The sequence below is a fragment of the Phoenix dactylifera genome, unplaced genomic scaffold (genome assembly GCF_009389715.1).
Source record: "Phoenix dactylifera cultivar Barhee BC4 unplaced genomic scaffold, palm_55x_up_171113_PBpolish2nd_filt_p 000119F, whole genome shotgun sequence".
Taxonomy (NCBI): domain Eukaryota; kingdom Viridiplantae; phylum Streptophyta; class Magnoliopsida; order Arecales; family Arecaceae; genus Phoenix; species Phoenix dactylifera.
This window is the reverse complement of record NW_024067687.1, coordinates 699,671-771,759: the sequence shown is the minus strand read 5'-3', so window position 1 is coordinate 771,759 and position 72,089 is coordinate 699,671. Positions and strand designations below refer to the sequence as shown.

Here is a 72,089-nt window from a genome sequence, read left to right as displayed (position 1 = left end):
TTAAATCAAGTAGTGAGGTAGAAAATATAAAATAATATAATCAATTTCATATATTTAATATGCAACATAATACCGATATCTAAAATCTCATTGAGTGGTGATGCCTCTCATAGATATCCAGATCATTAGCATAGTCAGGAGATAGATCAACGCACCCCTCTAACCAAGCGACATTGTAGTATTGTATGTTCATTCCATAAGGAACGCGCTCCAAGTTATAAGCACTCTCGAATCTCTCACTGAAGCTCTGGCCTCGAGAGGTGTACTCTGGCTGATAAACTATATGAATAAATGGTTGTGAAAGCGCCTATACGAATAAGCTAGCAGTAAAATTTGACTAGTAAGATGCTTTGAACTGTATAGGGTAGAAGCTATCAAAAGATGTCTCAAATACACCATATTCATATCCATATCTGTTTGGGTGATAGGCTGCCTATGGCTGTGGATAGTGATGGGCATCGGGCCGTGCCGGGCCGGCCCGGCCCAGGCCCACTGGGCCACGGACTAAACGGCTCGTGCCTGGCCTGGCCCGCTTCGTTAGCGGGCCGTGCCGCTCAGCGAAAAACCGAAGCCCGGCCCGGCCCCAGGCCCGTGGATTGGCGGGTCGGGCTCGGCACGGCACGAGACGGGCCATGCCAGGCACGGCCCGCAACGGCTCCAAACGGCTATTTCCTCCCAACAGTCCAAAAATGGCTATTTCCAACGGCTATTTTTCCAACGGCTATTTTTGGTTTTTTCCCAAAATACCCCTCCCAACAGTCCAAAAACGGCTAATTTGAGGGGTATTTTGGAAAAAAAAATTTGGAGTCCTATAAATACCCTTTTCCTCCCTCATTCTCACCACACCAAACCAACTATTCTCTCCTTCTCTACTACTACTATTTCTCTCTTCTAAAGTGCTCTTCTAGCAATTTAATTTTTAGTTTGCATTTAGCAAGTGTTCAAGTGCTACACAAGAGGAGGTTCCTGTTGAGAAGAGAAGGTCACTCCTGTTGAGAGCACAAGAGGAAGCTCAGAATCTCGGCTCTACCTCTGCCCTCTGACCCTCTACTCAATTTCTCCTTGTGGTTAGTTTTTATTTTTTGCATTCATCAATTTAGATATGTCATCTTTTGAAGAAAGTCATTTTGGCATTCCTCCTGTTTCTGAGGGAGAAGAAACTAATCCCCAACCCCATGTTCCTAGTTCCTCTAGAACTAGTGAACCGAGTGGAGATCAAACCTCTTCTCGTAAGAGGACTAGTGCTGTATGGAATGAATTTGATAGAATTATGGTTTGATGGAGTCTGGAAAGCAAAATATAAAAAATGTGCCAAAATTTATAGTTGTAGTAGTAGTGGGGGAACAGGCCATTTAAAAAGACATCAAGAGAGTCATAGGATGCATGATTCTCATGCTCAAACTCAAAGTACCCTTAATATACAAGGGGGATCACTTGTAGGTAATTTTGCATATAATCAAGAAAATCAAAGAAAAGCACTTGTAAAATGGATAGTTAAGGATGAATTACCTTTTAGTTTATGTGAATCTTTTAATTTTGAAGAATATGTTCAATTAAACCTACAACCTACTTACAAAAGAACTAGTAGGCGTACATTTAGAAGAGTAGCTATGACTAACTTTTTAGCAATGAGACAAAGTTTAATTGAAACACTCTCTACTTTAAATGTAAAAATTTCATTAACTTCTGATATTTGGTCAGCATCTGTAGGTAGTAATTGTTTTAGTGCCATTACTGCTCATTATATTGATAATGATTGGCAATTAAATAAACGTATTCTTGCTTTTCGTGCTTTTGATTTTCCACATTCTGGGCAACAAATTTCAAATGTCATTTATCAAACTGCATGTTCATATAATATTAATGATAAAATTATGTCTATTACTTTTGATAATGCATCTAATAATAATTCTGCTGTTATATTATTAAAGGACTCATTGCATCCCATGTTAAATGGAAATTTATTGCATATTAGATGTGCATGTCATATCTTAAATCTTTTTGTTCAAGCTGGCATGGGCATGATTCAAGATGTGATTTCAAAAATTAGAAATGCAGTTTCTTTTATTCATGCTTCAAGATCAAGACTTCAAGAATTTAAGGAACTATGTATAAATCATGGTAAACGTTTTAAAAAATTTAAACTTGATGTAATTACTCGTTGGAACTCAACATATAGCATGATACATGATGCATACCCATATAAAAACTTATTAAGTGCATATATTAATGATCGTGGATTAGGCTTTACATTGACTGAAACTGATTGGAATAAAGAAAAAATTTTGGAAGATTTTTTGCTTAGTTTTTATAATGCTACTAATGTTCTTTCTGGTATTTATTATCCAACTTTATGTTCATTTTTACAACAAGCATATATAATTAGTCAAAAATTTGTAGAACATAGATATGATGATGTTTTAATGCCTATTATTGAACAAATGGAATCTAAATGGAATGAGTATTGGGACAAGATATGTCCTATGCATAACTTAGCTACTGTATTTGATCCAAGAGTTAAATTGAATGGCGTGCTAATTTTACTTGATGCATACTGTGAAAATATGATTCAAGATCCTGAACCTGCTAAAATTGAGGTAAAACAACTTCTTTATGATATTTATGCTATATATGATGAAAAAATTCGTGGATCTAGATTCTCCGTACAAAGCTCTATTTCTTCTTCTAGTAGTTCTCGTTCGTCATCTATTTTTTCATTCATTGCACAGAGAAAACACACACATGCTTCAAGTTCATCTTCATCTTCTTCATCTTTAAGTAGTGAACTAGAATTTTATTTACGAAATGATCTTCAGTCTGCATATGATGAAAATCAAATAGAGAGTCTAGATGTATTATCTTGGTGGAAGAGTGTTAAAAATCAATATCCTGTTATGTCTGCAATTGCACGCGATATTTTAGCTGTGCCGATGTCCACAGTAGCATCGGAATCCGCTTTTAGTGCAGGTCGGCGTGTTCTTGACGAAAAGAGAAGTAGGATGACTAGTGAAACGGTTGAGATGCTTCTCTACTTCAAAGATTGGTTGGATGCTGAGGCGAGACTTCAAGATAAAGGTGGACATAATACAACATCCTCTGATGATGATGATACAAACACTACTGAATAGTGAATACTGAATCACTGATGATTAGTAAGATTTCTTAATTTTTTATAATTGTACATTTTTATTTTTTTAATTGTTAAAGTGAGTTATCTCTATTTTTTCTCCTTTCTTATTGTATTCTGGAGGTCAGACCAAGGTTCAAAGTCCAAACCTCCCTTCATGTACCATTTTGATTTAAATTAATAAACTGGTAAGGGTCTATGCCAAACCCCCCACCATTAAGGTGGCTTTATATTAATAAATTCTTAGTTTTCAATATTTATTAGTTTATTAAAAAAAATTATTTCCATTTATTTTAAGGGAGACGGGCCGTGCCTGGCCCGGCCCAGGCCCGGTTCAGGCCCTTATGGGCCGTTCCGGGCTGGCTCGCGGGCCGTGCCCGGCCCAGGCCCGCGGGCCGTGCCGTTCTTGGCCCGCGGGCCGTGCCGTGCTTGGCCCGCGGGCCGCCCGGCCCAGGCCCTAATGGGCCGTGCCGGGCTCGGCCCGCGGGCCAGAAAATGGCAACCCAGCACGGCCTCCTTTAATGGGCCGTGCCAGGCACGGCCTGGTACTGTAGCACGCGGGCCGTGCCAGGCATGGCCCGCTTCGTGCCGGGCCGTGCCGGGCCATGGGCGGCCCGGCCCAGTGCCCAACTCTAGCTGTGGATGATAGAAGCCAGTATACGACACAGAACCTGATATATTTATGGATTCTACTCCACATATGTAGTCATCTGCAGTTGCATTGTGTCCTACTGAATGACCTCGAAGAGCCCATTTCTTATATGCATTCGGATCCTCGCGGGCTCCACCAAATCGTGCACGGTGGTCCTTATCTTGTGTAGCATGCATAAATTAAGACTCACCGGTTAATCGAAGACCATCTTATGGCTGTATCTTATAAATGGTGGTCTTATGTCCTCCACTCCTTCTCTGGCCAACAGATCCATCATGACTACTAGAACTGCTGCTCCTGATCTCTGAGTTTGAGTGAACTAGCTCCTCCACACTCTTCATTGGGGCTGCAGGTGCTTTTTTATTTCTCTTTTTGATGTGCTGTGCAGCTACCTTTTTACTCTTCATGCTACTTGTTGCTTGTTTACCCTTCGTATCACTCGCTGCTTGCTTATCCTTCGTGTCACTCTCTTCTATCTTATCCTTCCTTCCCCTCTCTACCTGGCTATGTTTGGAGGATGTATGTCTCCCTCCTGACTGAGTTGACTGAGTAGCGTAACGGCCTCGTCTAAGATCTCTCGATCATATCTCTAAGAGGATGTTTCGGATAAGGAGTCATATGGTGATCGGCTCTCTTGTTGCTGTGGATGATCAGTTAGAAGGATGCTTGGAATATTTTTCTCTGCCCATTGCCCTTTATTGATTCTAGCTTCGCTGGCTACGAAACTAGCCAGTCGTGGAGGCAATCTTCGCTCATCAGGCTCCGGCTCGTGCTGCTGGCCCACAAGCCATCCGATCATAGGATCATATTCATCATCAACGAAAGCACTATGGATCGGTTCTATGTACTTTATGTGGAGTGATTGATTAAAACCCTATTTGATTTTGATGAGCTCAAAGCATTAGAGTATATATGTTGTTTACTAATGAATTCAATTGAGTGTTTCAGTGAAAATCTTGTCTAAGTGTCTCAAGACTTGGTTCATAATATTTTGGATAAGTTAAGAAGTCAGTTTGAACCAAAGTCTGAGACTCGAGTCGACTCCAGAGTATTACGAGTCGACTCCAAGCGTATCAGGATCACTGGCACGGGCTCGAGTCGACTCCTGACCATTACGAGTCGACTCCAACTGAGAACAGACAGACAAACAGAAAGCATCAACTCAAAATCTGTCAGCGAGTCGACTCCTGAAGTGCGCGAGTCGACTCCGATGTTTACCGAGTCGACTCCGGAGAAGTATGAGTCGACTCCAAGGAGTTACAGGCAGAAAAGTCAGAGAGCGGTTTTCGACCCTGAGATTCGAGTCGACTCCTGTGGAACGCGAGTCGACTCCGATGGTTGGCAGGTCGACTCCAAAGATAGTGAGAGTCGACTCTCAGCAGTACACAAGGCAAAAGTCAGAGAGCGTTTTTCGGACTCTGAGATTCGAGTCGACTCCCGCATTGCACGAGTCGACTCCGAGACACCGCGACCCCAAAGAAGACAGAAGACCAATTTGCTGTCTCTGAGATTCGAGTCGACTCCCAGACAGCTCGAGTCGACTCCAAGGCAGCGCTTCACTAAAAACACAGAAGACTAAGTTTCAGAAACTGAGAGCCGAGTCGACTCCAAGACTGGACGAGCCAAAAGACAGTAGATCGAGAGTTCGGGCTCTGAGCGCCGAGTCGACTCCCAGGATTGTCGAGTCGACTCGAGTGGACCAAGTTCAAAAATAGATCCACGGACTCCATGGGATGAGCCGACTCCGAAAATGCCAAGTCAGCTCCAGAAGTTGGCGAGTCGACTCCGGGTCAAGTCGAGTCGACTCCCAGTCGAAGAGGCGACTTTAATTCAAATCCGGAACAGTTGCCGAGTCGACTCCAGAAAAGCATGAGTCGACTCCCGCTACAGCCGAGTCGACTCCTGATCGCGCGAGTCGACTCCAACCCACCAACGGACATATTATCAGGCTGTGCAGAGTGTGCAGAACGGGCAGAAAAAGGTCTCTAACGGCTAGTTTCCGTGGGGGATGGCTTAAATAGCCACAGAAGACTGTAGCAAGGAAGAGAACAACCATTCCACTCAAAGTAATCAAGCTTTCAATCTCTGCAACCTGGTTTTCAACGGAAAAGAGGGAAGAGCAACATTAACTGCATCCACCTACTTCTTCCCAACATTGAAAGAGATCTCCTCCTGCATTCAACTCGACCAGACATTCAAGAGGAGACCCGAAGTTCAAGAAGCCCTACTCTACTCCAACTCAAACGTGTTTGAGGGCTTCTAACTTCTCTTTTGTTTATATTGTTATTTATCTGCTTTTGAGAAGCTCTGTTTTTCTGTTACTCCTTTTTACTTCCATCTTGTCTTTGCTTGGTTCAATCGGGGGATTGAATCAAGGGTATTGAGGTTGGTTGGTGAGCCGAGTGTAAAACCAACGTGTAAGGGTTCGATTGTGATTCCGGAAAAACAATCGGGTTGGTTCTAGTCGGTGAGCCTGGGAAAACCGACCGAGTTCGTTGGGAGCTCGTAAAACAACAAGTTTGGTTGTGAGCTTGGAAAACAACCGGCTGTAATCCAAGGGGTTATAGTGAATTCCCAAGTGAGACTTGGGGAGTGGACGTAGGAGCAAGGGTTAGCTCCGAACCACTATAAAACATTGTGTTTGTGATTGTTTGTCTCTCTCTATCTCTCGCATTTTATTCACCGCACATAGAAACTAATTAATCATCTCGCAAAAGCATTAATTAGTTATCCACAAAAGTTTTAATAGCCAAATTATTTTAAAACCCAATTCACCCCCCCTCTTGGGTTGTCTATCTGGGCAATAAGTGGTATCAGAGCCTAAACTCTTCTACCCTAAGAGTCAAAGATCAAAATGACAACCCCATTTGGATCTTCCCACATTGAGGATCAGTCCACCCAAAGACCCCCATTCTTTAATGGATCTGACTACTCATATTGGAAGGCTAGGATGAGAATATTCATCCAAGCCCAAGACTATGAGATGTGGACCATTGTAGCAAATGGGCCATACATCCCATCCATTTATGTAGAGGGGGTCACTGTACCCAAACTCGAAAAGGATTGGGATGAACACGACATGAGAAATGCACAACTCAATTCTAAAGCAATGAATGTGCTTTACTGTGCACTAGATAGGAATGAATTCAATAGAGTCTCTACTTGCAATTCTGCAAAAGAGATTTGGAATAGACTTGAAGTGACCCATGAGGGCACGAATCAAGTCAAAGAATCCAAAATAAATATATTGGTTCATAAGTATGAACTATTTAAAATGGATTCTAATGAAACAATCACTTGCATGTTCACTAGATTCACTGACATTGTCAATGGCCTAAAAAGCCTTGGCAAAAACTATACTAACAATGAGCTTGTCAGGAAGATTCTTCGATGTCTACCAAGGTCATGGGAAGCCAAGGTGACGGCAATCCAAGAAGCTAAGGACTTGAACAAGCTTCCACTTGAAGAGCTCCTTGGATCCCTAATGACTCACGAGCTAACCATGAAGCAACACAGCGAAGAAGAGTCCTCACATAAGAAAAAGGTAATAGCTCTTAAATCCACATCATCTAACAAAGATTTGTCCTGCAGTAGCAGCAGTGAAGAAGAAGATCATGAGGGAGATGATGATGAGGCTCTTCTTGTGCGCAAGTTCAGAAAATTCATCAACCACAAGAAGTCCTATCATCAAAGGAGAGGCCCCTCAAATTTCTATCGCAAGGATAAAGGTAAGAAAAGGGAAAATGAGGGGATTGGATGCTATGAGTGCAAGAAGCCGGGACACATCAGAGCTGAGTGTCCCTTACTTAAGAAGGGCAGCAAGTACAAGAAGAAGAAAGCCCTTGTCACCACCTTATCGGACTCCGACGCATCATCTTCATCATCGGATGAGGAACAAGAAGAAAAGGCCAATTTCTGCTTCATGGCCAACGAAAATGAGGTAACATCCGAAACGCATCTAGATTTTACTTTTGATGAACTTTATGATGCATTTAATGAACTAATGATTGAATATAAGGCTATAAACATTAAGAATAAAGAGCTAAAACTAGCTAATCAAACTTACATACATAAATATGATAAACTAGTTAAGGATAAGGACTGTATCACCAAAGAAAATCTAGAACTTAAGACAAGCAACCAACTCTTAATTAAAAAAACTAACACCTTAAGTAAAGATAATGAAAAACTAACTAAGGAAATTTCAGAACTTAAAAACAATAAACAAATCTTAAACGAAAATCTCATAAAAGACTTGAATACTCTAAAAACGGAAAAACAAACTCTAACTAAAGAACTTGGAAAATACAAACCTTTGGTTGAGAAATTTACTTATAGTTCTGAAAAATTAAATATGATACTTAATAGTCAACGTGCAGTATTCAATAGAGCAGGTTTAGGATATAAACCTAAAAATAAGCAAAAACTTCTTAGTAACTTCTTTGTTAAAGCAGAAGAAAGTAAAACTAAGAAAATAACCTGTTTTTGTTGTGGAAAATTAGGACATAAGGCAAATGTGTGTAATTATAGAAAAGAAAAAACAAAAGAAAAAATTAAAAGGGTATGGGTTCCAAAAGGAACCAACATGACTAATCATGAAGGACCCAAGAAAACTTGGGTACCTAAGATTACATGATTTGCTTGTGTAGGAGTGTCTTGCAGCCAAGGTCAACAAAAATTGCTGGTACTTGGATAGTGGCTGCTCAAGACACATGACGGGTGACAAGGATCAATTCTTCACCCTTGAAGCTAAGAAGGGAGGTGCTGTGACTTTTGGAGACAATAACCAAGGTCACATCATTGGTATAGGTAAAGTTCAAATTACCCCTTCTACTTTTATTGATAATGTTCGATATGTTGATGGTCTTAAGCATAATTTATTAAGCATTAGTCAATTATGTGATAGAGGCTATAATGTTATGTTTAAACCATCACTATGCATCATAACAAACCCAAATGATAATAGTTTAGTTTTTAAAGGAATAAGACGTGGGAATGTGTATGTTGTAGATCTTGAGGATCTTGCCAAACACAACCCATGCTTAGTTGTTAATGAAACTAAGGACAATGATGCTAGTTGGTTATGGCACCGTAAGTTAGGTCATGCAAGCATGGACACAATATCTAAACTAGTTAAAAGAGATTCTGTGATAGGTTTGCCAAAACTAAGATTTGAAAAGAATAAAATATGTGAAGCTTGTCAATATGGCAAACAATCTAGGAACTCCTTTAAATCCATAAAATGTGTCTCTACCTCTAGACCTCTAGAATTATTACACATGGACCTATTCGGACCAACTAGAACAACAAGCCTAGGTGGAAATAAATATGGTCTAGTCATTGTAGATGATTATTCTAGATACACTTGGGTTATGTTCTTAGCACATAAAGATCAAGCTTTTTCAGTATTTAAAAGGTTTCATAAGGAAGTAACCAATGCTAGAGATACTACAGTAATAGCTATTAGAAGTGACCATGGTACCGAATTTGAAAATCATTTATTTGATGAGTTTTGTAGTAAAAAGGGAATAACTCACAATTTTTCTGCACCTAGGACACCACAACAAAATGGAGTTGTGGAGAGGAAAAATAGAACTCTAGAGGAAATGGCTAGAACTATGTTATGTGAAAGTAACCTCCCTAAGTACTTTTGGGGAGAAGCCATTAATACTTCTTGTCATATATTAAATAGAGTTTTATTGAGACCCATTATAAAGAAAACACCTTATGAACTTTGGAAAAACAGAAAACCAAAGGTAAACTACTTTCATGTTTTTGGATGTAGGTATTTTGTTCATAATAATGGGAAAGATAATTTAGGAAAATTTGACTCAAAATCTGATGAGGCTATATTCTTGGGGTACTCTACAACTAGCAAAGCCTATAGAGTCTTTAATAAAAGAACCCTAGTTATAGAAGAATCTATACATGTTGTATTTGATGATTCTAGTGACATCTCTTCTAGCAAGAGAGTTAATTTTGATGATGATGCTGAAATTCTTGAAGAAAAGATAGATGAGATGACATTACAAGATGATAATCAAAAATTAATTGAAGGTGCATCATCAAGCCAAGAGGCTATTGTGGATCATGGACTAACTAAAGCTTGGAGGTATGCTCACGGGCATCCTAAGGAATTAATTCTAGATGATCCATCTCAACCTATTAGGACTAGGGCATCCCTTAGGAACTTAAATAATCATCTAGCCTTTGTTTCTCATTTTGAGCCCAAACACATAGAAGAAGCTGAAAAAGATGTAAATTGGATAAATGCAATGCAAGAAGAATTAAACCAATTTACTAGAAACAAAGTATGGAATCTAGTTGAAAGACCTACTGAATATTCAATTATAAGTACCAAATGGATTTATAAAAATAAACTTGATGAAAATGGTACTGTAATAAGGAATAAGGCTAGATTAGTAGCCAAGGGTTATAATCAAGAAGAAGGTATAGATTTTGATGAAACCTTTGCTCCGGTAGCTAGACTTGAAGCAAAAAGACTTTTACTAGCTTTTGCATGCTCTAAGGACTTTAAGTTATTTCAAATGGATGTAAAAAGTGCATTTTTAAATGGGTATATTAATGAGGAGGTATATGTAGAACAACCTCCTGGTTTTGAAAATCATCAATACCCTAATCATGTTTATAAATTGAACAAAGCACTTTATGGTTTAAAACAAGCACCTAGAGCATGGTATGAGAGGCTTAGCAAATTCTTATTAGAACATGAGTTCTCTAGGGGTAATGTAGATACTACATTGTTTCTAAAGAAGAAAAACAAAGATATGTTGTTAGTACAGATTTATGTTGATGATATTATTTTCGGTGCTACTAACAATCGTCTCTGTGAAGAATTTGCTAACTTGATGCAGAGTGAATTTGAGATGAGCATGATGGGAGAGCTGAATTACTTCCTTGGACTTCAAATCAAACAATCTGAAGGAGGCATCTTCATCAATCAAGCCAAATACATCAAGGAGATGCTCAAGAAGTTTGATATGGAGGGAAACAAATCAATCAGCACTCCCATGAGCTCATCATGCAAATTAGACCAAGATGAATCAGGTAAATCTGTAGATCAGAAACTATATAGAGGTATGATAGGATCTTTATTGTATCTTACTGCAAGTAGACCTGATATCATGTTTAGTGTTTGCATGTGTGCTAGATATCAGGCTAATCCTAAGGAATCACATCTAATTGCAGTAAAGAGAATCTTTAAATACCTAATAGGAACAAAGAATATAGGGTTATGGTATTCTAAAGAATCTAGCCTGAACTTAATAGGTTATACAGATTCAGACTTTGCTGGATGTAAACTTGATAGAAAAAGCACCAGCGGGTCATGTCAATTTCTAGGAGAAAACTTAATATCATGGTTTAGCAAGAAACAAAACTCGGTTGCATTATCTACTGCTGAAGCTGAATATGTTGCAGCCGGAAGTTGTTGTGCTCAAATCTTATGGATCAAACAACAATTAGAAGATTATGGCATTAAACAAGATAAAATACCCATTAATTGTGATAATACAAGTGCCATTAATCTAACTAAAAATCCAATTCAGCATTCAAGAACTAAACATATTGAGATAAGACATCACTTCATAAGAGATCATGTACTGAATGGTGATGTGACACTCCAATTTGTTTGTACTAATGATCAATTAGCTGACATTTTTACAAAACCCCTAAGTGAAGAGAGATTTAGTGTGCTTAGGAGGGGATTAGGAGTGATTGATCCATCCTAGTGGTAGTTTCCACTAGATTCATTGATTTTGATGATTAGATTGTGGTTAAAATAGAGTTTCTTTTCAATGATCATCAAATCAGATCATAATTTAGTGATTTTCCCTCATTCGGCACGAACATAGCATGATTTTTAGGTGCGTGCCAAAGTTCGAGACGACTCGAGTAAGTTTCAGAGTCGGCTCGTAAGGGGGAGTCGACTCGCGCTTAGTCGGGAGTCGACTCGAGGTCGATGGCAGCAGAGGTGGAGTCGACTCGCATACAGTCGGGAGTCGACTCGCGCATAAGGAGAGTCGGGGTCAATAGGCGCATAAGGAGAGTCGACTCGCGCATACTTTGGAGTCGACTCGAGGTCGAGTCGACTCACGACTCAGAGGAGTCGACTCGCAGTCGGGATCCGACTTTTTAACCCTAGCTCCATCGTTTTCAAAACATTTCTATTCTCCGCCGCCACTGTTCACAAGCCCTAGAGCCGACTCCTAGGTTGTCCCCGGTCGTCCCCAAGCTTTTTCCGTCGACTTTTCACCGTCCATTAGGGCTTTTCCTCCCATTCTAGGTCACTATGCCTCGTAAAGCCGTCGTCCGGAAGAGGCCCCAACCCGAGGCCGGTCCCGAGAGGCGCTCCAAGGCTCGGCACGATCCCGCGAGGTCACAAACTCCGGCTCGTTCCCCGCCGAGGGCGGTTCCCGCGAGGCCGTGCGCCGGGAAGGCGGTCTCCACCGGGAGATACGTCGATTTCGACTATCTCTCCCGGGAGGGCTTCACCATAGGTGAGAGATTGCGTGTCCAGAGCTTAGAGTATTTCCTTACATTAGATCTCCCCACTTACCCTGGATTAGTTAGAGAGTTTTACGGTACCGTCCATCGGGGAGATGGGGGTATCGAGGGCACGGTAGCCGGTGTCCCTCTGTTCGTTACGGAGGATCTTATTGCCCACATCCTCCACCTTCCACAAGTAGGGGTGGCTCCCACACACCCCGAGGACAGGACTGAGGCCCTTACGGCCATACTAGGATATCCTCCTCAGTCCCCTTTAGACGAGGTATCCGCTAGCTCACTTCCTGTTGAGGTGCGGATCCTCCTGAGTATTTTGTCTAGGTCCATTTTCCTGAAGACTGGCCGCTTCGATTTTGTGTCTGAGAGGGACCTCGCCCTTATGTTTTATATTCTTCAGGACACCCCAATCAACTTCCCCAAACTCATTTATAGATATCTGTGTGAACCCCTAGATAGACCTAGGCTCACCCTCCCCTACGGTATGATGTTCACTCTGTTGTTTAGGGAGTACGAGATTCCCATTCCTGAGGGGGAACCCTCTAAGGCGTTGCAATGGACTGATCGCATGCGTCCGGGGACCCTACACAGGATGGGGTTTCGGAAGGTAGAGGGAACATGGGTTAGGAAGTCATCCACCTCCACACATACCTCCAGACACTCTCCTAGCCCTGAGCCAGATTCTGACTATCCTGACTTTTCCTCCACTTCTGCTCCTACCACCTCAGCCGGACCTTCCTCCTCAGCTCCCCCACCTATGGAGGTCCGGATCGCTCCTGAGCAGCTCCTGGAGTTGCGGCAGGAGATTGTTAGAGACCTGCGAGATGAGCTACTTTGGGAGCTCCGAGGTTCAGTGCCAGCTCCCACTCCTGCACCCACATCTTCTGAGTTGGTCCCTTCCTTGACAGCCGTGACTGACATGACGGCCCATGTACGGGAAGAGATCTACAACGTGAGGAGTTTGATTCAGGCTCAGTTCTCCAGTATGAGTGAGGTCACGGGCATCACTCGGAAGATGCGCGATGACATCCGGAAGGACATGAGCACCACTACCCAGGGGGCCGAGCGCTTGTCAAATGTGCTCATCGACAAGTTGGACGCACTGCAGAAGTCGGTCCTCGAGCTCGATATGACACAGAGCAGGGCCATTCAGGCCGTTATCCGACAGCTCGAGAACGTCACCAATGCGGTCCAAGCACTGGTTGAGCGCATGCCTGGGGGAGCCACATCCTCGAGAGGAGGAGCTACATCCTCGAGGAGACCGTAGCTGCTTTTGTGTTTTATTTTGACATGTACTGTTTTGCTTTACTTATTGTATTCTCAAATGTATTCACATACACATCAATACAATGAGTAGACATCTTATCTTCATTTCTGTGCAATTTGATCTATGATTGATTGTGTGTTCTGCTTACCTCCTTTTTTTTGATACGATGACAAAAAGAGGGAGAAATATTGAATAGATATGTAAATAGAATCAACATAAAAGAAATCAAAATGAGAATCAAAAATTAAAACATAATTTGTTCTTAGTGGATTTGGTACCTCGAGGCTCATTATCTCTCTTTTGGGGCTCCTAATGGAGTAATCTCCAGAATCTATTCAAGGAATATTCGGAGATTAGCTGAATCCAACTCAAGAACAAATTGACAGATTTTCCCTCTAAATACCAAAATTTAAAATTCAAAAACTTCAATATACTAAAAGAAAATTCAGAGAATCAAAACATAGTAGAATGCATATGTTGAGGGGGAGAATCTGAATTTTTAAGAAAGCCAAATCATTAAATATATATAAGCCAAACAATTGATTGCATGATATGAAGGCTTATATAATTCCAAATGAAAGGGGGAGCTTTAACTCCAAAATTTATTGTTTCACACCTTTCAAGCTTGGATATATTAAATTACCAGACATATGAATTCATTTATGGATTTTATTTCCTTGTTTATTGAGCAATTCACTTTACATATACTCAAAGTTTTGTCATCATCAAAAAGGGGGAGATTGTGGAGTGATTGATTAAAACCCTATTTGATTTTGATGAGCTCAAAGCATTAGAGTATATATGTTGTTTACTAATGAATTCAATTGAGTGTTTCAGTGAAAATCTTGTCTAAGTGTCTCAAGACTTGGTTCATAATATTTTGGATAAGTTAAGAAGTCAGTTTGAACCAAAGTCTGAGACTCGAGTCGACTCCAGAGTATTACGAGTCGACTCCAAGCGTATCAGGATCACTGGCACGGGCTCGAGTCGACTCCTGACCATTACGAGTCGACTCCAACTGAGAACAGACAGACAAACAGAAAGCATCAACTCAAAATCTGTCAGCGAGTCGACTCCTGAAGTGCGCGAGTCGACTCCGATGTTTACCGAGTCGACTCCGGAGAAGTATGAGTCGACTCCAAGGAGTTACAGGCAGAAAAGTCAGAGAGCGGTTTTCGACCCTGAGATTCGAGTCGACTCCTGTGGAACGCGAGTCGACTCCGATGGTTGGCAGGTCGACTCCAAAGATAGTGAGAGTCGACTCTCAGCAGTACACAAGGCAAAAGTCAGAGAGCGTTTTTCGGACTCTGAGATTCGAGTCGACTCCCGCATTGCACGAGTCGACTCCGAGACACCGCGACCCCAAAGAAGACAGAAGACCAATTTGCTGTCTCTGAGATTCGAGTCGACTCCCAAACAGCTCGAGTCGACTCCAAGGCAGCGCTTCACTAAAAACACAGAAGACTAAGTTTCGGAAACTGAGAGCCGAGTCGACTCCGGAACAGTTCGAGTCGACTCCAAGACTGGACGAGCCAAAAGACAGTAGATCGAGAGTTCGGGCTCTGAGCGCCGAGTCGACTCCCAGGATTGTCGAGTCGACTCGAGTGGACCAAGTTCAAAAATAGATCCACGGACTCCATGGGATGAGCCGACTCCGAAAATGCCAAGTCAGCTCCAGAAGTTGGCGAGTCGACTCCGGGTCAAGTCGAGTCGACTCCCAGTCGAAGAGGCGACTTTAATTCAAATCCGGAACAGTTGCCGAGTCGACTCCAGAAAAGCATGAGTCGACTCCCGCTACAGCCGAGTCGACTCCTGATCGCGCGAGTCGACTCCAACCCACCAACGGACATATTGTCAGGCTGTACAGAGTGTGCAGAACGGGCAGAAAAAGGTCTCTAACGGCTAGTTTCCGTGGGAGATGGCTTAAATAGCCACAGAAGACTGTAGTAAGGAAGAGAACAACCATTCCACTCAAAGTAATCAAGCTTTCAATCTCTGCAACCTGGTTTTCAACGGAAAAGAGGGAAGAGCAACATTAACTGCATCCACCTACTTCTTCCCAACATTGAAAGAGATCTCCTCCTGCATTCAAGTCGACCAGACATTCAAGAGGAGACCCGAAGTTCAAGAAGCCCTACTCTACTCCAACTCAAACGTGTTTGAGGGCTTCTAACTTCTCTTTTGTTTATATTGTTATTTATCTGCTTTTGAGAAGCTCTGTTTTTCTGTTACTCCTTTTTACTTCCATCTTGTCTTTGCTTGGTTCAATCGGGGGATTGAATCAAGGGTATTGAGGTTGGTTGGTGAGCCGAGTGTAAAACCAACGTGTAAGGGTTCGATTGTGATCCCGGAAAAACAATCGGGTTGGTTCTAGTCGGTGAGCCTGGAAAAACCGACCGAGTTCGTTGTGAGCTCGTAAAACAACAAGTTTGGTTGTGAGCTTGGAAAACAACCGGCTGTAATCCAAGGGGTTATAGTGAATTCCCAAGTGAGACTTGGGGAGTGGACGTAGGAGCAAGGGTTAGTTCCGAACCACTATAAAACATTGTGTTTGTGATTGTTTGTCTCTCTCTATCTCTCGCATTTCATTCACCGCACATAGAAACTAATTAATCATCTCGCAAAAGCATTAATTAGTTATCCACAAAAGTTTTAATAGCCAAATTATTTTAAAACCCAATTCACCCCCCCTCTTGGGTTGTCTATCTGGGCAACACTTTAGTTCCACTTTTTCCTAAATACACTTCAGTCTCAACCTCAGATTGTAGTAAATCTATATAAGGTTGTTTAGGCACTTCTATGCCAAATGGTTCCTTTGCTTGCTGTGGATGAAGACGAAGATGGACCAGTTGCGCTTACAGCTACTCGAGAAGACTATTTAAGAGAGGATTTAGATAGCTAATCGCTTAAGATTTTTCACAGACAAATCAAAATAAATCTACCATTCAGCTGCAAAAATATTGAATATATATATATATAAGATAGTATCATCTTAGTAACCATCTAATTCTAGGTAAATATCATCTTGATGTGTAATATACTTACATTCATACTTTTCTTACTTACGACAACTGCCGAGACTCTAAAGTTGTTAGTGCTCTCTCTAAATATTTTGGTCTGTGAACAAGAATCATATTGTAATATGTTAATAATTGAAGATACCACTTAACTTACACATATCACTCAAGTTAACTTACCTCTTCTAAACATAGAGCTGCGACTTCTAAATTATGCTCCATATTGTAAATCATATTACGCAGAGTGGCCAGAAGTTTGTCATCCATATCGATTCTAGCCACGGTGTACTAAAATTTTGGGTTCAAGTAGAATGCTGTGGATAGAGTTCGTTATTATCTTAGTAAAATTGTACAAGTATAAGAACTGTCTAATTTTTAATGTTCTTACTTACTTGCTACATGTAAGTCCCAACCCATCTGGTATTCCCATAGCCGCTCAATAATTTTGATGTACTCCTAGGCATACGTTGGATTTGTCTCCTTAGTCTAAATTTTTGTCCTCTCCATCATATGACACAAGAAGCTCATGTAGGGGTACCTCTCAGTCTTCATAGCCTGAAGCACTTAGTATAATGGTCTAATAGCCTTCATTATTATAATGGCTCACTGTCAGAATATCTGCCTCGTCACCAAGTCTTCGACAATGCTTTCTTCAATGCCGACCCTCGTATATCTACTTTTCTGCCAGACTGACAAACATCTAATGTAGGGCTACTTTCTTCTCAAGAAGATTATTAAGTGCAACATAGTTGGTAGCAAACCATGTGACTCCTAGTCTAAAGGTCTCTCCCTTTGCATACCTCCTCATCAGTAAAAAGACTTATGTATAGTTATAAATATATCTGGTGATGGTTTGGGCTATCTCCACTATTTACTGCATCCTATAAATTTTTACAATATTTATCAATATAAGGTTGATACAATGTGCAGCACATATAATCTAGAAAATATGTGACCACCGCTCTATCAGAATCTCCTCGACAACCTTATATTATGGCGTGTTATCAGTGATGACCTGCAAACATTCTCCTCCCCTACTTGATCAATCACCTCCTTCATCCATTTGAGGATGTATGTGGCGTCATGCACTTGATCGAAAGCATCAACTAATTTGTAAAAGAGAGTTTTTGTATCATAATATGTCAAAAAGTTAATAATGATCAACCTAGTAGGACCGGTCCAATCATCACATATCATCGTCAGTCCATATGTAAGCCACTTGCTCTTATATGACACAATCCACCTCTGTAGCTCTTTATTATTGTCAAGAAGCTCACCGTATATATCCTTCGATCTTGTAGGATCTATACCAGGACTGGAAGCTTGTATAGAAAAAATGGCAGATCTATAGTACGTATTGTCTGCTATATTCATTGGGATGCGGCTGAAGTAGAATCAAAATCTAGTAGCTCACTATATATCCTATTCGGAAAGGCATGTGAAACTAGATCATGGATGGTTAATCCTAATGGAATCTTCATGGATAACTTCTTTTTGCTACCAAAAAATCCCTAGAATAGATGTAATACGACTTCTTTTTTCAACATTTCTCCTTTCCCCGCAAACAAAATTGGTGGTGCACCACCATGGATCCCACCTTAGGAATGTCCTTGATATGTCAGCACTTTGATTTACCATATTGAACACAGTTTGTATATTCCTCCGGATATATTTTATAAGAAACGTAGTTCAGATTTCGAGAATGATACTTGCTAGTCCCATTGTTAGCAGTATGCCCGAAATTTATGAGGGAGCCCTGTTAGACTGCAAAGCGCACCATGTATGCGATAGGAGCTGAAAGCGGAAACCAGGTTTCCACTTTTGTAGCGGACAAACAAGCTCCTACAGTTTTTTTTTGTCAAGTTATTAAGAGATATTATCGTTTTGAGTGCTCCTTATAGCCTTTGGGGGGTTCTCATTTTAAATTGTACTCAATGGTTGTCAAGGGGTCGATTGAAGAGAGCTAAGGCATAGCCTTCCATATGCATTAAGGTTTTATGTAGCATTATAAATTAGTTTCCAGACGAAGATTTAGGGGGCTTCTGATAAAACCACCAGCCCTACTGAATCCATAGCCTAGCCATAAGGATTCAAGTCCAGTAATAGCCAGTACGCTGCTAGATTTAAAACGCCAGGTTGCATTCGCCCAAGATTACAAATTCCAGCCCAATGCATTATACAGTTCTTTTGACATGGAGTTGGATAAAGGTAATGGACGTGCAGTGGCTGCTCAGAGCCTTGACATCACCAGCGACAACATCCGACCTTTTGTGCAGCTTATACGAGTCTTCTAAGGGACTTGGATATTTGTTGTTATCAATCATCTATGTGGAAGACATCCACCACACTTGATGCAAAAATCAACATAACAGACTGAAAACATTCAAGAAAACAAAGTAAAATTGATATAAATGACCAGCAGCAGACAAAACTTTCTGTGAATGTTTACAAATATTGTTTTCGATCCCAGATCACCAATGGTATAACACGAATCCGCTGTGAAAGTACAACTGCAATACTGGGGGCAAAAGTCCTGACTTCTCGCATATGTTTGCCACACATGGAAAGCCCTCGAGGAATGAAAATGGGAAAAACACATGCATCTGACGTCTCCCGTACCACAATCAGATCTAATGAATCTTCCTTCTATTTTCATGTGTTCATTCTCCGAGAAATCTCCCCTGGCAACTTACAGAAACGGTAGTTCAAACTTTGCAGATATTAAGCATCATCCGTCTTGAGTGCGAAGTATTTAATGATAACAAAAGTATGTCTGAGGATGATTTGGTTGCTTAATTGTCAAATTAGAACTTGCTCTCCTTGGTTACAGTGAAACAAGCATCATTACAGCTTAGGAGGCTCCAGATTTAAAAAAGGAGAAAGAGAAACGTCCATGCAACTGACTGTAATCTTACCTCACAATCATGTCAGAATCATTCTATTTGTCTTCCTTCGGAGGTAATAAGGCTATCTGAACTTCTTGATCTGGAGATTTTTCTGCATTGTTTATGTCAACGCGAACCTCCGAGCTCATTCTCAGTGCTTCCTTTCTTAGCTTGTGATTATTGTATGCCACCACACCGGCAATAGCTGCAGATTCCAATATATCTCAGTAAATATGTCCGACCATGTACATGCAATCTTTTTCATTCTTAAATAACGCATGCATCTTTCACACAAATAATTACCTAAAGATTAATGGGAAAAAGGGATGGGTTGGGGTTTCAGGAAATAGGCTGTTAGTTAAGGGCCTGTTTGGCATTGTTGTTGTTTGTGTTCTTATTTCTCTGCAAATTATTGAAATATGATACAGAGATTACATTGAAGATAGCATTTATACAAAATTCTTGCTGTTCCTTGCTTTTATTTTCCATCATTCTAGAAATGAAACCTTAGCTACTAAGAGATCTAAAGATCTTACAAACAGCCTAACAAAAGAAAAAAAGGTTTTTATCATACATGTTCTTCAGTCCAGATCATTTTTCTTCTTGGATTTTCGAAAACAATAACAGAAAACAAACTACCAAGTGGGTCCTGAATTTTTTCTGTGTCTCCCTTCATGAAAAGTTTTGCGCAGTTTCAGGGATGAATTCAATATTGAGCTAGGTTTTACCCAAAAAAATGAGTATTATGAAAGATAAGATAGCAAATTAAGAAGCCAATATTCATACCAGAAGTAACCACATTCTCTATATTTGACTTCGGAGAAATAATCATAATCATAATAATGATAATAATAATAATTTGCAAGGAAAGTAAATTCATTGAAAATAGGCAATTGATATCATACCTATACCATAACCAAGTAGGTTTATTAATGTCAGCTTTGTATCAGAGAAAAGCAAAGCTGAAAGTAGAACTACAACCCAGTCCCTGACAACTCCAGCAACACGAATTGTCAGCGCACTTGTATGAGAGATAACAAGGAAAACGGACAGATTGAGCACAAAAGTGCAGAGGCAGTTGAGAAATAATAATACTGGTGGGAAGTTCCAAGGCCCACTGGAATCCATCTTTGGTTTCTCTAAAAATATCCACGGAACAAAGAGACACAATGCACTACAGAGAGAAAAATAAAATATATTAGGAGAGAAAATGGTTTGATAAACCCAAGATGCGATAACAAAATAAAATACCTGCATGGGCTGACGTAGTACATCATAGATATTGAGTTTAGTCGAACACCCTTTTTTTTAACAAAAATTTCCATAAAGACAAGCCTCAGAGCTTCACCAATGACACCACCCATCTGGTAAACCACTCCAACCCAACTAATGCTAACTTCACCATAAGAAGCCACAACGACTCCAACACTGATGACCAACATGATTAAGAACATTCTACAACTCATTGCTTCAAGACCAGCTGCTGCTCCGAGAAGAAACACAGCCACAGGCACTGCAAAAGTCAAGGAAAGCATATTTCCAAACCATTGATTGTGAACCATCATATGACAAACAACTGGAACAAAGGATATAGATCAGTGCAGTCAAAGAAAAATCAAGGACTTTGGCACTTACTAGTAGCTTTCAACATCTGCGCAAATGCAACAGATATGTAGAGGTATGCACTATTTCCCAGCCAAAGAGTCATTGCAAACATAGCACCAATTGGGACAACTGAAGTGGCATATCTGAATATTAGGGTATTCATTAAGTTTCCCACATTAAACCACTGAAATATTGCCAACTTGCACCAAAATAGAGCACCATAAACTATGGGGTTGATGGTACCAAATCGAAGCTACTAGCAAAAATAAGACCTATATTATTATGGAAATTGGCCATTATATCAACTATAACGTTGATGATACTGGTAAAGTTCATGACTCAAAACAAGCAAGGCAAACTGATTAAATGACACCTATACTTATGATAGGGGATAAGCCGTGAAAAACTATCAACATCAAGGTCAAATCAGCTAGCCTCTTTGAAAAGAGTTATGGAATATTTTGCGATGGACGATAGCATGGTCTGCCATACCACTTGGTACGAGGCGTACCGTACCATGTCGGTAGAAAACCGGCATGAAATACACCTTTAAGTCGGTACAAGCCACGTACTGCCCGTACCAAGGCGTATTGCCCCATACCAAAGTGTACCGACCTGCACCGAGGCGTACCGACCTGTATCGAGGTGTACCGACCAGTATCGAGGTATACCGACCTGTACCAAGGCGTACCAAAGCATACTGAGATAGAAATTGAAAAAAATGGTTGCAGAGCTATTTCGGCAGATAGATGTACTGTACCGTACCGATAAGATACCAATACGGTATCCGGTACCGAGATTGCGGACTTTGGACTATAGTTTCTACTAAAAAGGAATCCAAATTTGCTCTCTATTTGCACAATGAGATTTATATTAAATTATGCACTTCTTACAAAAACAATATTACAATGGTAGAAAGATTATAAATAAACATGTAGTTCATAGCAAAGTGATCATTTGAACTAAGGTTCGCCATCTTGATACCGGATCCTGTAACAATACCGAATCTCGTACCAGTTTTACAAAAGATAAATCAGCAAGCAAGTCAATTCGAAAACCTACCAAGCTCAGTCAACTCAACCGAGATTCACGTGGATTCACTAAGGGTTTTTTTTTTAATTTTTTAATTTTTATTTTTTTAAAAAAAAAGTAAAGAAGAGAAGTTTAGCTCCCCCTTCTCCCTCCCCACCCCATCCCTCCCCCAAATTTTTATTGAAAACAAATAAAGAAAAAACAAAGAGAAATATAGCTGTAGGCAGCAGACTTTACAAGTAAGCCACTGAAAATGGAAAGAACGTCGCAGTTTCTAGGGGACTGTACGAAAGATCAATTCACTGAGTTTTAAAACTATGCTTTGGAGCATAGAAAGGGTGCATGATATGTTACTTCTATGCAATAGAATTTACATGCAGTTCTCTCTATCAACTAAGCAAAGGTAAGAATCTTTACAAGGCAATACACCTACCGACTAGATGGACTCTTCAAAGAAAAGAAGCATCAAGATCAAACACTAATTACCAAATCAAAAGTTCGCATCAATCATGAAATCCAAAGTAATTTATCAATTTATGATTTAGAGGTGACAATAGAAACCACGTCATCACTCCTCATCACTTCTAGAACCTAACTTTTTCTACCTGCCCACTCTGCAAAAAGATACCATGTCATTTGATGCTTGTGCATACATGGAGATCTTCACAGTTAATTTTAGTCCTTGGTTGTTGCCATCTTCTTTGTTGTTTTGGTCTTAGGGAGTCTATTCATTGCATGGTGAAGGTTAGAACCCATGTGAATGGATGATGAGATGAGGAGATGATGTGGCAACATTAGTTGTGCCATCACATTAAAGGCAGCCCAGATGGAGGAAAGGTGCAGGAAATGTAAGAAAGAGCCATTTGTCCCTCTCTTCTGCATGCTCTTTCCCCCATCTTCTCTCAAACAGCTCTTCCCTTGAGAGTTATTTAGGAAGTTGCAAAAATAGGAAGAGGATTCTTTTGGAGACTTGCCAGACGATTCAATTTTTCAGTATTCTAAAATTTGGAAGGAAAAAAGCTTGTTTTGTTCTTCTTCAGCCAACTGGCCCCTCTCTTTAGTTCTTTTTCATCCCTTCATTATTGATCCTGTGAATTCCTCCTCCTGTTTCTTCTTATGTCTTCTTTGCTGCTTGATCACTGTAATAAGATTAATTTTCTGCCTTTTTAATCTGAATTATTTATAAAATTAGATCACTGTGTTAGCTGTTGAATTTAATGCCAACTAATAATTATCACTATTGCAACAAAGTATTTACTTTATATCCTAAAACTGATTTGTTTGTTTGTTCGAATTTTTGTTTGACAGCTTGTTCATATGTCAAGGCCCATCTTTCACGTAACATAAGGCCTATGAAACCAGAGTACTTTGATATATGGCTTCCAACATGAATTTTTTAGGGTTGTGTGAATATTTTTCTGAACAGCAATCAAAAACCTCCTTAAAATTGATAAATCCCATCAAAAGGGCCTCAGAAACCAAAATGAGCAAAGCCTAGACTATATAGGAATGCATTAAAAAGGTGTCCAAAGCAAACTAAATCTTGACTTTACCTTAATGGAACCACCTTTTTTTCCTTCTTTCCTCTTTTATATATTCTGCCTTTTCACTTCATCTTTGATGTTGTGTCAATCTGAAGAGTCAGAGAAGCCATAGCACTATAGCTAGCGAAGAGCATTGTCCTAAAGTCTGATGCAGCAATTCATGTCTCAGAGTAGTAAATTGCAGTGTAGGGCAAGAAATATGCCTGATTTTGGATGTGGTGCAGACAATGATTCAAGATTGCATACTTGGTTAGATGACCACTACAATCATCTATAAGTAACAAAGGCAACTCAAAGCACAGTTTCTGTGCAGATACATCTGATGGGAAGAAACCAGCTGAAATTTTATGTATGATGAGATGGCTTGATTATGATCAGATATAAGCCTAGATTGATAATGGAAAGTCAATGGAGAATTCACCTCAATGTTATGCAGAATCTGGAGGATTTTTTTGATCAGGATGCCAACTTCTATAATTATTCTGAATGGTAGTAGCTGCTAATGGCACAAAAAATATATTTTCCACAGCAAAAAAAGGAGACACACTACATGTGATCGAGCTACCAAGGAGGGTTTACGTAGGAGACCGGGTTAGGAGGTACGCACTTGGGCAAAGATGAAAGATTAAATGAGACAGGTTGCTACACATTTAATATCAGAAAACACTAGTTTAGGTTCCATGAAATCCAACTAAAAGAAAAATCCTTGAAACTGACACTGAAATTTTTTTCGTTTTGACCAAGGTTTTAAGTCCCAGCGGGATAGGGGGTGTCCTGGCTGTCTGATTCCTTTCCTGTGAGAACATGGGACCGGGATGGGGTTGGAGCTCCGAAACCCATCCATTCAAAGAAAGAAAGGAAAGATTGAAAAAAGAAAATGTGAAAGGAAAGATTGGAAAAAGTAAATGTGAAAGGAAAGAAGAAGAACAAAGAGGAAAGAAAGTGAGAAGAAAAAAAATGAAAGGAAGGAAAGAGAAAGAAGAAGAAAAAGGAAAGAAAAAAAGAAGCAAAGGAACGGATAAGAAAAAGAAAGGAAGGTAAGGAAAAAGGGAGGAAAGAAGGAAGAAAAGAAAAAAAGAAGAAAAAGAAAGAAAAAGAAAGGAAAGGAAAAGAAAGAAGAAGGAGAAAGAGACGGAAGGTACCTACAGGACTCTCGACCAAGACTTCAACCGGAATAAGGTAGGACAGTGGGGCATCCCATTCCATGGAGAAACCGGAACACCCCCATCCCACAAGATTTAAAACTTTGATTTTAATAATGATGAAAAAGTTGTACTGATCAGAACACAATATAACAGAAAACTAGAAGGTGAGATCAAATAAGGAAATCTTTAATGACTAATAGATCATAAAATTTGGATAGGAGAGAAAGGTTATATAAGACATTGAGACCAAGCATCAGAGTAAGAGCAATGCTGGGAAGGTCAATCCGGAGTATGTTCTAAGTTAGGTTGATCATTTTGCCTGCACCACATCAACCAAACAGATTGTCAAGGAAGCAAGGAGTTAGAATCCAACTAATCAGACTCTGAGGAGGTAGGACATTTTATTATCATGATGTGTCCAGGAAGGAAAACCATCACTATTGTTGCGAAAGTATCCAAATAGGATGAACTTGAAAAGCAATAGGATGATCTAAAATTTAGAAGGAAATGCGAGACATGGCAGTTCCTATTAGTGGCATGATACTTAGATGATTGGATGCTAGTGTTTTTGGCACTGTGGCCTTTGTGTTGAGGGCAATATTTTGTATAGATGATTGACAAATTAGATGAGGTTAAAGTACCTACTGATTTCACATAAGCAGAAACTTTAGCTTAAGCTCCATCATATGCCTCGGGACAAATCATTAGCTTTGTTGTCAAAGGATCATATAAGAAAGATGTCCAAGAATAAAAAAAAGACATCCAATAGCCTTTATTAGAAGTTAATGCAGGATACAGGCAGTTGATATTAGTGCAATGACATGATAATGATTGGAAGAGTAAGATCTTTGGTGAGACTGGTGCAAAGGGCAACCATTTTCTTAACGAATGGCGATCAGAGAATGCAAAATTCTGTCTCCATAGGCTTGCTCAAGAGGTTGAATCTTTAGACAGACCCATGTCCAAAGCCAGATAGCTTAAGCTAGCTCAAGGACAACACTTGAGCAATGTTTACAAAAAAAGATTCATCCTACATATTCAGTTAAGGAAACAAGCTATGGACTATGTTTGCTATGGAATTATTCTTGCAGAGGTAGCAGCATCCTCTAACATAGATTTCATGCATATCCACCAAATCCAAAAACTATAACCTTAAAATCCATAGAACATTTTCTGAAGCTAGACCCAATGGCTATTCATCCTGAGCAACAGATACCAGTTTAGTTACAGGAATTCTACAATCTAGATGGACCTACAAAGGGACTCCAGGGTGGTATTTGAGTGACAAGTCAAAGACTAGGATACACTTATACTTTTGACACATCACCATGCTCAAGGATGATCAATATTCAACAAAAATTGGAAGTGAATGATGCATGCAGAGTCATGTAGAAGTTGATTTCTGGTTTTGGTTTGTAGTTATTGTTTTATGTTTTGTCGATTTAGTTTTAGAGGATATATTAAGTCAATAAAAATGAGAAGGTAATTTTTTGATTGGATGATAAATGAGACTTAAATATAAAATTGCACTTTCAGTCTATAAATCCTTGGGACCCCTAGACAGGTTAACCAATGGGAAGAGAAGGGAAATGAACATCAGAATGGGATATGTCTCCTCATCCACATGCCCTTTATTTCCTTGTCTTTTCTCTATTGGCCCCTCTGTTATGGTGTTTTAGGATGTCATAGAATTAGGATTTAGGATTTAGGATTTTTTTTAATGTAGAAAAAAGGGTTGCCACCCATGTAAACTTTATAATTCTTGACAAGTGAAAAGGAATGAAGCTTCCTTTCTTCTTTGAACAATTGCTGCCCCTTTCAACTCCTCTTTTTTCTTCTACTATTCTCCTCGTTCTCCATTTTTCTCTTATATGTGCTGGATACTTGGTTGCTGAATTAAATTTATTCTCCTGTTTCAAATGTGGCTTATGCACAAAATTTGTTTGGCTTCTCAGTTATTATAGCATAAATTATGCTTAGTTACTATTTTCAGCATAGTTCTTTGTTTTCTGTCCTACTGACTTGTTTGCTTTTTGACCTCCGGCCAACAGATTATTTGAATTTTAAAACTCTCTTCCACATCATATGAGGCCTCCAAAATTCTGGAATATTTAGATCTACTTTTCCCATCTTAAACTCTGGGGATCTTCTATAGAGATTTTTTTCCGAACAACAAGGAAACCTAATTAAAATTCATTTGAACGCGGCAATATAAGTGTTTTATCATATTCATTATGCTGTATATCTTATACCGACCCTATAGAGATCAATGTTTTAAGGGTCAGTATAGTACAATACACCTCTATACTAGTACAATGTTGAAGTTGGAATAGCACCTATATCATTTACCAGTACAAGGGCATACCGAGCCCCAGTACCACCAGGTCAATACTGTATGCCCCATCCCACCCATCCTGACTAGTATAGTCGGTACTTAAAACCACGATATAAATCAATAATATAGTTAACAATACATCCATGAACAAGTTAAAATTAAAAAATTAAAATTAAACTTAAGAAAACATCCTTTGGGGGAGATAGTGACAACTCAGGATTTCTCTCGAGCCTTTCTCTATTCCCTTTCCCTTTTGAAATTACCTTATATTGTGCATATTATATTAAACCCCATATCCCTAGTCATATAAATGAAACCCCTTTCAGAAGAAATTTATAAGGAACATGTATTAATTAAGCAATCAGTCTTCAACAATAAATAAATCTCTTTTTGAAAGGTAAAAGTAGATAAATTTTACTATCACATAAAAGAACAAAGAATTATTGCAAATAAGTCTTTGTACCCTTCAGATTTAAAGTAAAAAAATTTAGGCCATTCAACCTTGCTTGCTGGATATAGGCATCCATGTAAGAGTCCTACCAAACTTGAATGTGTGCATCCTACCTTATACAAAGTGCAAGATAAAGAGATCAGGTGCTTCATCTGATCCCCAAGGACCCCAACCAAGGAAGTGGGGGCACTTTGTAGATGTGGCACCAGTAAGATCCATGGGAATTTATCATTCAACAGCCTTTCCAACTCTGAAAAGAACTTGGCGAGATTGATATAGGTTTTCAAGCATGGTGCCGCTCAGATCCTTAGATTATAACAGTTCTCATGGACTGAAACAGGACTAACCAAGAAGGAATATAGAAGGGTTTCATTTAGAATCCAACAGTAACCGCTAGATTAATATAAAGACTGTGTCAGAGTCTCTTCTAGCTCTCCAGCATGATATCAGCATCAAGGGATGATCCACTTTTGTTCAGAACATAGGGTATAAATATGGCCTCTATATGCTCCAGCCAATCTCTATAGTGACATCATCATTTGAAAATTGCTGAAGTAACAAACGATTCTTGCAGTCCACCCAATTCAAACTAGCTTATGTAGTCATGCTTAGACAGAAATTTCTGGTGACCTAGACCCTGCATCTCTGTCATGGATGTTCATCAGTTTAGAATTCTTGTTCTTGTTATTCAGAATTGTAAGTTCAGGGTTAGGTTCTTATTTTCAGATTTTCCCCTGGTCTATTTGACTTGTGTGACATCTATTATGCATGCAAATGAATCAAAAAGAAGAGTATACATCATAAATGATTTTGATTACATTGTGTGATACATGCAAATGATACAAGGAGAACAAAAACATGATTGTTGGCTCTAATCCCATCAATCAGCGAAATGTTTTGCTATATATTTTACTAATTTAACATGGAGAGCATTAAATGGCCTGGACTGTGACATCAAGTGTGACAGATAACAGCTCAAGTGGAGAAGCATTTGATTCATAAGTTTGATCTCAAAGATATACATTTTTTAGTATTTATTTATAGCTAAGGGGACATCATTCCACCGAGTGGACCTCTCCTCAATGCATATGCTCCGAGATTTTTTCATTTTAAACCTTGGAGGTGGCTCTCATGCTGTATTATTTTTCATAAAAAAAGTTTTGAACTATATTTCTAAATTTATGGAATTGATAACTACACATTTCTGTAATCCCCTCTAAAAGCATTACCACATGGATTCAAAAACCACCAAAATGGGATGATAGATCAGTACCATACTGTTCCAATGCTAAGCAGACACCAGTACAGGTATTGGGATACTCAAAAACTGTGTACCGGTATGTACAAGCCATACAAATCTGCACCAGTGCATAGTGGTTCATACCAATGGTATTGTACCATCCATGCCAGAGGATACCAAGAATTTTTCTTTATTTCTTGAAGCCTTCAATTTCAATGCATACCATCAGTACCAATACCATACCAGTACCTACTGCTTTGATGGAAAAATGGTACGGGATTCGGTACCGATTTTTGGACCCTTGCATTATCATACTTGAAGGTTGCTGAATTGTTTCCAAAAAGAGATAATCATAGGACATTCATATTGCCTTTTTGACATACTAAATGGTTTATCTGTATGAGTTTCATGACCCATTAGTTTGTAGAGTTAAGCAATGATGAACGTAATTAAAAGTGCATCAAGACTACATTCTATTGATATGCTGAAATATTAGTTTTATATTGATGGTTTCATGCATTTGTTGTTCATAATGAAACTAATATTCAGGTTTAATGCACATATGACATGCAAATTTTTCGAGCACATAAATAAGAAAATAAACCAGAAGTTTAAGGATTTATATGGTTGAATTTATTTTCAGCAGTAGGATTCTATTTTCTAATTTTGTACTATTTTCATATTATTTTTTGGGTTATTTTAAAGGATTTTTAAAAGTTTTGTTTCTATTCAAATTAAGGTTTGATCTGTCCATATATCATTAGGATTTAGTCAGCAGTTTTTATCCCCATTAAGGAGTCTTAAAAGAACTTTAGGCTGTTAATAGATCTCTAGCTAGTCGTTAAATGGAAGGATTTCATTCCCAGATTATTGTGATTTATTTCTATTTTCTAAAAGTCCTATCTGAAAAGGAAAATGTGTCAGTCGTGTTATTTAAGATGTCTCTTTGAATTGCTGTTACGTGTTCTTGGAAATTGTACAAAGAATTTGATTGAGAATAAAAGATGGCTGCAGGCCTCCTTTTCCCTTCTCTTTCTTTTGTCTTTCTTTTCTTCCCATTCTACTTCTCACTACTTTACCTCACTTCTATCTTTAATTCCAAAGCACGGATAAGATAGTATTGCTGCTCTACTACAGGAGATGTTCTTTGATTTTCAGACCTGAATACTGAAACAGGTGTTTTGTTTAGATTAATATAGGCCTGAAACAAACAAGCTAGCACCTGTTCTTTTGTAGCCGCCAAATCAGCAGCTGGGCTACATCAATAAACAATTTAAGAACACTTTATCTGTTCTACTAAGGTGGAGATATTCTAGGTCGAAGAACTAGAATCTAAAGAAGCAACGTACAACTCAATACTCACATATCTGGAGTCACTCCTCCATCAATCTTTATAACCTGAGAAAAAAAATAAAAATAAGAAATACCGGAAAAATCTGACAGCTAGAAATAACTTAAGAATAACACCTTTTAACAAATTTGCATAGGACCAACAATCATCAAAATTTAACAGAAAAAGTTTAGAGAAAATTTTCTAACATTATTATAGGAAGATTAATTACCTTGAAGACTTTTGTGAGAATAAAGCATAATACAGAAGAGAAGAGCATGTGCAGTAAAGTCAATCCCACTGGATAGGGGAAGTTGATCTGTTTAGAGGACAGAACCCACTGCAGCCATAGAAAAGAAAATTACTAAGCAAAATTAGAATATGTCTATAACAAATATGTATCATGAGAATAGAACTGCAAAGACAAAAAAGAATTAGACACGAAGCAAAAGAATTGTGCTTAAAGGTTACAGTGCAGGACATCAAGCTTATAATTATTCTGTTTGATTAGAGCTAATTCGTAGGCCCTCCAGATTGGAAGGAGTTTCATGGTGTAACAATAGATCACGAAAGGCACAATGTCTAGTAATGTTTTGACTTTTTAACTAACATACTTTCTTTTTGTTCTATCCAGAACTCTAGTGGTTTGTCACATTCATTTTATGTGCACATAGACTTGCCATTTTGTTGCAGGAAAAATCCATCATTCAAGTTACTTTGACACATTTATAGTCATTAAGCTATCAGCCAATAATTTTCACATGTTCAGATTATTACCAGGACCATATACCATCAAAATGAAAGTCTGATAGTAAAAGATGAATGAACAATGGCACCTAGTTCATAACAAACCCATGTTACTATTCAGACAAATGCATAGGTTGTTACCCCAATAATTGCTTTGATAAGTTTGACTTGTACTGTAAATAACTCGAATTGCATCAACACATATTCATGTGGACTTCACACTTATGCTACTTTTACAGAGTCCATCTGGATCATATTCATTTAGATAACCTAAGGTCTATTTAGTGCTCCAAAATCTACCTCACTATTTCCAGTATGGCTAATTTAAGATACTCCAAACTTTATTCTCACCAAACCAAAATGACCCATTTATCTAATTCTGGTCAGCCCTAAGAATCCTTGTCATCATATAGTACCTGTCAACAACCTCACGCTTCTCTGTCAAGCATCATTGTCTGGAATGAAAGCCATTCTCCCCCCAAGTATCTGTATTTTACAGCTGGAAACCATCAACTGCACGGGTTTCTTAGTCTTTTGATATCATTATTTGGAAACAAAATTTTGCATTCTATTTGTATATCTGTCTAAGTAAATCAATCTTCACCATGACTAAGGCTTATGTGAGACCATGAAGATCCATTTTTACTTTTTGTTTCCGGTAAATTAGAGCTAGAGCTATTAACTCTTTCATGATTCCTTTAAAACTATCTATATCATGCTCAAAATGCTTGATGTCAGTATCCTAGCACCAATCACATCAAAGTTGATGTTCTTTGAATAGCCATCATTAGTTCTATAAGTATGTCATGCTAAGACTGAGAACCTAGTCTACATTTTAAGACAAGGTAATTGTTAGTGATTTTTACAGACCATTTGGCTTGGCTTAATAAAGCTATACTTACAGCTGATGCTTATACTCAGGCATTCCTTAAGTCATGTTCAGCATAGAAGAGAGACTCATAATTCATTGTCTCAACAGACGCAAATTCATAGCGACCATGGCAAAGCCAAGATCTTGCTTAAAATTGGGGAGGGGCGGCAAACCAACCTGCTCGGACTTCCTTTGTTTTTCTCTTATTTTTGAAATCTTCGAATTGCAAAACTATATCTCCCATGAAATACACACATAGCAAACCAAAAAAAAAAGGAAGAGGCCACTAAATGTCCTTGTAGATGAAAGTTGCCTACACGCAATGTGAAACACAAACTTGATGCAGATTCATAAATTTGTGCTGCATTGCTGCTTGGACTGAATGCCGGACTCCCTTTAAAAGGCAATGTTGTGTGGCTCATACTACATCTAGGTGTTTTTCTCCTACATGAGCATGTAGGTCTAGCACTCCAAGCAAACAAAGTAATCCTTTCTCTTTCTAATAAAAAACCAAGTTTTAGTCTAGCATCTCTTCTTAACTAATGAAGTCATGATATATAACAATGTGCTTGCTGCCAAATTCAAAAAATAGATGAATCAGAACTTTAGAATTACAAAATATTCGAGGGGGTTGATTTTGGAGAATGAAAAAGAAAGAAGAAGAAATGAAAACGGTAATACCTAGTTTATGGTTTTGCTTTTCCAAGTAACTTATTCAACCATAAACACGTAAGATAAAAGCATGAACATCCCAATCAAAAAACAAAAACTAAATAACACATAATAGTTCTCCTTCTCCAGCTCCTTCTCCTTGATCTCTGCACTAAATAGATTTTATAAAAAAGTGTAATGTGCAGAAATTCTACAAGGATTTTAAAAAAATGGAAACAGCTCCAAACATCATAAATATTTAAAGAACCACCTCAACAGGAAACCTCAAACATAAATAGAGGAAGAAAAAGAAAAAAACATAAAGAAGGAGAAAAGGATTTAATCACTAAGAAAGGTTCTGCTAGGCAACCAACATATTGCATTTGGGGACTATGGTGTCATCTTCTTCTCTGCTGGCCAAATGAACGTGGGGATTATGGTGTAATCATCATCTTCTTCTCCGTTGGGTGAACCAACCTTGTCTCTATTAGCCTTTCTCAATAAGAATTACACCCTTTAAGATGGATTTCCCTCCATGTGTAGGCAATCTCATGAATTCCACAAAGCCTACACGTCTACTCCGGTAATCTATGAAAAAATTCTAGCAGAGCAATAATCTCTGACGATGGGGTCAAAGAAAAAACCAACAAAAACTCCTCCAAAACCCTAACATATCTAAAAGAGAGAAATCATAACATAAAGATCAATTCAGCTGACGCAAAGCAAGCATAGCGTCTAGGGAAATGGATTGAAAGAAAATGATAGAGCTGGATCTGGCGACTGGCCTTGTTGAAGAAGATCTGGCTGCTGGATAAGGCAATGTAGAGAAGGATGTAGGCATAGGTGAGGCCACCTTCTCTCCAGCTTCGGCTCCGATCCGCCGTCGCCGCCGTTTTCCCTCCTTGGGGAGGACCGGATCTATCCATGCCGTCGCCTCTCTCAGAGGAGGTTTGTGTACGAGAGAGAAGAGGTTGACTTGTTGTGAGGGAGGAGGCTTCCTGCGTGTTGCGGTTGGAGACGACGTATTTGTGCAGATGAAAACACTCCCCGAATTCAGTCCACTTGCAGCATTTCTTTGTCGTATGTCTGTTTATCTTCGCCTTCTGTTTTCTTTTTCCTTCCAACTTCGGCAGCGGCTGCAAGAGGCCTCCGAGACTCGGGTGACTTTGGCGCTGCGGTGGCCCAAGTGAGACACATGTTTGATATGGAATTCAATAAATTGGTGATGACATATGTGTCATGTTCTGGTAGGCCATCATATACAAAATATCCCCATCATGCAGCATAGAGATAAAAAAATAAAAAATAAAAATATAAAAATAAAATTTAGATGTTTTGATGAAGCAGATGAATTGAACCGATCTAACATCTAATATGAGTATACCCAGTCAATATCTCACAAAGAAAGCAGCAAAAATGCATGATCAAGCCAAATGATTCTCCTTAAATGATTTACCATATAAGAAGTCACCCAGTCGACCACTCTACTCGCCTCTCGATGAATATATGAAGTATGAAAAGACTCATACGATCTAGAGAGCCTCCAAATATCCTCCAAAAGAGGGTGACTCTCTTCTAACTGTTTCTATCTTGCAATCCAATTGATCACTATTGCCAAATTATCTTCAAGCAAAATCTTGCTAGCCTTCAAGAGGGCTCAGGAGGAAGCTCAGGAGAGGGCTCTGAGATAATATAAACCATTTGAGAAATAGTATTTGCTAAAATGGAGTCCTAAGTGTCTCGTGCTATCTAATGATCTCTAACAATAACCTAATTTGCGACCTCTTTAGTTTGGATGAAGGCTCTTTCTAACAATAAATTGTGGGAGTATATCATTATTCTCAAAAATGGGATTGTTTTGTGCAAACCAAATATTGTATGCAATGCATGCAGCCCTAATACGTAAAGTTTTTCCATTGAATCTATTCATATTGACTTTCAAGAATTCAATGAATGCTTCAACAGGCGAAGGATCCACAATGCATAGAAGAGAAATACTTGACAATCGCCATGTTTGTCTTGCTTTAGGGCACTAAAATAGGACATGGGCTATCGTCTCTACTTCTTCAGAGCAGCAGTCATGGTGAGAAATTATATATAATCCCCTTCTAATTATATATACGACTTCTAGGATCACTATTGGACTCCAAACGGTCGTTTAACCTTTAGGCATCCCTTTCATGATTACAATACTTTGGAAAAGACAAACATGGTCACACCTTCATAAATGCAGGATGCAAAAAATCTTTATTCCCCTACAGAAAATAGTCTAAATCATCATCATCGATCTTTGCTGGATAGCTCGATCGAAAAAGCTACTTCCATGACCTGAGCCAACAAGCTCATCTCCGCCAATCCTTTTTCCGATAGAGGAGGAGCTAAGAGCTCGACCCAAGCCTCTTCCTCTTTTCAAGAGATTCAAGAAGAAGGAAAAATGCTAGGGTGAGAATATAAATATTGGCTTACGAAAGTGGGGGCAAGTGATATACATCAAAATTGACCATAGTTCATACGAGGGGGGCTGTCTAACCAAAGCTCATCATGGAGCCAGCACACCACCAATCGGAGCCAGACATTTGGCATGTCCGAAAGCGCACTGCCAAGTTCGGATTCCAAAAGCTCCTTACAGTTGTGACATCCTAGCCGAGATTCCAAGCGATCTCTGAAATCACGCCAACCAAACAGGTGGGGTGCGATTCATGTGTGAAATGCCCATGCTCAATATTCGTGATATGTAGAGGCCTATCAATCCTAGATGATCTACATGCCCAAATTCTATGGTGTTCAGGCTCTTGGCTCCACCTATACAACCAACTCTCCAGGGAACCTTCCAAATGAGTACTCAGATGCCCTAACAAACTATTGAGAACCTTTCTCTATTCCTTGAGTATCGTTCTAACTTAGGCATCAGAGGGTTTTCCGTCAGACACACTCTAGCAAGAGGACTTCTTCTTTGTTGTTTCAGGTTGGAGTGCGATTACGGACCAGGATCCCAGCAATTGTTGCCGATGTCGAGTGACAACCAAGCATGCTCCGAGTAGCCGATCGTTGAGTCCTCCAGTACCAACGTTTCACTTGATGCCTAGGACAAGCCAGTTCCTAATGGCAATAGCTTGGTGCTAGAGGAAGGGTTCGTCCCAACAAGAATCTCATCTATAAATCATCACAAGTCTCGAAAGGCACAACTAGCACCTTCCAATGCCCAGCCAAAAACATTAGGAGAGTATGATGCCCATTTATAAATTCTACAGAGGGCTCTATCCCTACCGGAGCTGCAGACGACCCCAACGGTAACCACTAAGCAATTTCAATTGCTCGTGTAAGAAGTCTAAGCACCGATTGCCACAGTCTAACACTTGCAGCAAGAAGAGAACTTCTTCATTTTTGCTGTTTTAGGTTGGAGTGCGACTGCGGATCAGTAAGCATCTGCCGTCCGCCTCGAGTCGCAACCAAGCACGATCCGAACAACCGATCAACAAGTCCTCCAGCACCAACGTTTTACTCGCTCGATATCTAGTACAAACTGGTTCCCAACGGTACTACTAAATATAATATACTTGCATTACTGAGTGTTGGTAATGATATTGTTTGGTATTATATTGTCCAGTGCTTAACGGGTATAATACAAATTTCAGATTTTGTTTTCAAGATTTTAGAAGGTATTTTAGAAATTTCGAAGTTTCTTATCAAATTTACTGATGGAAACTAATATCAAGAACTGAATTGGCTTTTCTTAAAAATGGGATGATCATTGCAGAATGTTAAAGAAAAATAGAGGTACCAATTGACCTGCGGTATTGGAGAAGTATGACGATTGTCCCGTGAAAAAATACGCGTCGGTAGTTTCAAATCTGACTTGGCTCTTTGACGTCAGTCCTCGTTTTTGCCAAGACGGCGTCACCAGCAAACTAATAGCACAATCAGTCCTCCGATTTGCTTGGGCCGCTCTTTCCACACTACCTCGTTTTCTTCGTCCGTCACTTTCTTCCGGTAGCTGCTTGCCTGCTTCTTTTGATCCCCTGCCCCTGCCTCTCTCCCTTCTAATCGTCTTAGATTTTCTCTTCTCTTTCTGTTTCTTCTCCGCGGGCTCTGGCTAAGTACCATCCATCCTGATCTGCCAATCCACGTTCTATTGTTCTAACTGCAAATTAAAAGGTTATGATTTTCTCCTTTTCCTTCCATCTTGTCGCATCAAATTTCTGTAGGCATATAATTTTCAACAGATTTTTCAAATTCTTTATATGATTGGATGATTGATTTTGACTTCACTTAGAGATTTGATCGGATTCCGGAAATAAGATCCTGGGCTTTTATTTATCTACATCTGGTTGTTCGACTTCTGATTTATTTGTTGCTATCATGTGACTAGAATGATTCCAGTTCTTTCCTTTTTTCCTTTTCAGCAGTTAACCTGAGGTTCTGGGTTTTTCTTGTTTCAGTTGCAGATTATTTAGGCATTAGGGGACGTCGACATGGAGATCACCAATGTTTCTGAGTATGAAGCGATTGCGAAGCAGAAGCTGCCGAAGATGGTTTACGACTACTATGCCTCGGGTGCAGAGGATCAATGGAGCCTCAGGGAGAACAGAGCAGCCTTCTCCAGGATTCTGTAAGCACATTCTAGTTAGTATTTGCACTTGCCATGTGCCAATATTTGCTTTTGTTGATTTTGGTTGACATTCTGTAGATTCGTGTCCTAAAGATCAAATTAATCCATGCTGATGCCTGTCGTTCCACTTGAATCTGTTCGAGGAGAAGCCGTGTGTAGCTTAAGTATTGTTTGATATATCTCTACTTTGTTCTTTCTTGTCTTCCTCTCTCTTAATTCTTCCCTTGTGAAACATCAAGTATAAGAATCTTATGATGTTGGTTCTGATGTGACTGGCATTTTCCTTAAAATTGGAAATTTTCAATTCCGGTTCAACGTCACTGGGGAGTCTGAACTTCTTCTTCAAAAGGGAATGTCAGATCCAATTTCACAGCCAGGAACTGGTACAAGGATATTTAGAACGCATCATTCACTGATATGGCCTATCATATGATTCTCGTAGTTTCTAGAGTACTTCTCAACCAATTTTTGTTGAATATTATGATACAAGGAAATATAGCTGGGAACATTTTTTTTCCCCTGGAAGGTAAGTCGGAGTTGGAGTAAATCTTCAGTCTCTAATTATTCTCAAAAAAGAAAAAAAAAGAGAAATTCCCAGTTGCCAATTTGTCTTAATGAAATTAATGTTTGATGGGAACCTACTTCAATGCAACAGGGAGCCAAGAAGCTGAGGCGTTTAGGCTCCTGATTGCCTCATAAGTTTAGCAAGTCGAGCGGTAAAGATATGACACACGAATGAGAGTTTCAACCAAGGATTTAAGAAAGATTGTGTTGATGGAGAATGCATTCTTTGAGGCAACAAAGAAAGGATTAATATAGTAGATATAGAAATTCCAAAATTAAGTTGGATTGTGGCTCTTTCCAAGCATTATGATTTTAAAAATTCTGAAATTAAGGTATGGGGAAGAAATTGTGTGCTTCATAGATCAGCTTTCTGCCATACTGTTCTCTCTTTAGCATATATGACTGAAGTTTTCTGAGAGTTGCTATTATGAATGCTTTTATAAGGGTCGGGTTCTCTGAGGTCTACTATATATTCTTCTTCAAAATCTCTACTATGATAATGAGAGAAGCTCTTTGCATCTATACTTTTAGATTCTAGCTGAGCACCCTCTCATAGATGGACTCTCCTCAGATTTTGCTTTTTATTTTTTTCCTTTTCCCTAATCACTGTCTCCTAAGGAAACTGCCACCTGTCGGTTTCCATTCTATCCATGGATTCTTTTTTTTTTTGTTCCATTCTATTTTTCTCTTTTTCTTCTTCTTATCTCTCTCGCATTGTCTACATTGCTAAATACTTGTATTAAGAAAGCAAAGACCTTTTTTTCTTCCCTTTAATTAAGAAAAGTATATGTAAAATCTCAACATGCTCCTGCACATGATATGGATATTCGCCAGAAACTCCAAAATCAACACAATGATATCTCGATTTTAGCTGAAACCATATGAAACTGGGGCTGGTTTTGGAGCTTTGGCCAAAGCTAATTCATGGGGCTGGCTTAATTATACATGTAGATATTTCTATTAAAAGTTTTGCGATCCATCCATTTAAATCTTAGGAAGCATTTTTCTCTTGATTAAACTTATACTATAGAAGCATGCAACATAAGATTTCCTGTGAAATTCAGAACAAAATTAAATTTAATGATATAAGTTTGGTTATCTCGGTACTCAATTCTCATGGTCATTTATATTTTTGTGTATTATATTGCAATGAAAATGTTAAATGGTTAGTACCCACTAGTCATGAATTTTCACATTTTATTTAGACAATAATTTTCACTTGTTCAAAATGACCAATCCAAAGATCCCAAAACAATTTGGTATACTTTCAAACATTTTATATTTAAATCTCAGGACTTGTTTTTCTTCTTCCCTTAATTTTAGTTGGGATATTTTACATTTTCTATATTTTTGTTTGAAAGTACTGAAACTAAAAAATAAACCACCAAAACTGCCAAAACTATTGTAACACATCTGATCAAGCCAAAACCAAAAGACAGTATATAAACCTTGCTTGTGTATGTATACTTGTCAATATATATATTGAGTCCTACATTACTTTTCGACTCTGCAATATGATGCTTGTGCTTAACTATCTAGGAATTATTTATCCTTTATATGTGACATTCTATAAGGAAGTATACTTGCAATTTCTTCATATTTTTTTTGGATGCTTTTCAGTGCCTAAATAATACGAACTAGTGCTAGGTCTTGCATGGAAGCTGCAATTTAGCAAAATGAATTGAAATTGATGAACCTGATTCCTTGATCATGTACTAGATTTCGTCCCCATGTACTTGTTGATGTGTCCAAGATTGATATGACTACAACTGTCCTGGGTTACAATATATCGATGCCCATCATGATTGCCCCAACGGCTATGCTGAAAATGGCTCACCCTGAAGGTGTGTCTCTTGACCTTGTTGTAGTTGTATTTTGTATTTTGTAATAAATCTTGCCACTGCCACCATGGGAGCCTTGAGGCAGAGTAAACTCGAATCTTGATCGAGCTTTTGGAGTCAGTTATCACTTCCCGTGCTAAAATGTTCTGAAGATTTTAATAAACTCTATAGTGGCATTCTTGTCTTTTTGTTGATACTTCCTAGAGCTAGCTGAGTACTATTTTATCTGCTATAGACATTGAGATAGTATATGAACTTGACTGAAACATGACTAAGTTGTTGATATAACAACTTCCCAACTATTATCATGCATTGCCTTCGGAAATTAGCATTCGTGAACTTGATCTAATCTTTGCCACAGGAGAGTATGCAGTAGCAAGGGCAGCATCAGCAAGTGGCACAATTATGGTCTGTCACTCTTATCTTATTCTTCAAATGATAAATGATTTGAAAGTTATTCTTGTGGAGCAACATCTCTAAAAAGCATAGAAAACGAAACTCATCGATCCCATATCTAATAAATATCTGTTTCATTTATATGGAGGAAACATTAAGGAAAAAACTAGCAAGGCATGGCCATTCCTTATGTAAATAGCATTTATTTTACTTGTCATATTTTTCTGAATGTTTCATATTCATTCTCTTCTCGCTCAAATTTGTGGGGAATTGGGTTTTGTAAATTTAAAACACTAAACATAGAATATTGTTTTCATGACTTCACCCGTTTCTTCCTCTTCATGCAAATATGGCATCAGAAAAAGAAATGCTTTTATTTTACTATTAAGAGGAAGAGATAATTTTTGATATAGTGATGAGAATTCTTAATTGATAAGAAATAATGTCAAACCAGTTAAGCAGGCATTCTTCTATATTAGTTAATGGAATGGTTCCTCTTTGGTGCTAACTGACAATTTAACGACACTTTATTTCAAACTTTTAAGTTCCGACTAAAACAATCGACTATGGACATGGATCAGTTTCAGCTGACTCAATCAGAAACTAACTGAAATTTTTGATTTTGGTCAGTTTTGGCTGGTTTGCCTAGTTTTGGTTGGTTTTGGCAGTTTTGGATGATTCTGTAATTTCAGCCAGTCTTGGCTAGTCTCTGCTGGTCTCAGCAGTTTTCTGAAGCTGTGAAAATTGGCTGAAATTGATTGAAACTATTTTTTTGTTTAGAATGTATATATGTTTAATATTTTTTATTCCCTTTTTATTTGATTTTCTTTATCAATTTCTTTATAAATTAGAAAGCTTTACATATTGATATGGTTCTTTTCCTTGCTTAGACTTTTTTTTTTCACTTTTTCCTGAAATAAAGCAGAAAGTAAAATACCATTTTTAGATGAATTTTCCTTTCTTTGATAGGATATTAAAATGAAATAGGATGAAATATGCTTAGATGGGTTTTCTTGCTTAGTTAAAATGAAATATTGGAATATACTTAAATGAGTTATTAAAGCGATTTGCTTAAATTGGTCTTTTCTTGCTTAGATGGGTTAATAGTTTTACATTCTCGTGGTATGAATAGATATACTTAATTAATTCTATACTCTTGAGTACTTGTATTGTTACTTTATGTTAATTTAGTGATATTTAGATCCCATAGATTACTGAATTACAGTGATGTACTAACTATTAAGCTTCGATGCAGTTCAGTTTTAAACTAAACTACCAAACTATACAAGTTATGATCCTAGATAACAAAAGTGAAATAACATGCCTTGCTTTCTATTATTTTTTCCTAATTTTCCTTTTTTTGGTTTTATTCCAAAACTTGGAGCAAGATTGCCTTCATTACCTAAATTGCAAAAACCGAAACTCTATCCAAGGGACCGAAAGTCTGAAATAAAAAATGAAATTGAGTTTTAAAATCTTTATATGTTTTGTTCAGAATTATTCACTATACACATTAAAGTTTGGAAGTGCCCTCCTAAATAAATGCTGCCTACTCCTGGTTAGTAGTCAAGTTACAATTTCTTAGAAGGATACATGCTTTTGTCATGTTGCCATTATCTGCTAATGCAGGACAGGGCTAGATAACCTAAATGTTATGCACAAGCAGTATCATATGATGTGAACCCTAAATGAAGATATTATATCCATGCTCCTGAAAGGACAGGAAAATTTACTAAGAAGCAAAAAATAAATTATGCAATATGAAAGCATGCACCTGAAGCTGCAACAGTTTGTTAATAATTATCTTCAGAAACTTGTTCTTAGGATCCATATTACATCTAAGATTTTAAAGTAGAAATTTCTTGACTTTTAGAATTTGTAATCATAGCCAAAACACTTCTTTACCCTGTTTTCTGTGACACAAAAGCAAGGTGATTTCTTGACCTGAACTCTTGCCTAATTCGCATGACTTCACATGCCATGCGTAAATATTCTTGCATCATTTTGGTAAGAGAGTGAAAGAATCCTAGCTTCTTCCTTTTTTACTTGATCTTCTTTATATTTTCTCCTTGTTTTTTTTCCCCCTTCATCTGTGATAAAATGAGTTAAATTTTGGCATTGATCTTCTTCATCAGTATGTCAAATTTGAGGTTTCAAGAGGCTGCATGATGATATGACCTATTAACAATGATCTGACATAAGTGAAAGTTAAGGCTTATGTTGTAATCCTAGGCACTGGCTGGTATATTAATTCCAGTGGAGATCCCTTGTGGTTGAAGATTTTTCCAATGGAAATCCTAAAAGAATGTTACTTTATGTAAAAGCGTGTAAATGAAAATGCTGTGTTTTGGGAATCTCATTGAAAAGAATGTGTCTGAAGATCTAGAGTCTTAATCAACAAAGTCGTAAAGTTCAATCCTTCAAGAGTGTGATTGCATATCAATAGTTCAAAGATCTGTTGCTGATTTTGTGGATTCATTGAGCAATGCTATCAACCAGGTGATCAAAACATTCATGGTCATTAATCAAATGGCACTTGGAGAACTGAATAAATGATTTTAGGGTCTCTTGTTGGTCTACATTGCCAGATCTTGAAGGACTGTTAGTGGAGTATAAGGATGGAGATGATCAAGAAGATCTTGGAGAGGTTATCTTGCAGCAGAAGCAAATGGTGATTAGTAAAAAGATTCGTTTATTTAAGTTTTATTGTACCTTGAAATATTTTAGTTAATTTTGGAGTAGGTTTTACATTCATGTTTTAATGTAGACCAACAAGAGACCTTAGGCTTGGTGTGCAACAGTCTTACTTTAGGTGTATGTTCGGTCGAATAAATCATAATGTCATTAGGATTTTACTTGTCTGAGGTGTCTTTCTATATAGGTCTCCATAGGATTCCAAATTTTGAATTTTAAAAAACATTTTGTATATAAAAAAAAAACATTTTGTGTCCAATTAGAGGTCGGTTGCTTGGGTATTATGAGTCTTAGTTTACTTGTAGAATAAATCATTATAGGCTGTTTGGATGACTGTATAAACCATCCATGGGATTTTTCCTTCCATGTTAAGTGTCGGGAATTATTTAATGATGTGAAGGAAGAACCAATGAAGAGATTCAAGATCATGGGATGAAAATCAACTTTTGAGTGTAAAGCGCATCCCAATTGTTTTGGTTTACAAGCTTTGCAGAAGCCCCAATGAATTGCTTTGTTCCTTGAATTTTTTCTGGCCATTTGCTATCTTACCTCTCAACCTCACCCAAAGATACCAGATTACCCAAGGATATGCTATGCCAGAATCCAAACAGGCCCTAAGAGTATGCTGAAGAGCCAAATGGAGCTGGATCAAAAATCATTTTGCATTTAGATGAAAGATCTCTCTCTCCCCCCTCTCTCACCCGTCCTTCTCCATCCTATATCTTTCTTGATCAGTTCTATTGTTTTGATGTCTACTAATAATTCCCATGCTTTCACTCCTCTAAATTTTGCCTTTTCTCTTATTTCCTGTGTATCTAAGGGCATGTTTGGGATCTCTCTTGTTTCTGTATTTTTATTTCTATACAAATTAGTGAAATATCAAATGAAGATTGATATTGAAGACATCATTTGCACAAAACTGTTATTCCTTGCTTTTGTATTCACTGTTTTTCGAAAGCAATAAATATTTGCTACCAAAATCTCAAAAAGTTTTATAAACAATTTCAAGAAATGAAAGGGTTTCATCATACATGTTGTGCTGTCTAGTTCATGTTTCTTCAAGGATGTTTGAACGCAAAATCAGAAAACAAGCAAATACCAACAGGCCCTAATTGTTGCAGTTGGAAATCTGTTGTATAGCTATTACAAACAATCACCAATAGATAGATTTTCCTTAGAAACTTGTCCTTAGAAACAATATCATCTTTAAAAGCCTAGAACAGAAATCTTGACCTTTATAATTTTTTAATAATAGCCAAAAACACTTTGCCTCCCTGTTTCCTATAACCAGACAGCAGGGACCTAGTCCTTCATCTAATTCCTTCCTTAGGTACACCTATGCCTTCCCAGTCTACCTCCAAGAGGTCTTGCATCACGTTCATTGCCACATGATGTAATTTTTATCTAGAAAGTTCGATCTTTGAAGCCTCTTGTGTGGTTGAGAAAATATTATTTGAGAAGCTAGTGAATTCTTATTGTGCATGCAAAGCACTTTTGTAAAGAATGTCTGACATGAAATCATACTTCATAACCAAAGTAACAATGTTATAAAATTCAAGTTATATCTTCATAAACATTTGTTTGTTTTCTACACAAATGATTTTATATTGCTTTTATGCATATTTTTGCAATTGTGGTATAGCATATATTTCATTGCAGTCATTTGTTTCCTCTCCAGACATTATCGTCAGTCTCTACTTCCAGTGTTGAAGAGGTTGCCTCAACAGGACCAGGAATTCGCTTCTTCCAGCTTTATGTAATCATGATCTTTTATTGACTTACTTTTCTTGTTCGATGTGCTTTCTTGTAAGATGAAACTTCATCATATATTTAAGTGCTTCCTATGCATAACTTTTATTTCATCATCTATTTCTCCACCGTTAGGTCTTCAAGGATAGAAATATAGTTGCACAGCTTGTTAAAATAGCTGAAAGGGCTGGCTTCATGGCAATTGTTGTCACAGTGGATACACCAAGACTTGGACGTAGGGAAGCAGACATTAAGAACAGGTGCATAACTTACTATTCATTTCACCATGCTATAGCACATGATGTGTGTGAATGTTTCTTGCTTTATTGCCTGTTAGGAACAATCACTGTCTAGGATGTTGCTTTATAGAAATGTCAAGGCTGACAATTGGATGTATTAGGTTGGATTGGCTAAATAGTCCAGTTAGGAAAAAATTCAAGCTGGATCCAACTTTGAATTTGATAGTTAAAATAAAATGCAAATATGTGCCTGATTTGTTTGATTCAGTTTTGGTCCATGTTATTGGGAAAAGTTGACTTCTTTTGAATTTGAAATTTCAAATTTGACTTCAGATGTTTAAATTCAGATTCAAACATAAATTCCATTGTTTAAATTAAATTCATATTTAAATTCAGATATTTGAATTCAAATTTGATAGACAAAATCAATCATCCTGATATAATTGGTTCCAAATTTGTCTTCATTCTTTCCCTCTTTTTGCCCTTATATTATGGGATTATGTAATCAACTTTGTATATACATTCTACAATATGGAATGAGGAAATTATGAATCTCTAGAAATTTACATGGCATCAGAGCCATAAATATCAATAAAGATCTCCATTTTTCGCCATTCCTTCACTCATGGCAGCTGACAGCTCTTCTTTGTTTTCCCAAAACACTGCCACCAACTTCAAAGCCTTCCTTGAATCAGAATCAGTGGACAATCCTCTTTTTTTTTTTTTACACCATTCAGATAATCCAGGACAAATCTTGGTTTCTACACCTCCCCATGGTGACAATTATCCTTCTTGGCAATATGCAATGATAGTTGCATTGTCAGCAAAAATTAAGTTCGACTTTGTTGATGGTTCTATACCACGACTAGACTCTTCCTCTCCTAATCATGCTGCATGGTTTATTGCAACCATATGGTTCTTTCATGGTGGCTCAACTCATTAGATCATGATGGAGAGTGTTATCTATGATTATTCTACTGCAGATGTTTGGGCTGATCTTCATGAATGGTTCTCTTAAGCAATGGTCCGTGTCTCTTTCAATTGCAAGAAGAGATTGTTAATCTCCATCAAGAATCATTCAAGATCAGTTTTCTATTGCCGCCTATCATACTAAAATTAAAAGTTGCTGGGATGCTCTGCCTAGCCTTTCTAGTGTTCCTAACCACATTTCCAACAACAAAATTACCTACTCAATTTCTAGTGCTCTGTCTGCCTAGCCTTTCTAGTGTTTCAAACCTGTGACCTCAAGGTCACATTTAATGATAGGGAATATAGAGAGCACTCATGACAAGGCAAGAAAGCAAGCCAGCTGGAGAATCTATACCCCCGACTTACCTAACAGAGGGACGAGGGCTCTCTCTCTCCACTTCACCACCGGATACTGTTTGCTCTCCTCGAACCGTGTTCCAACAACGTTGCGGAGTATCAAGCGCTGATTATGGGAATGGAGTTGGCTCGGGATTTGTATTTCTATGAGAAGCTCTACAGCACCCATGATGAGAGCTTTCCATTGGCTTCCCAGGGAAAGACAGAAAAAAACTATCACTATATTTTTTCCTTTTCCTACTTCTTCTTCCAAGCGCAGGATAACCCCAAGGGGTTGTGGGTTTTTTTCTATCAAGAAAGGCAGACTTTCTCTGACTTTCGTTCTTTCGACTGATTTCCTTCCGCCCGGAAAGAATTTATCCTTCAGGGCGCCGTGAAGAACAAACTGACCACCTTTATTCAATAACAAGGGCCGTTTCTATTTTTGGCTTTTGGCAAGGTGATTGATCGGGGCTGCTGCAGCAGACTAAAGCCGCAATGGATGGTACCATAGCTAATAGCAGAAGCTCAAGAACTCCATTTTCTCATACATATCAGACCATACAGACGATGAAGACGAAAGAAATATAACGTTTGGATCGTCTGATGCCTATGATTAGGAGGGAAGTCCAGACTTGCGTAAATTTATTGACTCATAGTTATACCTTTTTCAAGTCAGAAAATTGGTTATGATTTATTTTAGCTTGATTCTCATGAAAGCTCGAAAGACCTAGTCTGGAATCTCAAGAATGGATAGCCCATTTGAGAAACTTAAACAGACAGGATCAAGTCATGGGTTTTCGGTTGTCTGCTTCTTTCATATCAAAATTTTACAAATTTAGTATATCTTACACCATGTTGATGCATCAATTCCCAAAATCAAAATTTCTTCTTCATGCATCAATTTTGCAGATTCACTTTATCTCCATATTTGACTCTCAAGAACTTTGTGGGTTTGGACCTTGGGAAAATAGATAAGGTGAGCAGCAACTGAAATATTGTTGAACAATCCAACCAGAGTTCCTTTATTGTTCTCTGTAATGTTGTATGCAATGCTTTGCAGACAAATGACTCTGGGATAGCATCATATATTGCTGATCAAATCGACCGGTGTCTAACCTGGAAGGTATGTTTATTGTTATGACTGGTGAAATGAAGATCAAATACCATTGTATTCAACAACAATGTAGACGTTGTAGGATGCTTGCTTGCTGCAACTTATGAGGCAACCATACCATTAGTAGTCTCATGCTTCCTAGCTGCAGGACTTGTTCAAATGTTAATATAGATGATGGAACTTGTGGTTCAACTCATCATGCTGCTTCCAAAAAGCATCATATTTAGAGACTCAAAGTTGAATACATAAAATGCAGTATACTAGTTCATTTAGGACTTGCTTATTCCAAGTCATTTGGTTTTAGTTGTATAAATTATACTGTTAAATCTTCTGAAGTCCTTCAGCCTGATATCTGACCTTTTTTATTTACTTCTTCTGGTCTTCTGCTTGAGAGTAAGAATGTTCTTAGGGGCTGTTTGAGGAGGAATTTATTGAGTCCACTGGGCTCAGAGAAATTCTGAGGATAAAAAGATCACTAAGGACATGATTTGTTGTTTCAATGGAGATATGACAAGATCAAAATGCCGTGTGAAAACCTTATCCACTGGAAACAATTGCTCTCTCTCCCCCTCCCCCATGGTTCTTTTTGTCTATGGTGCTTGCCCCCTTTCCTCCTTGCAAAACCCCCAATCTCATTTCAAGGGCTTGCCGCCCTTTAATGCGATGGCCATCAACCATCCTCATCACTGACACCACTTTGGCGATGATATACCTCCTCCCCTCTTCCCTCTCCCACCTCAGCAAAAACCCATTGCCCACTACCATTGGTTCCTTTTCACCTTCCCCTCTCGTCCCACCTTGGCTAACCCGAAGGACATCAAAAACCACCAAGGCCACCTGGACCAATAAATAGCCATATAGGGTTAAACTAAGTCTAGGTGTACTATATGTTGAGATGAGGCTCGTGAATACTCTCTTCAACATCCATCTCATTTGCTTGCTTTAGGGGGAGGTGGATTATTGTGTAACTTAAGCTAGTGAATGTCTTAAGTGAAGAGAGCATTACTTGGGGAAAGATATGGACTGATGAAGACATGGAGTTTGTAAAGAGGATGAAATTTGGGCGCAATTCTCTTCCTTTTGTTTGGAGATCAACTTCAGAGCTCCTAAGATGCTTTCTCTAATTATATATATTTTTTTCTTTTTTTTTATACAAAAGAGGGTACTAATTTTTATATCATCATTTTCTTTGGATAGATAAACTTTAATAGCATATATGCACTTTTCTAATCTGTTTTCACATCATGTAGTTATTATGTTTTAAGTTGCAGTGGTGTCTTTTCTTCATTTCTTATCTTTATTCTCTATCTTCATTCCTTCAAATTGCCACAGGTAGTCATAATGATTAAGTGATGGGCTTCTAGGCCTCAGATAAAGTCATAATGTTTATTTTCTGAGGTGTCCTTAAAATGGGGTGTCAATTTAACACATGAACACTCCTATCAGTGAAGAAATGCAATCAACGAATTTTTGATATGGGCCAATAAGCATTGTTGGCTTTACCTAATCTTTGCTGAATATTATCGTGCAAATATTGCTAGAAGTTTCCTTTTGATTTTGGTTTTAGTAATGTTTCTTTGCTCTCTTTAATTCATTTCCTTAAAATTGCTTAAAGCAATGGTTAGGGTGAAGTGATAGGCTATGTAGGTCCTAGAGAAAGGTTCACATAAATGGTGCCACTATTAGTGCTCGATTCTCCAGAGTAAATTCTTGCCTCTCATTGGTTCACCTTGATAGATGTAGCAAGTGATAAAAAATGCGTCATGTTCTTTTCAATTTAAAAATATTTTATTGCATCTTGTAACAATCTGGTCTAAATTTTCTCTTTCTTATAGATTATTTTTATATAATGTTACATATCAATCCCCTGGTTCATTTGTCTCTTGGCATCCAAGTTTAGGATAGAATTAAAACACTATAGGATTTTTTTTTCCATTGGATCTTATATTTGTTTATCCCATAGAATAGAATATCTTAACCACCCAAATGGGCCTTATTTAACAAAAGTTCAAGCTTTGGAATTACAGGATAATTCTTTGATTTCTTAATGTCAATCCTAAAGGATGAATTTTGATGATTACAAAATACTTGAGATGATGTTGTGTACTAATGATGTTGGCTTAATTGTGAAGTTTTATAAGTCAAGAAAAATCAGAAGAAATGAAGTACTGCAAAATCATTAGTTCTTCACAAACACTTCATTGGATATGTTTTAAAAGAAAAATGATCTTAATCTAATCCATGGAGATCAAAGATGAAGTCTAAAATTTTCTATTTGAAAAATTTGAGTCGACCCCTAAGCAAAAAAGACAAGTTTGAGTTGACTCTAGCATGTTTTCATCAAGTGGCACAGTCAATGAGTCGACCCCCACAAAACATGAGTCGACCCTTATGTAGTTCAAATTAAACAGAAAGCTTTTACCGCCTGAGACAAAGTTTAAAGAGTCGATCCTTGTTCCAAATGAGTCGACCTCCGAAATTGAAGAGTCGACCCTTGCGTTTGAAGAGTCGACCCCAGTTCAGTCTCAGCGTCAGTTAGAAAAATTAGTGCATGAGTCGATCCTTGTGTTTAAAGAGGCGACTCCTGAAGAATATGAGTCGACCCTTAAGGTTAAAGAGTCAACCCTTTGAAGTTATCACAGCAAGAGCCATCTCAATATCTTGAAGTGCCGACCCAGGATAAACATGAGTCAACCCCTAAGTTACATGAGTCGACCCCTGTACTGCTGGGACCATAATGGGAAGCTTGCAAAAATTTTTGTCTTCTTCTGTAACAGAAAAGATTTCCATCAGAATGGAAAGAAAGGAATTCAAATCCCTCTAAAGAACTCGTCTATAAATTCAAGGGAACCTTAGAAGGAAAACAACAAGGAAAGCGAGAGATTCTATTAAGAAAGAAAAGTTTCCACTAAAGAAAGGAGAAGAAAAAGCTAAACAACTCATCATCCTCACCGGCATTCATCTGAAACTTACTCTTGTGAGGAAATCAGTCGAAGCTTCTCATTGCATCGAGAAGAGCTGCTGTTCAAGCATTGGGACATTCTTCCACAGCCAACTTCTTCATCGGCTTTAGCTTTTATTTTTATAGATTCATTTTATATACTCTGAAGCTTTAAGTTTTCTGGTTACAACATTCATTTATGTTGATTATTTGTTGCTGTAACAGTTTCACTGTCTGAAACTTGTAAAGGCTCTTCCAAGCCTTGATTGGAAGTTGCTAATTGGAAGTATTCAGCAAGGAAAAAAGTTTTTGGTTGGTTTGTCTGAAAACCAGCTGGGTTGTTTGTGAGCCCGGAAAAACAAACGGTGTAAGGTTTTTGGTTGGTTTGTCTGAAAACCAACTGTATTGTTTGTGAGCCCGGAAAACAAACGGTGATAGGTTTTCGGTTGGTTGCCTGGAAAAACCAACTGGGTTTTTGATTGTGAGCCCGAAAAACAATCTGGCTGTAATCTGCTGGGTTATAGTGAAATCTCAAGCTAGGCTTGGGGAGTGGATGTAGGTGCTAGGAGTGCACCGAACCACTATAAATTTTGGTGTTTGCGTGTGTGGTTTATTTCTCTTCTTCCACTGCATATTTCTAACTGCTTTCCTCATCTTATTCACTACTTTATTTGTGCAACTTTAATTCCGCTGATAAATCTACAAGTTATTAGAGGATTACTGTAACTCATTCACTTCATGCTATTAATTTTAAAAGACCCAATTCAACCCCCTCTTGGGCTGCACCTCTGGGCAACACTTAACTTGTTGGTATTTTCATCACCATTGGTGGAATCTTCAGGGCATTTGTCTCTCTGACATTGATTTGCCTAGGGCTGATTCATTTATCATTTCTGAGAATGCCTGCTTTGTATTTGGTCAGGATATAAAGTGGTTGCAGACAATTACTTCTTTGCCAATTTTTCTGAAAGGAGTTATGACTGCAGAGGACAGTAAGCATTTGGTGTTCACTCAGTTTTTCTTTATTTGTTTAATCTGATAAATAAACATCTCCTGCTTGTAAGTCCGTGTAACTTATGGCTCTTTTGTAAACCATGCAAATACAGCATGGCTAGCCATCCAAGCTGGGGTGGCTGGTATTATTGTGTCCAATCATGGAGCTCGCCAGCTGGACTATGTTCCTGCAACTATCAATTGTCTGGAAGAGGTACAGATGCTTTTCATACCAATAGTTTTATTCTTCAGTTTCTACTCTTTGCCGGCCATCAACTGAAAACAGTAGATTTTTCCAAATAAACACTTGCTTTATTCCACGGCTGTATATAATCTAGACTTCATTTAAAACAGTGATGGTGAATAAAGTCTATTGTATTTTTCAAAATGTAGATAATTTTTGTCAGCAATCCTAATAACGCATCTCTCCTGCTTTTACAATTCAGTTGGTTTAGCATGTCATACAATGAAGTATTTTTAGCATGCAAGATGGTTAGAAGAAGAAGAAGATAATTAGAGTTTGTTTTTCAAGGTCTCGGGCCTTTCATAGCGAAAGCTGCATGTAGAGGCGTCATATGGCTTTCCTTTTGATACTGAACTACTGAATTCAGGTTGTCAAAGCTGCACAAGGCCGAGTTCCTGTGTTTCTTGATGGTGGGGTCCGTCGTGGCACAGATGTTTTCAAGGCTTTAGCTTTGGGAGCCTCTGGTGTATTTGTAAGTAACTAGTACATGATTTAATTCAGATAACACAAGTATATAGTCAAATCACACTATTATTAACATGCCTGATTCTGATAAACCTCTGCCTCAAAGTTGAAATGAACTCAAATGGTTTTTCATTCTTTTTGGTTCTTTCTTTTCTCCTGCTAATTACTCATTTGGTTTTTTTTTTTAAAGTTTTACTCTCATATTGGATTCCTAATACTGACCACAGATTGGAAGGCCAGTAGTATTCTCATTGGCTGCAGAAGGTGAGGCTGGTGTGAAAAGGGTGCTTCAAATGCTTCGAGATGAATTTGAAATTACTATGGCACTAAGTGGTTGCACCTCTCTTAAAGAAATCACTCGCAATCATGTACTGACTGAGGTGGACTTGTATCATGCTCCCTCCAGGTTATAAATTACTCAGGTAATTGTTGTTCTCCTGCTGTAAGGTTGGGGCTGCATATGCTCTGTGACCTTGGAGTGTTTACATGGCTAGTTTCTGTCCAGAAGCATAGCAATAAAAATTTTAGAAATGTTGGGAAATTTTAAGCTCCAATGGTTATAGGTGATGATGTTTTCATAAACAGCTATCCTGATGGCCTTGGTCATTATTCTCTTGCTTTCTCTGATAGTCTACTACCTGGACTCAAAACTTGTGTTAATGAATACCTGGAAAAATCTGATATGATTATGCAAATTTAGCTATAGCTTGGTGCTTGTATCCCTTCTCAAAACCTAGGAGATGGTATTCAAATCTTGGGAGGTGTTTTTCCAAATGTTTTTAAAAAATGCTTTTTTTTTTTAAGCTTTTTATATGTCATATGATTGTGGGATGATATGCTTCTATTCTACAAGTGTATCAACTTTTCTAGTCCATTGGTTGTTGTCATTATCATGGTTGTCATTGTGAAGCATTATTCAAATAACTGGGGAACCATGTCCCAAGTTTTGAACCTCGTCTGAAGATGTGCTACTGGTCGGCTATTCCTCTTTTCACGCGAGTGCTGCTTCAATGAAACTGAGATGTAAAATTAATTAAGAGAGAGGGAAATGGGGAGGGCATAGCTCTTTGGGTTCTAGAGGGATGAGGCTAAAGTGATGGAAATGGCCTCATGTAGGGCAATGGTAGGAGACAAAACAGAAAAGACAACTTAGAGGGTGAAATCTCAGCATGAGCTATGGAGAGGTGGATTTTGCTGAGAAATGGAGAGATCAATCTAATGACAGTAATCAGAGTTCTTTATCTAGCTTGAATCAAGCTTGAATTGTGTTTAGTTGGAGATTGATGTAGATTTGAACTTGAGTATAGCTTGATTCAAGGGCTACAAACAAATGCTGTAACATGATATAACTGATTATGAGTGGTGGGGAAGTAAACATTGGAAAAGTTTCACAGCTGGAGCTCCTCATTAGCTTTCTATATTGTTGGTTGAGAGGGAAGCAATAGAAAAGTTGCAAGATTAGCTTCATAACTTTGTATGAGAGCCGGTCTTGATTACCCCAACTACTGTAGGATGATCAGGCAAAGCTGGTCTAAGAATACGCATACTGAATCTGTTAAAGAGTCTCTCCAGTGTCACAGTTCTAGTAGTTCCACTGATGATGGTTCTGGAGTTTTTCTGTTTCTCTCTCTCTTTGTTTTAATATTCTGGCCGGAGAAGTCAAGTTATGGTGTCCCACAGATCTCAGGTAGTGTTAGATGATACCCAACTTGAACCATACCTTATCCTAGTTGCCAAGTCTGGATTCTCTTTGGCTTGTGTCCCGTCGCAAAAATTGACAGATTAGCAGGACCGTGGAAATGAGGTTATGTTGGGTTGGCTGGATGGGTTTCGGGTTGTATCTTTCACACGAAAAGCATGGTTAATCTTCTTTCGTGACGTTGATGTTGGATTGCCCCTTACATAGATGTCAAAGTAGCCCGAATTTTTTCATTCATTTGTCAGCATGGATCTCGAAGTAACCATTATGCGATCTCATGGTAGATTTTCTCAAAGGTAAGAATTTTTTTTTGTCGATCTGATTGGGGTGTAGGAAAATTTTCTTCAATCTGCTCAACTCGAATTTCTTAAAAAAAATAAAAAAATAGAAAAATTGTAAAAGTAGGAATTAAGTTTTTTTTTTTATAATTAATGATAAAAAGATGAGGTATGCAACCTCTATTTATAATGGAGAGGTTTTTTTTTGCACAATTTAGATTGGATTCCTCTTTCTAAGTCTAATAAGATTTTTTTAAAAAAAATAGACACTACTAGTTAAAATAAACTCAAAAAAAGCTAAAATTCAATAGGAGGTAGATTCTGACTTCTATATCATCTTTGCATTTTGTTGCTTGCCTGATTCTTTTCAAATGGAAAGATACGCCCGATCAAAATCTTATTCAAAAGAAATTTTTTTGGTTTGATCGGCCCATTTTAAATCTCAAATGATGAAATATGGGCTCGGTCGCTAAGGTGTCGTCCTTTAAAAGGAATGACATCATGGCATAGATCTTGAAAGGCTGCTTGAATAGAAAAAAAAATCATCCCAATCGGACGTCGTATGACTAAGTTCCGGAAGTTTGACCTACGACTCGACTTCTTGAAATGGCAAATTTTGCTTCTAGACCTTGTCCAGCTCTACTCGTAGTGGCCAAAGCAGTCCACATCATGTCTGGAGATCTTCTTGAATCATTTGCACAAAAGATACAATCGCTATCTGGCTGGATGTGGGGTAGTTGTTGACTCCAAGCCAATCACTAGGGAGATGCAAGGAAGAGCCACAGAGCGGCTGGCAATCACTCAAGGTCCATAATCAGATGCCTCAAGCTTAGGAATATCAAAAAGGAACAAAACATAATTACTTTGACATAAAATTCGGACTCAAAACTGATGGCTATTTATGGACTAATCTAAGAGCTTCACAAATTTACCTCATCAACAGATGGTTTTCCATGTTGTTCGATCATTTGTCAAACTCTGTATGTTAGCATAGAGTTACAAGACGAGCCTGTAGGGCCGAAATTAAGACCTTAGTGCTAGTTGGGTTGGGGATAAATCTCACAAAAAGCGCTAGTCAGCCCAATAGAAGTTGACCATGAGTTGAGGTCCAATATGATAAACGGAGGTATCCTAGGTCTGCCCTCAAATAAGATTTAAAAGTAGTAGAGGTATTACAGCCTGAACTATATTTCATTTTATTAAAGCCTGAACTATATATTTTAGTTTAGTGCCAGGGGTGATACATAAAAAGTTCTCATAATCGTGTTATACGTACTATGCCAAATAGGTGATCGAAAGAAATCACAGTGAAAACAATTATCAAAGCCCAGAAGTATCGCACCGGACCTGTCTTTTTTCTCTTTTTTTTCCCAGAAAGAGAGAATGACTTATCCTATAACAATTATTCAGGTCTAAGATATTCGAAAATACACAGTTGAAGATCTGAATTTGGAATCTCCGCTTTGCATGGTTTCTTTTTCCAAAGAAATAGAAAGAGGTGTGATATTTATGTTGGTAGTTCCTTTTCTTTTGCCTGAAAATGGGCACCTACCTGAATCAAGGAGACATAATAGCAAATTGGATTAAACAATGCTCTAAATTAAGGGGAGGGGAGGGGGAAGAAAAGATAAAAAGTAAAAGAAAAGAAAAACTGAGTCACAAGTTTCAGAAGCATTAGGAGGGAAGGTGATGGTGGGCGCTTTTGTAAGGGGAGGAGTCATCAGTCCTGCTTTTTCTTTTCTGCAAAAACTGCTGCAGAGATCGCTTCATCGAGAGGCCCGGATTTAGCAGCTGTGGCATGGCTTGTGGAGTCCTAGAAGCCGGAGAAAGTTGACACGATTCCATGCCTCGATCGTTCTGTTTCCTGGTAGCCATTTCCTCCATCTCTCGCCGAGCCATGCATATGATGGCCCTGGCCTGCATGTCCCTCCCATCAGTGGCAACACATGGCTATGAGTAAATTACAGTAAATCTGAAGCACAGTCAAATCTATATACACTTCTAAACAAGGTCTGAAATAAAAGCCGTTCTAAGAAAAATTTAACCTGCATTTGTTATCTGGCATTATGCACTTCCAAGGGCCATTAAATAATGTTTCTGAAATTCAAATCTCTATGCAAACTGTTTGCACAATATTTCCTATTCAGTCATTAATAATGAGTTAAGCAAATAATGCTGTTGCTCTTCATTAATTTTGATTAACCACAAATTAACTATCATTTATATTCTTTAGCGAGTCGATGCAACAGATCTGACGAAAAAGGGTTGCAACAGAGACCATCGTGTGGAGATGCTGTAGCAGAGACCAATAAGAAAGAATCGTTCCAAGTCTGGAACCCGGTCGGATCATGTGATACGCAGTTGTTTCCCTTTGCAATCCTCCTCATATTTGGTAGGAGAGGGATTGCTTTAGTTTCTTTGTTGTGATTGAGGGTACTAACTATAACTGACTTATACTAGCTAGAAGTGATGTTAATACTCCAATATTCATGCACTGACTTGAGATAATAGAAGGGTAGGAATTAATGGCATATACCTGGATCTCTGTTGCATCACAAACGCAAACACGGCCACCATAGAATATGGAAATCTGCTGCTGGGATGTTCTTCCTTCCTGTTCCTCCACCCTTTGGCATTCCAGTGATTGCTTAGAGTGAGAGAAATAAAAAGAGGTGGTGTAGTTCTTCACATGTCATACCAAAGAGACTGGCAGATTCTTATGGATGGAAAGCTATGGTTTGTCAATACCTGCTGGAGCCCGCGGAGCCGGAATGGGAAGACGGGAAATAATTGCGTCCTCCAGGAGTGAGGCATAGCTTGGTATCACACTCTGTATCCTTTAACATTCTTCCTCTTCTTCACTCTTCTTTCCCGGCTTTCCTTTTTCTGCGACTTATATCTTAGAGAAATATATTGCTGCTTTTTATATGAAAAATGGAAACACCTTACTTTTAGAGAGGGCGAGAGAGAGAGAGAGAGATTCCACCACATCCTTTACGTCTATAAGGTGTGCTTTCCATCTCAGTTATAGGGAGAGAGGATGGGGGGTACGAGACTTGAGGCAGGAGAAGAAATATGAGAAAGTTGGTACAAAGGCACGGCGAGCATGATTTTCTCATGTGCGAAATTATTGTGGCCCAGTCCTACTCAAGTGGGCATGTGATTAGATCCTCCGACGAGGAATGGTAGCCGGAGACAGCAGGCGCTTTTGGTCCGTTTCATTCCTTCTTTGGTTCATTGCTTGCCGTACTTCGCCGTTTACGTTTGTGAGGAATATGATAGAAATGACAGTCGTTTAAGTTTCACCGTCAATCGTTGCCATCCACTCCGCCAAAATTTGCAACAGTTAAAGCCATACTCGTGACTTGTCTCTAAAAATAGAATTCTTTTTATTCAATCTCATTTCCCCACGGACCAGTAATAATTTTTCTTCTGCAAGTTGGCTGCCTGCGCTGATTTGAAATTTGTAACTTTTGAAGGATGGCACTATAACATGTCAGCTTGACTTTTAACCTTCTAGATATCATCCAAAACTAAAAACTCGTGCTTGATTCTAGGTTCAATAATGTCAATATTATTCTGCAACTTTATATAATAAAAAAAACATTTAATAGTAAATTGGCCAACTTTAATTCAGATCTGTATATGATTAGATTGAGTTGCTTTATTTAGATAGGTCATAGCTTAGTAGCTAGCTTTAATTATCTCCATCTTCTTCTTAGAATCAGGCTAGGAGGAATTCCGGCCAAAATTAGACAAAAATGGGACTCCAACTTAGATCACTGTTGTCGACATTCAATAACATTACCAATTGAAACAATTAGCAACTCCTAATTATCTACAGCTTGACTCTTAAGTTCTATAATTTTAAAATCTATCAAACTTGGCCATATTACAAGTCAAAATAATGATAACTACTTGCCTCGATCATGTGATTGGCTTTTGAATGACCTCCACCATTTATGATAGGACAATTGTACACGACTTATCTCGTTCTTTGTGGTGAAAGTATCTATGGATTTGATTTTAGGCTTTAAACCAAAAGACATTTATTAGGATAAGGAGGATGCCAATCTTGAATTTCCAAACCATCCAAATTTTCGGGTCGACAATAAGCTTTCACACCCTTACTATTCCCATATTGCCATCTTCAGCCTAGTTTTTTATTCTTATTTGCCCACATAGTCCTATCAACTTGCCCGCACACCATATGGAACTTGAAGCTTTTTGAATCATTGTCATATTTTGGGGCTACCGCATCACTTGGAGGGCCATGGAATTAGGATTTTAGATTGGCATGAACCATTCCCTGCTTGACCATTTAGCACTCATGGTCAAGGACATGTTATAAATGTGATTTTATAGTGTAATACAATAAACTTGAAGAATTGAGAGAACAATACACAAATCAAGAGAATTGCAAGGACTAATTGAAAATTTACATATTTTGTTGAAGATAGAGTTATAACCAAGTAGAGGATTGGAACAATGTCCATTTCAAGGAAAAAAAAATCCTTTTTTTTCATCAGTCAATCCTTAATTCAGTATAAATCCTTAAACTTGCATTTCTTTGACCTTTCACTTAATTACTTTAACCAAAGTGGCAAAGGATTAATATGTCCTTGTATGTCTTTTAGGCCAAGTGAGATATATGAATTTAATGTGCCTAAGTAAAAACATAAGATTGTTAATGTAGCTTTTCTATCTCCTTCTCATTTCTTTTAGTTTTTGTTTGATAAATATTACAACAAAATAGGAAAATATGCAATATTTGATGTGTGCTTCAGTGAATTATAAGCTAAATATTTTTCTCAATTTCTCTCAAAAAGTTTCACAAACAATGGCCTGTGAAGCATCAAGGTCTTATGGAATAGAGGAGGGCTTGGCCAAATGAATGAACGAAAATATTTGTTTCAGCCATAACTAGATCAAATTCTGAGGCATGTATGCAACAAGTGTCTGTCTTTAGGAAGTTATATGCATGTTTAAAAGATTTGAGGAATTAACATACAGAGAGAAGATTTTAGGGATAATTGTTTGAAGATTATTATACAATTTAGGTGTAAAATTAACTAAAACATCTCTTGGTCAATATTTCATGAATAGGCATTTTACCTATGATTAACTAGAACATAGAAACCTAATTGAAATAAATTATATAATTATAGGAATTCATTTATAAATTTAAAGAATTGAAGGACTGAAAGATGAACTAAATAAGTCAATGCTTAGGGGGATTTTTTTGTGTAGTTGATACATTGGACTAAACATATGACAATCAAAGCCCAAGCAAAGTACCGCGTGAAAACTTCATTTTCCACTGCTGTCACGTTCTCTCATTTCACGGTTAGCACGCACTTTGTGTGGAAACCGCTGAGGCTGCGGGGGGTGGACTTTGGCTGTCCGCAGATGACATATGGCATGTCATGTCTCGTCCTCGCATCCCCATGACATGAGGTAGGCTCGTGAACCCACGTGACTCCGAAGTCGACATGGCTGGAGACATAACCCCAAGGGCTCACATGACGTGGCCTCCCACGTGAGGAAGAAAATACAACTTATACCACATTCCCTAGCGGCGGTACACCATGCCAATCACATATCTTAGATCCGTATAGGCCCGTATATCTTGTTTCTATTTATTCCTACAGTGTTCTGCTGATCTGGTATGCATAATGCGAGGTATATTTTCTCTACATGAGGGCAAGGCTTGTTTTTAACTCCAATGCCTCACCCAACCTTGGCAGGATCTGTTCATCTATGCTTAGATGAAATTTAAAGACACTGATCAACATTATTTCAAGGTGTAATTTAAGCAATGATTATAATATGTATTGATTAATGATCCCATATCGTATCAGCTGCTATATATATCTTTTGGTGATATATACTAGATCTTTTCAAACTAGACTAACAAAATATCAAGCAATACCACTAGATAAAAAAAGAAGTTTATTTATTTATTTGTTCGTTTATACATGCCATATTTTGGAAGTGTCAAATAATAACATATGCCGATATCTCAATTAGGGTTATTAATTAAACCTGTAAACCTGGAATTTGACTTAGACCCAATAATTTGGATCCCAACCAGAATGTGCATAATTACCCAATTTATAACATACATTCATATATACATATATGCGTATGTATGTATGTATGTATATATATACGTATATGTGTGTATATATATGTATATGTGTATATATATATGTATATGTGTGTATATATATATGTATATGTATATGTATATATATATGTATATGTGTGTATATATATATATATGTATATGTATATGTATATATATATATGTATATGTGTATATATGTATATATATATATATGTATATATGTATATATGTATATGTATGTATGTATGTATGTATTGTTAGATGTATGCCCTAGAAGCCAATCTGGCTGACACATTGTTAATTCTAGGGACATAATTTTGTACTTGACTATTTATTATTGAATAAATAAAAGGCATCTTTTTATTCATATTGTTTATGTGTCTATGAATCGTCCAAGAATTAATAAGATGATGATGCGTATTCTTAAGAGTTAAGAATTTGAGCCATGCATCATTGGTGATTAATTTCTGAATGCTCCTGATCAATGGATCATCACAAGGATGGTGATCGATCCGATCAGTGCACACATTGCTTTCCTTATGGATGGACGAGACTCAAGTCCACAGTGTGGCGACACTGAAGTAATAGTGCAGGTGCTTGTTAAGAACAAGGGTACTGAGCGTGACCAAGACAAGAAGTCACTTGGATGTCTATCCACTCGTCAGTGACTTGCTTGATGTTGCAGTAGTGTGACTGGTCCTTTGACCTGCGATGCTTCGGCTACTCACAGTGAGGTTATTGTAGTTTGACTGCACATATACATGGTCTCTAGCCATATGGGTCCATGCAGTGTAGATTGGCTGCAGTAGGTTCACTGTAGGAGTAGGGTATGCACCTATAAGGAATCTATCGACCTTGATAGATAAGGAGAGATCCTATGTGATTTATAAGACTGAGTTCGTAAGACCTCGGCCGGGGCAGATTGCACAGTGGAGAAAGAGTTCTCCGCTCTCGAACTTAAGTCAAATAAATCTTGACATATGACAGACGATGGGGTTTGACGAGTTGTCCATGACCTCCGTCCTGTAGGGATCCACGATAGTAGGACTGTATCACACGATAACTGCACCTAGAGGTTCATCATTCTATTCTACTGGGTAGCCACTACATGCTGCTAGGTGTCACTGGTGGATGGTGGGACTCACAGGGATTATCTCGATGATCGATAAACCCTAATGAGTAGAGTTGGAATCGTTCCAATCCATTGAAAGGAGTTTTCAATGATATTGTGATAGAGATCATAATATATCTCACTACCAGTCAGAATAGAACCTATGGGGTCACACACATTAGAAGTATTGACCGATCCGATGGTTGAATCGTGATTAGGAATCACAAGTAATCAATTCGATTGATAATCAGTTGAAGAAGGAACAATGGAATTAATTAATTGGACTTAAACACAAAACCTACTTCGAGTAGGATTCCTAGAGTCCTAATTGGATTAGGACTAGGATTCCTATTTGGACTGGGATTCCTACTTGGACTGGGAATCCTATTTGGAGTAGGACTAGGATTCCTACTTGGAGTAGGATTCCTACAATCCTAATTGGATTAGGAGTTTTGAATTAAATTTGGATTCCTACTTGGAGTAGGATTCCTAGAGTCCTAATCGGATTAGGACTTCGGATTCAAATTAGAGTCCTAATTGGATTAGGACTAAAATTAAATAAGTCCTAATTGGATTAGGATTTCTTAAGTCCTAATTAATTATTAATCTAGTGAATCAACAAGACTCCTAATTGGATTAGGATTGAAGGGTTCAATTGAGTCATGGTTCATTAAGTTCTAATTGGATTAGGACTTACCTAGATTAAACCCAAATTGGTTCACCCTTGGTCCAAGCCTAATTAGATTAGGACCTAACCATGAGTGACCTTCCTAATCCTCCTTAAAGGAGGATTAGGTTAACCATGAAGGAGGGGCACACGCCCCTCCTCCTTTTCCTTGCTTGGTGTGGCAAAGAAGAGGGGCCGGCGCCCCTCTTGGAAGTTTATCAAGGAGCTCCTACAAAGTAGGAGCTCCACATGCTATTTAAGAGGAGGCGTGGGGGCTGACCTAGGGCATCATTGAAGCCCTCTCCCTCTCCAATTCGTGGCCCCCTCTCCTCCCCTTTCCTTGGTTCAGCCGCAAGCAAAGGAAGAAAAAGAAAGGTGGCCTCTTCATCCTCCCTTCCTCCTTCCAACGCAAGGAAAAGAAAGAAGGCTGCAGGGGTTTTGTTCCTTTACTATTCTTCATCCTTCTTCTTCCTCCTCTCAAGCACATTCAAGAGTTGAAAGAAAGAGAGGAGATCAGCCATTAAAAGTTATCTCTGCAAGGGAGCTAGCACCCCGGGGAGATAGAAAGCTTGGATCGGTTCCTGCTTCATGTGGATACCCGTAGAGGCCGGGCACTTGAACGGCTTCAAGCGAACCTTCATCCAAAACCACGATCATCAGTTTGCGGTGATCATCTACCCGCACAAGGTGAAGATTTGATCTTCTAATGTTTTTAAAAAGTTTTTAATCCTTATCTATCTACGAACGGTTTTTGAACAACGTTCATGTGATGAACGGTTGATCCCGCGCATGCCTCTTCCGCTGCATCTGAATTTTTTTGAATTTTCTGCGGCATGGGCGGGGTTTCTAACAGTGGTATCAGAGCCTAGGCATCGTAGATTAAGGTAAGGATTAATTATTAATAGGCTTATTAGATCAAAAATTTAAATGATTATGCATGCTGAAAATTTTCTGCATGCAGATTTTTTCTAGGGTGCTGATTTTTGCATGCTGATTTTTATGTGATAAAAAGATGATTCTAATTACATTGTTAATGGGATTACAAAGTTTAGAATCATGATTAGCATGATCAGCAACCTATGTCATGAGATAATCAATTAGATTTCAGATCTGAAAATTATAATTGCTGCATGTGGTGATGATCATAGGATTCAAACCCTTTTGGTATCAAATGTAATGACCTGCGATGTGATCTGTGATGTCATGTAATCTTTCAGATGCTTGCATGCATCTTATTTGATGTTTTGAGAGGCCTGCGTGCCTCCTAAAAGGAGATGTAATTTATTATTATTTTTATTTTACATCTGGTTGTATTTCTGTGATGTGATGTACGTCAACGATCAAGTTGAAGACAAGGAATGAGATGAACGGCGATCTAAGCGGTTGATGGCGATTGGATCAAGAGTTGATCAATGATCGAATCAAGGAGGCTTGGAACCAATTCAAGAGTTGAAGGCCAATTGATCGATTGACGTGCATATGCTTGTAATACGACCTAATTAGAATCCATGATCATCACCTATTTAAGGTTTAGCTTTATTTGATGCTGCGATTATAACTGCCTGTGATGTGCCGTTTGCATGTGATGTGAATGAGAGCGGGGTAGATAGGTTTACATGTGATGTAGCAAACCCAATTGAGACCTAAATTAAAACCTCCTCAATCAAGTCGAGAGTGAACCAACATGAGCGAGTCATATTAGATTAATTGATCTAATTGGTGTCTAGGAAAGCATGAAAGGTGGTTACTTAATTAGGACCTTACTCTCTGAGTAAGGGGAGCCTCCCACCTGCTTACCTGGCCAATTGTTCGATTACCTCTTATTAAGAGCTCAAGTTGCAAACACTAAGACCTGATTAACCAATATTAAGTCAATAGGTCTTCCACTGTAGTAGAGCTGCTAAGGTCTTTCTGATGTTGATTTGTCTCGGCTGGATACAGTGGTCAAGTTGCATCGGGGGGCTGGACCTCTCTATAGACATGAGATGTTGTAGGGTAAAGGTGGGGTTGGGCACCAATAACTGTTAGGTGAGGACCCAATGACGACTTTATTTCTACGGTTATATGGTGGGTCTGACTTAACTAAGAAATGGGACCAATAACTGTTAGGTGAGGTCTTCATGGCTTAGAGACCAAGTTGCACTGCAACATGCTTGAGAAGCATTGTACAAGAGTTGTACACTCATCCATCTATGTGTCACCAATAACTGTTAGGTGAGGTGCCATGTAGATTGGTGAGACCGCAGTACCTACTAGAAACCCTAGTCGTGTAGGATTTCCGTTTTCCTACCAGGGGAGTGTGAGGAATTCGAGAAAATAGTGGGAGGTACATTTGTTCTAAAAGACCTTAGAACAGATTAAGGATCAAGTACAAAAGTCTAACTAGAATCTTTACTCTCTGCAGATCATAATGTCAGCCTCAAACCCTTTGACCCGTATTCTTGAGACCAACCGATTGACCGGTACCAATTACAGAGACTGGCTTAGAAATCTCAAAATTATTCTGAGTTGCGAGAAAATAGGCTATGTGCTCGATAATGACATCCCCGCATTACCAGCACGTCCGACCGCTGATCAGCGTGCGACGCATGAGAAGTGGACAGACGATGACATTAGGGTCAAGTGCTATATCATGGCATCCATGTCCAATGAACTACAATGCCAGCATGAAAATATGAAGACTGCTAGGGACATACTGGCACACCTACAAGAGTTGTATGGTGAGTAGAGTCGCACAGCTTGTTTTGAAGTGTCCAAGAGGCTCTTCAAAGCAAAGATGCGCGAGGGACAGTCCGTCCATGATCACGGTCTGACTATGATCAAGGATCTAGAGGAGCTTGAGAAGCTCGGTATGAACATGCACAAGGAATTGCAAGTAGATCTGATCCTTCAATCCCTTCCTGATTCATTTGGTCAGTTTATAGTAAATTACCACATGAATAAGATTGAATGCACTAAGACTGAACTAATCAATATGTTGGTAACTGCTGAGGGAGCCTTGAAAGGTTCAAGGGGCAATGTCCTTGCTGCTGAGTTGACTTCTGGTTCCAAGAGAAAGTCTACTTGGAAGAAAAAGAAGCCTGCTAAGAAGCAGAAGAAAGACAAGAAGCCAAAGAAGGAAGTTCAAAAGAAAAAGGCTAATGACAAAGGAAAATGTTTCCACTGCAATGTCGACGGCCATTGGAAGAGAAACTGTCCTTCATACCTCGAGAGCCTGAAGAACAAGAAAGGTGACACACCTTCAGAAGGTATAGACTTGCTCATAACTGAAACTAATCTAACGGTTTCTTCTACTTCTAGTTGGGTTATAGATTCTGGTTCTAGTGCTCATTTGTGCACTACCATGCAGGGTCTAAAGGAAAGTAGAAGGCTGGCGGAAGGTGCGGTAACCCTTCGGGTTGGCAACGGGGCAAAAGTTGCTACTGTGGCTGTGGGCACCTACCATCTGCGACTACCGTCTGGTTTTAGTTTATTACTTAGAGACTGCTATTATGTACCTGCTGCTAGCAGAAATTTGATTTCTGTTTCATGTCTAGCACAGGAAGGTCATGTTTTTACGTTTGACAAAGACTGCTGTTCTATTTATTTCAGAAATAAAATAGTCGCACGTGGTTTTATGATTGACAGTCTCTATCATTTGCATATGGATGTATCTATAAATGTGTCTGAGCAAGAAGTGAGTACCAAAGGATCCAAGAGATCCAGGGATGAGATAAACCAAAAATATTTGTGGCACCTCAGGCTTGGCCATATTGGAGAGGACAGAATGAACAAAATGGATAAAGATGGGCTTCTCGGCTCATTGACTTCCGAGTCATATCCAGTTTGCGAGTCCTGTCTTCAAGAAAAAATGGCTAGATTGCCCTTTGTAGGACATGGGGAGAGGACCACTGAAATACTTACCCTAGTACATACAGATGTATGTGGCCCATTCGATGTGCTAGCCAGGGGACGTTATTCGTACTTCATTACCTTTACCGATGATTATTCACGGTATGGGTATGTGTATCTTATGAGACACAAGTCTGAATCTTTTGAAAAGTTCAAGGAGTTCAGAAATGAAGTAGAAAAACAAACTGGAAAATCCCTTAAGGCTCTTCGATCAGATCGAGGAGGAGAATACCTTAGTAGAGAATTTCGGGACTATCTCAAGGACAATGGCATAGTCTCACAATGGAACCTCCGGGTACACCTCAACTCAACGGGGTGTCAGAGAGGAGAAATCGGACTCTATTGGATATGGTCCGGTCCATGATGAGCTTCACTGATCTACCAATGTTTCTTTGGGGAGATGCCTTACTTACCGCAGTATATCTACTGAATAGAGTTTCCTCTAAATCCGTTCCTACCACACCGTATGAGATATGGCATGGTAAGAAACCAAGTCTTGGTCATCTCAAGATTTGGGGATGTCCGGCCTACGTCAAAAGACTACAGGCGGACAAACTAGAGGCTAGGACCATAAGTGCTCGTTTTATAGAATATCCTAAAGAGTCATTAGGATACAATTTTTACGTCTCAGAGGATCACAATGTGTTTGTGAGCCATCATGCCATCTTCTTGAAAAACCAGTTTATCCTTGATAGAGGCAGTGGGAGGAAAATTGAGCTTGAAGAGAAAGTCTCTGAAAAGCAACGAGTCATAGATCCTATCGAACCCATTCATACAGATCCAGTACACGTTGTCCCTCCTCCACCTCGTAGATCTAGTAGGGTCTCCCATCCTCCCGATAGATACTTAGGTATACTAGAAGAGGATACTGAGGAAATGTTCCTAGTGGGAGATAGGGATCACATAAAGGATCCCAAAACCTACAACGAGGCGATATCTGATATCGATTCCGAGAAATGGCTGGAAGCTATGAAGTCAGAGTTAGACTCCATGCATTCCAACCAAGTCTGGACCCTATTAGATCCACCAGAAGGTATTGTACCTATTGGATGTAAATGGATCTACAAAAGGAAAATAGGTTCGGATGAAAAGGTAGAGACCTATAAAGCAAGGCTAGTGGCGAAAGGGTATAGTCAACGCGAAGGCATTGACTATCAGGAGACCTTTTCACCTATAGCCATGCTAAAATCCATCTGAACATTGCTTGCCATTGCAGCATTTCATGATTATGAAATCTGGCAGATAGATGTGAAAACTGCTTTCCTGAATGGATATCTTGATGAAGATATCTATATGGAACAGCCTTTGGGTTTCACTTCCAGTGATGGAGATCACAAGGTCTGCAAGCTGCAAAGGTCCATCTATGAACTAAAGCAAGCATCTCGGAGTTGGAACACTCGTTTCGATGACGCAATCAAAACGTTTGATTTCATCAAAAATGAAGAGGAACCATGTGTTTACAAAAAGGTTAGTGGGAGTGCTGTCGTATTTCTCGTACTGTACGTGGACGACATCCTCCTGATAGGGAATGATATTCCCATGCTAACCTCGGTCAAGGTCTTGTTGTCAAAAGAATTCTCCATGAAAGACCTTGGGGAAGCATCCTATATTTTGGGAATAAAAGTCTATAGAGATAGATCTAAAAGGATGCTTGGCCTATCACAGAAGATGTACATAGAGGAAGTGCTGAAAAGGTTCAGCATGGAAAACTCTAAAAGGGGTCTCTTACCTCTAAGAAATGGAATTCATCTCTCCAAGAAGATGTGCCCCAACACATCTAAAGAGATTCAACGCATGAGCAAGATCCCCTATGCATCAGCAATAGGGAGCCTCATTTATGCCATGCTATGTACACGACCTGATATAGCCCTTGCTGTGAGTGTCACAAGCAGATATCAGTCGAATCCAGGTGAAGAACACTGGACAGCTGTGAAGAATATTCTTAAGTACTTGAGAAGAACTAAAGATTTATTCTTGGTTTTTGGAGGATCATCAGAGCGGCGCTCCCACCTCATACGCGACTATGTTGAGAAGAAGCATGTCGAGGTGCAGAGAGTAGACTCCGCGGACAACGTGGCAGACCCATTCACTAAGCAGCTGAGTCAGCAAAAGACTGAAGCCCACCTTGAGAAGATGGGCCTAAGATATATGACCAATTGGCTTTAGTGCAAGTGGGAGATTGTTAGATGTATGCCCTAGAAGCCAATCTGGCTGACACATTGTTAATTCTAGAACATAATTTTGTACTTGACTATTTATTATTGAATAAATAAAAGACATCTTTTTATTCATATTGTTTATGTGTCTATGAATCGTCCAAGAATTAATAAGATGATGATGCGTATTCTTAAGAGTTAAGAATTTGAGCCATGCATCATTGGTGATTAATTTCTGAATGCTCCTGATCAATGGATCATCACAAGGATGGTGATCGATCCGATCAGTGCACACATTGCTTTCCTTATGGATGGACGAGACTCAAGTCCACAGTGTGGCGACACTGAAGTAATAGTGCAGGTGCTTGTTAAGAACAAGGGTACTGAGCGTGACCAAGACAAGAAGTCACTTGGATGTCTATCCACTCGTCAGTGACTTGCTTGATGTTGCAGTAGTGTGACTGGTCCTTTGACCTGCGATGCTTCGGCTACTCACAGTGAGGTTATTGTAGTTTGACTGCACATATACATGGTCTCTAGCCATATGGGTCCATGCAGTGTAGATTGGCTGCAGTAGGTTCACTGTAGGAGTAGGGTATGCACCTATAAGGAATCTATCGACCTTGATAGATAAGGAGAGATCCTATGTGATTTATAAGACTGAGTTCGTAAGACCTCGGCCGGGGCAGATTGCACAGTGGAGAAAGAGTTCTCCGCTCTCGAACTTAAGTCAAATAAATCTTGACATATGACAGACGATGGGGTTTGACGAGTTGTCCATGACCTCCGTCCTGTAGGGATCCACGATAGTAGGACTGTATCACACGATAACTGCACCTAGAGGTTCATCATTCTATTCTACTGGGTAGCCACTACATGCTGCTAGGTGTCACTGGTGGATGGTGGGACTCACAGGGATTATCTCGATGATCGATAAACCCTAATGAGTAGAGTTGGAATCGTTCCAATCCATTGAAAGGAGTTTTCAATGATATTGTGATAGAGATCATAATATATCTCACTACCAGTCAGAATAGAACCTATGGGGTCACACACATTAGAAGTATTGACCGATCCGATGGTTGAATCGTAATTAGGAATCACAAGTAATCAATTCGATTGATAATCAGTTGAAGAAGGAACAATGGAATTAATTAATTGGACTTAAACACAAAACCTACTTCGAGTAGGATTCCTAGAGTCCTAATTGGATTAGGACTAGGATTCCTACTTGGACTGGGATTCCTACTTGGACTGGGAATCCTATTTGGAGTAGGACTAGGATTCCTACTTGGAGTAGGATTCCTACAATCTTAATTGGATTAGGAGTTTTGAATTAAATTTGGATTCCTACTTGGAGTAGGATTCCTAGAGTCCTAATCGGATTAGGACTTCGGATTCAAATTAGAGTCCTAATTGGATTAGGACTAAAATTAAATAAGTCCTAATTGGATTAGGATTTCTTAAGTCCTAATTAATTATTAATCTAGTGAATCAACATGACTCCTAATTGGATTAGGATTGAAGGGTTCAATTGAGTCATGGTTCATTAAGTTCTAATTGGATTAGGACTTACCTAGATTAAACCCAAATTGGTTCACCCTTGGTCCAAGCCTAATTAGATTAGGACCTAACCATGAGTGACCTTCCTAATCCTCCTTAAAGGAGGATTAGGTTAACCATGAAGGAGGGGCACACGCCCCTCCTCTTTTTCCTTGCTTGGTGCGGCAAAGAAGAGGGGCCGGCGCCCCTCTTGGAAGTTTATCAAGGAGCTCCTACAAAGTAGGAGCTCCACATGCTATTTAAGAGGAGGCGTGGGGGCTGACCTAGGGCATCATTGAAGCCCTCTCCCTCTCCAATTCGTGGCCCCCTCTCCTCCCCTTTCCTTGGTTCAGCCGCAAGCAAAGGAAGAAAAAGAAAGGTGGCCTCTTCATCCTCCCTTCCTCCTTCCAACGCAAGGAAAAGAAAGAAGGCTGCAGGGGTTTTGTTCCTTTACTATTCTTCATCCTTCTTCTTCCTCCTCTCAAGCACATTCAAGAGTTGAAAGAAAGAGAGGAGATCAGCCATTAAAAGTTATCTCTGCAAGGGAGCTAGCACCCCGGGGAGATAGAAAGCTTGGATCGGTTCCTGCTTCATGTGGATACCCGTAGAGGCCGGGCACTTGAATGGCTTCAAGCGAACCTTCATCCAAAACCACGATCATCAGTTTGCGGTGATCATCTACCCGCACAAGGTGAAGATTTGATCTTCTAATGTTTTTAAAAAGTTTTTAATCCTTATCTATCTACGAACGGTTTTTGAACAACGTTCATGTGATGAACGGTTGATCCCGCGCATGCCTCTTCCGCTGCATCTGAATTTTTTTGAATTTTCTGCGGCACCTGAGATTGGCTGAAAGCAGAATTATCAAGTTTAGAGTGCGAGTTGACTCCACCTGAGATTGAGTCGATCCCAGAGAAAAGATAGAAGACTCATTTTTCAACCTAACTGATACCGAGTCGACTCCGACTATTACCGAGTCGACTCCAACAAAAAGACAGAAGATCTATCTTTCAACCTAACTGATACCGAGTCGACTCTGACTGTTACCGAGTCGGCTCCAACAAAAAGATAGAAGATTTATTTTTCTGTGTAACTGATATCGAGTCGACACATAAAGATTGCGAGCCGCCTCTAACTTTTGGCGAGCCGACTCCAGATGACACGAGTCGACTCCGATAAGAAAAGGTAGAAAGATTAGTTTCTGGCACACTGAGATCGAGTCGACACTTAAAGATCGTGAGCCGTCTCCAACTTTTGGCGAGCCGATACCAGATGACGCGAGTCGACTCCAACAAGAAAAGACAGAACGATTAGTTTCTGGCACTCTGAGATCGAGCCGATACTTGAAAGACGTGAGCCGTCTCCCGCCTTTGGCGAGTCGACTCCGGAATGTCACGAGCTGACTCCTGGAGGATAGCCGGATAAGTATGTTCGTCCCATTCCTGTCTACCTAAAAATATGCTAGACAGATCGTTGTTAGAACCGACGAACAAAAGTTAAATTTAATTTCTACTCTTACCTTCTCTACTCGAAGAATAGTGGTCGTAAAAGGTCGATCCACAGGGAGGCGATTGGAGTTGCATAAAAATTAGAACGTTCACTCGGATTCAAAATCGATTTTTGAATAACAAAAGAAAAATATTATTTTGAGGATGTTGAATATTTTCTAATTGAAATTAACGGAAAGACAGTTACTTAAATTCGAAAAGCATTTACATATTTGACTAATCAAAGAAAAGCTTTGGCATAAATTAAAATGGATGAAAACAAGAAGATTGAAGTGAACACAAATTGCATAAAGAAAGATTTAATGTATTGCATAAAAAGAAAAATTAAAAGATTTCATAAAAAGAAAACAAAAATTAACTTGAACCTAGAACAGGGATTGCATGAAAGAAAATCGCTAGATTTCATAAAAGAAAATTGATTACAAATAAAAATGGAGATTGGAAGCCTAAGAAAACAAAACAAGAAGCTTCTCTCTCCTGGTGGAGCCCCTAAAACAAATAAAATATTATTATTACTTTTTTTTCTTCTTCTTCTTCTTCTCGGAAAACAGGGCTCCCCAGTTCCTTCTCCTGTGAACCAGCTGAGCTCCCTTCTCCTCCCTTGGACCAGCCGACCCCCACCCAGCCGAGAGCCGAGCTCCCCCGGCCACCACCCAGCCGAGAGCCGAGCTCCCCCGGCCACCACCCTCCCCAAGCTCTCCTCAACCTCCCCCTCTTATAGATCGCCACAGCAAGCGTTATGGGCGGAAGGAGAGGGCGGACGCGGCTCTTGGCTGGGACGTTGATCACGGAATGCTTGATGGGCGCGGGATCGTTGGAATCGGGGAAGAGGGTCGTCCGGGATGCTGGGAGGCTGAGATTTGGAAACGGAAGGAGGGAGGCACGGGCTGAGGTGCGGGGATTTGGCCGCAAACGGCTAGAGACGCGGTGGAGACACGCTGCGGGACCACTGCTAGCATCACGGAAGAGGGGAAAACGTGGATCCACGGGAGAGGGCTGAGACGCTGGGAATCCGGAAGAGGGTCTAGACGCCGTGCGGGATCGCCGGATCACGGAATGAAGGAGGGGTTGATGAAGCCGAAGGGGGGAGGAGCTGCGGGATGAGCTGGAGGAGTGCTTCACGGATGGAAGAAGATCCATCTTCTTCTTTGGCCCACGGACGGATGCGGGATCGCCGGATGAACGCAGACGGGCGCTTGGGATCATTCCTTCTCCCCTTGCTGGAACGTTGAACTGAATATGGGTCATGTGCCAGTTTCTGCAATGGAATTAGATTTTGGAAGAAGGTCTGGGACTTTCTTTGCCCTCTTGAGATGAGAGCTGAGAGATACCAAGTTCCGTCCAATTAGTCATATAGATAAAAAAATAGTGTGATATGAAATTTGGCTTGTAGATGGATGGACTGAGTTCGTCACGAGTCATCTGTTCTGACTGGAGGTCAAGTGCAAGTCTTTCAAGTCATGGATTACCCAGCACCTCATAGTTATGATATGGTCAAATTAGATTTGCCCAAAATTCTTTCCCAAAA

The 72,089-nt window shown here is 38.9% G+C and overlaps 3 protein-coding genes across 8 annotated transcripts; 1 reads left to right on the top strand and 2 right to left on the bottom strand.

Annotated features, from left to right (window-relative positions):
- Window positions 1–18,962: 18,962 nt before the first annotated feature.
- On the bottom strand, window positions 18,963–33,611 carry LOC103705588 (probable sugar phosphate/phosphate translocator At3g14410). 3 transcript variants are annotated; one of them, XM_008789351.2, is made up of 8 exons: window positions 33,208–33,611; window positions 30,386–30,493; window positions 30,187–30,221; window positions 21,107–21,219; window positions 20,723–20,984; window positions 20,377–20,645; window positions 19,502–19,676; window positions 18,963–19,267 (listed from the first exon to the last, which is right to left on the bottom strand). In XM_008789351.2, the coding sequence occupies exons 1-7, from the start codon at window positions 33,346–33,348 to the stop codon at window positions 19,525–19,527; spliced, it is 1,080 nt and encodes a 359-aa protein (XP_008787573.1). In that variant the 5' UTR covers window positions 33,349–33,611; the 3' UTR covers window positions 18,963–19,267; window positions 19,502–19,524. The 3 variants fall into 3 exon arrangements, with proteins under 3 accessions (XP_008787573.1, XP_008787572.1, XP_026659889.1); XM_008789350.3 differs by having other exon boundaries at window positions 18,969–19,676; XM_026804088.2 differs by lacking the exons at window positions 30,187–30,221; window positions 33,208–33,611 and having other exon boundaries at window positions 18,969–19,676; window positions 30,386–30,494.
- A 2,641-nt stretch (window positions 33,612–36,252) lies between these two features.
- On the top strand, window positions 36,253–52,298 carry LOC103699022 ((S)-2-hydroxy-acid oxidase GLO1-like). 4 transcript variants are annotated; one of them, XM_039116679.1, is made up of 12 exons: window positions 36,253–36,412; window positions 36,868–37,031; window positions 39,315–39,439; window positions 39,798–39,844; window positions 44,205–44,282; window positions 44,411–44,535; window positions 46,732–46,798; window positions 46,883–46,945; window positions 50,800–50,869; window positions 50,984–51,084; window positions 51,482–51,586; window positions 51,807–52,298. In XM_039116679.1, exons 2-12 carry the CDS (start codon window positions 36,895–36,897, stop codon window positions 51,990–51,992), a joined length of 1,104 nt encoding a protein of 367 aa, XP_038972607.1. In that variant the 5' UTR covers window positions 36,253–36,412; window positions 36,868–36,894; the 3' UTR covers window positions 51,993–52,298. The 4 variants fall into 4 exon arrangements, with proteins under 4 accessions (XP_038972607.1, XP_038972606.1, XP_038972605.1 ...); XM_039116678.1 differs by having other exon boundaries at window positions 36,254–36,412; window positions 36,862–37,031; XM_039116677.1 differs by having other exon boundaries at window positions 36,256–36,577; window positions 36,862–37,031.
- A 2,499-nt stretch (window positions 52,299–54,797) lies between these two features.
- Window positions 54,798–56,536, bottom strand: LOC103722952 (protein TIFY 5A-like). The gene is made up of 3 exons (XM_008813705.4): window positions 56,305–56,536; window positions 56,093–56,183; window positions 54,798–55,473 (listed from the first exon to the last, which is right to left on the bottom strand). The coding sequence occupies exons 1-3, from the start codon at window positions 56,400–56,402 to the stop codon at window positions 55,231–55,233; spliced, it is 432 nt and encodes a 143-aa protein (XP_008811927.2). The 5' UTR covers window positions 56,403–56,536; the 3' UTR covers window positions 54,798–55,230.
- Window positions 56,537–72,089: the final 15,553 nt, after the last annotated feature.

Bases quoted from the DNA above. Each gene is read 5' to 3' on its own strand.
- LOC103722952 (XM_008813705.4), bottom strand. From the start codon at position 56,402: ATGTTAAAGGATACAGAGTGTGATACCAAGCTATGCCTCACTCCTGGA. The intron at 56,184-56,304 runs GTATTGACAAAC...GGAATGCCAAAG, and splicing joins GGCTCCGCGGGCTCCAGCAG to GGTGGAGGAACAGGAAGGAA. The intron at 55,474-56,092 runs GTATATGCCATT...AGGGACATGCAG, and splicing joins GTGATGCAACAGAGATCCAG to GCCAGGGCCATCATATGCAT.
- LOC103705588 (XM_008789351.2), bottom strand. From the start codon at position 33,348: ATGGATAGATCCGGTCCTCCCCAAGGAGGGAAAACGGCGGCGACGGCG. The intron at 30,494-33,207 runs GCCAGTCGCCAG...CTATGGCTGCAG, and splicing joins GCCAGATCTTCTTCAACAAG to TGGGTTCTGTCCTCTAAACA. The intron at 20,646-20,722 runs GTATTTTATTTT...TTCTCTCTGTAG, and splicing joins TACTACGTCAGCCCATGCAG to TGCATTGTGTCTCTTTGTTC.
- LOC103699022 (XM_039116679.1), top strand. From the start codon at position 36,895: ATGGAGATCACCAATGTTTCTGAGTATGAAGCGATTGCGAAGCAGAAG. The intron at 37,032-39,314 runs GTAAGCACATTC...ATCATGTACTAG, and splicing joins GCAGCCTTCTCCAGGATTCT to ATTTCGTCCCCATGTACTTG. The intron at 51,085-51,481 runs GTACAGATGCTT...TACTGAATTCAG, and splicing joins CTATCAATTGTCTGGAAGAG to GTTGTCAAAGCTGCACAAGG.